At 42.7% G+C, this 62,027-nt stretch overlaps 2 protein-coding genes across 5 annotated transcripts; both read left to right on the top strand.

Annotated features, from left to right (window-relative positions):
* The first annotated feature begins 761 nt into the window (after positions 1–761).
* Positions 762–23,512, top strand: LOC110002833 (coiled-coil domain-containing protein 136). 3 transcript variants are annotated; one of them, XR_002278872.3, is made up of 10 exons: positions 762–919; positions 1,159–1,223; positions 9,123–9,443; positions 12,455–12,529; positions 13,550–13,852; positions 15,278–15,395; positions 17,022–17,298; positions 17,432–17,563; positions 19,474–19,537; positions 20,791–23,512. XR_002278872.3 is itself a non-coding variant. In XM_020658501.3 (10 exons), exons 1-10 carry the CDS (start codon positions 777–779, stop codon positions 20,801–20,803), a joined length of 1,560 nt encoding a protein of 519 aa, XP_020514157.1. In that variant the 5' UTR covers positions 762–776; the 3' UTR covers positions 20,804–23,512. The 3 variants fall into 3 exon arrangements, 2 of the variants coding, with proteins under 2 accessions (XP_020514157.1, XP_020514179.1); XM_020658501.3 differs by having other exon boundaries at positions 19,425–19,537; XM_020658523.3 differs by lacking the exons at positions 762–919; positions 1,159–1,223 and adding an exon at positions 1,426–1,590 and having other exon boundaries at positions 19,425–19,537.
* Positions 23,513–26,371: 2,859 nt separating this feature from the next.
* Positions 26,372–48,536, top strand: LOC110004212 (filamin-C-like). Of its 2 annotated transcripts, XM_020659764.3 has the most exons (47): positions 26,372–27,095; positions 29,384–29,632; positions 31,229–31,326; positions 32,397–32,547; positions 32,646–32,764; positions 32,881–32,958; positions 33,050–33,212; positions 33,305–33,505; positions 33,673–33,789; positions 34,412–34,549; positions 34,722–34,848; positions 34,938–35,074; positions 35,164–35,357; positions 35,464–35,577; positions 35,679–35,822; positions 35,975–36,098; positions 36,343–36,503; positions 36,603–36,693; positions 36,857–37,026; positions 37,138–37,255; positions 37,351–37,613; positions 37,748–38,345; positions 38,738–38,911; positions 39,694–39,856; positions 39,948–40,276; positions 40,372–40,495; positions 40,674–40,830; positions 40,916–41,105; positions 41,194–41,217; positions 41,324–41,565; positions 41,663–41,762; positions 41,859–41,999; positions 42,116–42,244; positions 42,378–42,551; positions 42,661–42,825; positions 42,964–43,167; positions 43,273–43,425; positions 43,541–43,663; positions 43,779–44,027; positions 44,151–44,420; positions 44,532–44,669; positions 44,808–44,923; positions 45,708–45,840; positions 45,950–46,126; positions 46,265–46,483; positions 46,967–47,188; positions 47,817–48,536. In XM_020659764.3, the coding sequence occupies exons 1-47, from the start codon at positions 26,720–26,722 to the stop codon at positions 48,002–48,004; spliced, it is 8,235 nt and encodes a 2,744-aa protein (XP_020515420.2). In that variant the 5' UTR covers positions 26,372–26,719; the 3' UTR covers positions 48,005–48,536. The 2 variants fall into 2 exon arrangements, with proteins under 2 accessions (XP_020515420.2, XP_065813131.1); XM_065957059.1 differs by lacking the exon at positions 33,673–33,789.
* The last annotated feature ends 13,491 nt before the right edge of the window (positions 48,537–62,027 follow it).

Below are 62,027 nucleotides of genomic sequence, written 5' to 3' on the forward strand. Positions count from 1 at the left end.
AAATTATCACATATCTGCAGAGGTAGCTGTCAGCATCCACTGCAATAGCCTGTCTGGATCTCATTATAGGTAGATCCGTTTTGCTTGGGGGCCCATGGCTGAACATATACGAGTGTTTAAGGAAGAATGTATGTGTGAGTGTATGCGTGTGTGTACAGGAAATTAAGGATTAAAAGTGAACGCTGTAAGGGGAAAAGATGGAGTTTTCCTACGTCCTGGAAATCTGTTTGTTGTCATATTTTCATCCGTTGCTTACATTCCTCATAACATATATTTTATTCATCAGCTTTGTTTATGAGTAAACTAGAGAGCCAGTTGGACAGAATAAGAAATAAATCACAAGATTCAGCATTTGGCCGCTAACTGCATCGATGTCCACTAGAGATGTAATATTTTTGCCAACAATTTCACACTTGTGGATTGAGCTTATGAAACTATTTATCGCGTAAAGAGGTCAAACACATCATGAAATAGAAACTATTTCTCCATTTTTGGTGTATGTGTGTTGCTCTTGTGTGTGCCCATTAATGAGTTGTTCCCTTGCTTAGACCATTAGTGCAATCTTGCTGCTTGTTTCTGAATCTGTGTTATTTCCAAACGAGGTGGGGAAAGAGGAAGAAGAGGCACTGACAAAAAGGGAAGAAGTTAAAAGAAGAGTGCAAAAAATAGTTATAAGAGAGTATACCAGGCAAGGAGAGAGAGTGTTTGTGTGTGTGTGTGTGTGTGAGAGAGGGAGAGAGAGAGAGAGAGAGAGAGAGAAAGAGAGAGAGAGGTCTATGTGTGCAGGGAGACGGATTTTCTTCGTCTGGAAAACAGCATCTTTCCCTCCACTCTGCTCCTCCCCTCTTCCCTCTCGGCATCTCTCCCACGCTCCGGAGCTCAGCCTTCAGCTCCCCGGATCCTCCCAAACTCTCCGGAGGTAGAGCTTGTTTGTGTGCCACTGTTAATGTGCATTTGAAGCCTCTGTGTGTGTGTGCGCGTGTGCGTGTGTGTGTGTGAGTGAGTGAGTACTTGACAGTGCGCTGAGCACTTTCGTGTGTTTCTCTCTCTCTCTCTCTCTCTCTCTCCCTCTCTCTCCCTGCAGCTGAGGTGGGCGTGTGGAGCCTCTGACCCTCTCTCGCCCACTCTCTTCCTCTTGTCTCTCCCTCTTTTCTGCAGTTACAGGGGGGCTATGGATGGACTGCGTTTACCTCCACTCATCGAGGAGGCTTTGGACTCTACAGGTCTGTGCTGCTGTGCTTTTGTCGCTGTGTGTTTATGTGCAGTCGGATGCAGTGAGGCTATTTTTAGCCCTGCACTACGGATCAGATGTGATCAGGCAAAAAAAAACAAAAAAACAAGGTAGAGGAGGGTTGATGGTTATCTCTGCTAAATAAGAGTGTTTACTCGCAGCGTGAGGGGTGGGATGGTGAACTGAAGAGGCGGAGGAGATAAAGAGAGAGTTGGTCAGGTGGTATGAAAGTGGTGAGACTATTGTGGAAGCCTGTCTTTATTAGGAGTTGTGGTCGAGCTGACAGACTGGCTGACTGAGTGGGTATCACTGTCAGCTATGGCATCTGTGGACGTTTGATGGAGGCTACGAGCTGCCAGGTAATGGATGTCTGGCAGCAAGAGGCAGGAAGTAATGCAGTCATTAGTGCGGGCTGTGTTAGATGTGTTGCATATGTTATTCACTTGATGCAATGTGGAGTCATGCAGTGTTGGATTTTTTATTGTAGCTTGGCCACTAAATCTTTAATGCTTAGATTGTTTTCAGCTCACAAATGAATTCTTGTGGAAAATCTGTTTCGCATACAGGCCAGTGGTTGTATGGAGCAGCTGCGGTCGGGCTTGACTCTAACTTCATTACACTTTATCATACTGAATTTGTGCTGTGTGACTGTGTGCAACAGTTGAGGGGAAGAATGTGTGGAATGTTTTTTTGCGTCTGTCACAGAAGAAGCGTGTGTTTTGAGCATGTTTTGAATGGGCGTGCAGACTGAGCAGCTCTGTGTAGAACTCGGCTTTGGAGGATGTTTATTGGTGCTCAGGGGCTCAGAGAGATACACAGGTCAGAGGCCCTTCTGACCGGCCGCCATGCTGCGAGAATCTGGCTTCCTTTTCCTGTGTAGCACTGTCCTAAAATTGAACTTTTGATAACATGTATTCAGAGGATTAATTCTTAATTCCTCCCTGATCTGCAGCCTTTTTAAACTACTTTGATCAGTGAGTGAGTTCCCTTTATTACACTTATTATGTTGGAGCCTGTGTATTGACCAACATGGATGCTGTCTCAGGAGAAATTCCTCTTCCATAACAAGCTTCTTCCTGTTGTTTTTACTCTGGGGACCTCTTCCTTTCATCACAGCCTGAGGCATGCTTTTAAAGCTGTAAATTCAGTGTCTAGTGATGGCTGGTTTAATGTAGTGTGAATCCTGACTGATTGACCATAATAAGGACTGACACAGAGCAAAAGAAAAGTGGATGGAGCAGTAGATGGTATTAACTTGTATCTTTTTGAATTACACAGACTCTGGGATCTAAATGGATTAAAGTGCATCTATTCTGTCCTGGCTGAGGTCAATTCGAGTCAGACACCAGTCTGGGTTCTTCAAACTAAGCTGCCTTTTGTTCCGCAGTACAAACAGTGGCTTTGTTCTGAACTGTAGTGTTTCAAGTCTTTTATTTACAATGCTCAATTTCACGCTTCACTGCAAGAGATGCTGCTGAAATCTCGTGCAAAAATCTACCACATGCAGATGCTTGAACACAAACACGTGATCAGAAAAACAGCATCAGAGGCTGATCTGACATTTTAAAGCCGTCTGTGTTTCTCACAGCCATCAGCGCAACCATATTGTTCCTCCCACTAGCACGCGTTGCAGGCCATATCTCTCTCTGTCCTTCTCTCTGCTTTCCCACTCAATATCTCTTCCCCCTCTCTGAATCCCAATCCTCTGCTCTCTTCAGCACCCACACACCCTCCAACGCACGCGCGTGCACATATGCATGCGCCTGTATAGACTCACAAACCTTTTGCACCTGCCAAAGCCTCAGCCCACACAGTGTTTCTCTCCCCTGTCCTTTCCTGCTTTCCCTCCCCTCCAGTGTTTTGCCCTCACATTGTGAAACTCACATCAGCAGTGATACGTCTACAGGGTGCACAAACAGGATTTCTCTCTGCTCTCTGAAACTGTAATAAACAGCGAAGTTGCTGCCTCAGACAAACTTTGTCGATGTTGGAGCTTTAGAGGTCTGTGAGAAAAACAAGAACGTGAGAATCTGACATCAGTGTTTAACATGGCCCGTCATGGGGCTGAGTGAAAACAAATTCGACATGCTTTTCCACACTCTGGCATTCCAGCTATTTCGCTCTCTGCTCAAAACCACTCAAATGTAACATGTATTCTTGCATCGCCCTTTTCCCATTTCCCACCATCAGCCTTATAGTGCTTCATTTTAAAAACAGGCTTTCAAGGCACTCAAAAAACTGAGTGTGTCACATCTTTTTTTATTCTCTTCTGGTTGCCTAATGGAAAAATCCTTCAAATTTTGTGTGTTATTGAAGTCATGGGGCTCCTTCTTGCAGCCTATTCTATGGATCTTTTTAAACTATTCTCCCCCCTCACAAAAATGCTTGGCATTGTCAACCTATCATTAGCTCTCTCTCTCTCCCTCTAGGTCTTTATCCTTTAAAAAAAAAAAAAAAATTGGCAGCAACATGCTGAGCAGTAGTATCCCATTTAAGTGATGTCCAATCTTCCACAGAGACTGCTTTCAGGTGGAAATCACTGATTTGTGATCAAATGGATTATTACTGCATCAGCTGTTTTCATGCCTTATGTGTCACTATCCCTTAATGTAATGGCACTCAAACTGCATCACAAGAGCACTTAAAAAGCATTTCCCCTGAATCAATCACCCACACTATGCACAAAATGACATCGTTTTAACGAAATGCTAATCTAATGAGGCCAAATTTTAGCGCATGATTTTACATTGCATCTGTATAGCGTTGACCCACTTTTCCTGCATTTCCCTGTGAAAGTGCAAACATGGAGCCTCCGTTTAAATAACAGAGCGCTAATTAAGTCAGTCCAACTCTTTGGTGCTTGTGGTTCCTGTTTCTTTTCTTGCTTCTCCGCTTCTCCTCCTGTTACTGTTTTTTTTTTCCATGGCTCTCCCTGGAGTTTTAAAGGCTCGAAGTACAAAGAAAGACAAGCAGAAAACTCGCTTTAACCTCACGAGACGTTCACGCCTGCAGTTCACCCCTCATCTGTAGCAGCAGTTTGAAGTCAGCAAATCTCATATGATGGTTACCTCACTATATAGAGATAAGATTGCTGGAGCTTTTCTATAGGGGGGGGGGGGGGGGCAAATGGTTTCCATGGTATGCTGTGGAGAACATACACAATTAATCACCACAGTGACATTCCATGTGGTGTGCAGGGGTCACCATGGAGATGAACCAGTGTATAGTTCCACCTGACTCCTGCTCAATTAACGAGGGGAGCAGCTTGAGTTGCCCCAGGCCATATCAGAACCCTCTCCATCCTTGCATCTCTTTCTGTGCTCTCGTACAGTCTCTCCGCTTTTTTCAAGTCCCCCCTCCCTCTCTGCTTGGTGTTATGTGATGCTGAGGAAGTGTGCCAGTGCAGGGGAAAAGCTACAACATCAGTGCTGGGCTGGCTTCAAAGCTGGGGTAGGAGGGGGTGGTGTGCATTATGCATGGCCTCCTACACAGCCGCAGAGATCCTCAAACATACCGATACCTAACACATTCAAAAGCTTAAACATGGCAGACTGCTGTAATCACATATGTGCACATAACTCAGCAGAAGTGGAGCTAAGTGGCCATATGACACAGTGATACTTCACTTTGCATGTCCACATGCTGCATGCATAAACAGGTAAACATCAAGAGCACACATAGCTGTTCATGCATTATGCATTCAAAACACATTAATGCTACACACACAAACCACTAACACTGCCAGCACCACCAGCATCCCCACCTGTCCTCTTAATCCAATTTTCAAGCTTGAATCAGCACATGCATCCGTCACACTACACCTGTAGACAGCCTCCAGCTCCTGCTTCAGTGAGCCGTCATGAGCTTATTCAACTCCAGATGTTGCCTTTCAATCTCGTAAGAGTGAAACTTCAACTAACAGGCAGAGTGACAGAATAGAGAAGAATCATTTCCAAAATGAGAAGTTTTCCTGAAAAAAGTGCTTTCTACATCAATATACTGTAAATTGTAGCACTTGCAAAAATAAAGATTACTATAAGGATTAATTTGATTTACTATTGTAAAATGTGCTGATGTCAAAAGTACTTCTTGCAAGCCATACCTTGGAGTTTTTGCTATCTACTCTATCACAGTGTAAGATCGAATTATAGTTTTAGCTGCATATTCGAGATATAGAACTGCAGAATCACAATGATGGTTTCACAGAGGAAGGCTTTCTTGTGTTGCGAGTTAAAGCGGTTCTACTGTATGTCCCACATCTCAGCATGCCTCTGTTTGCAAAAATCAGCACTCTGCTCCTCAGTTTTGCAAAGTGCAAATTTCTTTATACTCACCCCCCCCTCCATCACTGAGCACCAAAATCAAATCCAGGAGTGAAACAAAGAGCTATGTGTCGCCACATTAATGTTTAAATTTAATCTCAGACAGCCTTTCCTGAGAGACACTGAGAAAGAACCACTCAGCCTTCTTGTAGTCTTGTTTCTCAAGTGGCACAATGTTTGCAGTGACATACTCAATGTGTTTTGCTGCAATATGATTAGGAGGGAACGTGTTGGGCTAGATAAAGGCGTCCTTTCCCTGCAGCTGTAACAGCGGCTCCTGAGATGAGTCTCCTGCTCGTCCCTTCTCTTGTATGCACTGAGTGTCCATGTCTAATGCAATCCCCGCTTGACTAAAAAAAAAAACAGCACCGTGCCAAGTATGCAGAAGAGTGATCACAGGTGTCACTGCAGCTGATTCCGCTGCAGACGAGTTTGACATTCACTCACCAAGGTGAGGTGATAAAGCGTCTTTACCGAATGGAATGACTAACAAGCTGTTGGGAAATGCTAAGTAGGCAGACCTGTGGGCACAGAGCACATTTACGGATGCGAAGAAAAATATGTTAATATATTCAGGTAGGGGCTAACTCTAGTGCAGTGATGCTGTCAAAAGAATTTGCGGCAGTTTTTAAAGGGTTTCATTGCTCACCAGGTCTGTCAATAACTATTTCTATGCCCAGAAACTGTCCAGTAAGTGGAGAAACAGTACCATTAGCTGATACCAGTCTGATATAGACTCAAATAGTGTGATCTGATATTGGTGTCAATGGAGCCAATTCTGGGTGGATCTACTCTTTTCTCTATGCAATGTTTTGTGTTTTACAACTTGCATTCACAGAATAGCTGGTGGCCATTTTCTTTAAGCAGTCAATTGAACAACTGGATGAATCCCACTCGGAGCAATTTGTTTAGAGCAGCAGAAGAATACACACAACAAATGTATAATACATTAAAGCTAAATAATGGAATAAGACCCAATAAAACCCTGGTGGCGCAATGGTTAGGGCGTGCAGCCCATGTGTTGAAACTCTCGTCTCAAGCAGTAGGCCCGGTTTCGCTTCCACCCGTGGCCCCTTTCCACATGTCATTCCCCATTCTCTCTCCCAGGTTTCCAACTCTATCCACTGTCCTATCTCTGCATTAAAGGCACGAAAAAGCCCAAAAAATAAACCTTTAAAAAAAAAGAAAGACCCAAAATGAATAGGGTCTGTCTTGGCAAAAATTATAAGTGGATCAGTATTGATGAAAGGCAAAAAGTTTTCCAAGACATTTAAAACCTACGGAGAATAAAGATATTTGATTGCAGAGGGGATGGTCGACTCTAAACAGCTGAAGCTTCACAAGCAGGTAAAACACAACATCCTGATGTCAACATAGAAAATGACTGAGTAAATAAGGAGGGATCTTTTCTGTCTGTGCAGGAGAAACTCAGGTGGCAGGTGTTTTGAGGGTTTTCAGACCCTGATATGCAAACAAGTTCGACAACTACTTGCAGTACCTACACAGCCGTTACATTTAGTTTCACAAGGTGAGGTAAACAGTGTTAAAGTCAAGCCTCATGTTGCGTTTCATGTCAAAGAACTAACCTGTTTTTTACGCAGCTCATCATTTACCACTGGTGTCAGATCAGTTCTTTGTAATGGTCAATACCCAAAGCCAAGGTAAATGTAGCAGGACAGAATAGGTGAAATCTGTGGATGCCTTGTCAGAAGTGAGTTTTACACTACATTCTTTATTTGTTGCTGTATACTGAGTATCACATATCTATCTGAGGACAGGCTAGTGCTACATCTACAAAACAACAGAACTGAATTGCACGCATGCCACATGAGCCAAAGCTTTCTGATTTATCACTCTGAGCTAGACAGAACGAAGAATTTTGGATGTGAGTGATATTCAGTGGGAAGTCTTTTAGTCTCTAACTGGCCTTTAGCTGCCGCCGGCTATACAAGCAGCTCCTGCTCTCCCTGCCACGCAGTGCTATCTCTCTTCTTTATGACTTTCTCATTACAGCAGCATCAAAGTTTTATGACAAAATAGCCTGCATGAAACTTCTCACTCTCCTCTTGGGGGCTGCATTGTTCACATTTACATTACTGCGAGACGACAAGCGCTAAGGATGCTAATGTCACGCAGTTTCAATAAAAAATATGTTGCTGTGCTTGGCTGTGGTGGAAATAGTCGCTTGCAGTGATAGGAACAACAAGGCTGAGAAATAATTACCACAAGAAATGGAAGCCTCCCCTGAGCCAAGATTGCTCCGGTGAGCATCACTCTTAATTAGGTGGATCTTTAGTTAATGCTTGGCTCTGTCCCCTGCTGCACCTCGTTTCTCGTCACATCACTTGGGTTTTCTGTCTCTTTCTGGCAAACACTGTTTCCCCCCCTCTCTCTCATCTTCACACTGCTCTCTGAGTCCAAACAGCGATCTCCAGGCACTCAAGAGACCACTCCGACATGAATGTGTGATGCAATATATCAATTCTTTTTCTGAGATTGACTTGACCCTGGAGGGCATGACTTTTTTGAGAAAAAGGAGAGAAATGACGGCAGAGTGAGCAATGTCGGCAGAACGGGTAACATGCAGCAACTGGCTGCGTGAGGAATATTTTACCTGGAAACAAACTTATACTGTGATATAATCGTCGTGTCTTGACACAATCTTGCCAATTAACCTAACTTGTTTTGCTGTAAATAACACCCTCCCTTCTGTTTTTTGACTCACTCTGCATTTGTTTTTGCCACTCCGTCAAGCAGCTACTGTAACCATGTTAAATCAAGTGTGTATTAGTGTAGTTATTCATTGTATACAATGTCTGATTTGGCTTTACAAGCCCACATTAACAGCAGCTGTCTAGGAAAAGCAAAAACAAAACCATGTAGTGTGCAATGTCAGGGGCGTGTGTTTGTCACACTTGTCTTACTATGGAGTGGTAGCTTGTGTTTTTGTGATCCTTGCATTGCTGAGTGGTGAGTCATTGTGATGGCTTCAGCATAAAGGCCCAACTACTCCAATGAGTTTCCGCATTACGTCGGCTAACTGACTCCATCTACTGGTCAGAAATTTGAATTCACGTTGCAGATGGAGGAACATAAATATGTATCTTCTTCTATAGAAATCAAAATTAAGTAAAATCACAAGTGTCTTACTTCAGTTGTGTCTCACCTGTCAACTATCAAAACATTGACACAAAGACAGTTTGACATTTTAGGTAAATCATTCGGCTGTGTTCTACCCAAAGGGAAAATATTTCTAGGTCATTTTCTATCAAAATCTCCAATTACAATAAATGAAGAGGGTTGTGAGTGGATTTGTAGTTTGAAAATAAGTGTTGAATTGGAGTACATGAGTGTAATAAAAGTTCTTGTACAGAGGACTTAGTGCCACTTTAATCACAAGATGGTGCTGTTGATTCAAAAGAAAACTCCATCTGTGTCGTATTGAAAGCACGGCTGAGTTTGGGTGATGACAGAGAGGTGGTTTATTACCTGTAAAATCCTTCTTTCGCTCTCACTCACTTCTCCCACCAGGCCTTGCTTCACTAACATTGCCATCCTCTCTCCATCAGATGACCCGTGCGATCTGAAAGCAGAGTGCAGCCCCACCATGGACAACGAGATCACAGCAAAGGAGAGAGGCGTCCTGGAGGAGAACAACGAGAAAGAGGAGATGGACCAGGAGGGAGCTCAGGAGGAGGAGGAAGGGGAGGAGAGGAAGCTTAAGGAGGAGGAAGGCGAAGGGGAGGAGAAGAGGAGGAAGGAGCAGGAGCCGCTGACCGAGGAGCAGGAGCTGGAGGAGCTGAGGGCCCAGGTGCTGCAGCTGCTGCTGGAGCTGGACGACGCCAGAGACACCTCCAATAAACACCAGGAGGCGTTTCATGAGCTGCAAGGTGAAACCCCCAGCCCTGGATTATACTCTCACCACTGCACTATTATTCAGGATTTAATGTGTTGAATTATTAATCTTCCTCTATCACAATATTTTATTCATTATTTGGTCACAGCCGTCTGACCTGAAATTATAATCTGTGTAATTGAAGGCAAACATCTTCCAAACACCCTGGAACCTGCCATCCCGGGCCTATTCTTCCTGGCAATGTCAAAGAGTGATTTGTCAACCTGATTGTTTTCTTTCCTCACCGTCTAAATTCACACCAGTTTGGGCACGGAGCTGAACTAAATAATCCAAAACTTTTTTCAAAAACTCTCCACTGTATTTTTGAGTCTGATTATGATTAAACCTCTGGCAAATCCCTGAAGCTCTTTTTCGGAGAACTGGAAGCATCCGCATCAGCCATTACTCTAATCTTCTTTGATTGTACAGTGGCAGTCAGGGGAATTCATGACCATCTGCACAATGTGTAGATTGTATTTTTTTTGCTGTACTTTACAGCAAATAGCAAGTGTGCAGACATTATTCTTAGGCTTGCTGCCTTGAATAAAAATATAAGCAAAATAGAAAGCGAGCCATTCCATCACTCCAAATGTAAGAAAACTAGTTTGCAAACCAAAAAGTTGGGGTAGCCTGTTATGCACCAAGAAAGTTGAACGTTTGAAACACGAGATTCACTCATTTTCAATTTGTATATTTAACTAATATTTTTAAAACCCAGGAATGTGCATGGCAGAGCCTCACCCGTATATTTATCTGCAACGACCGCTCTCTCTGGGTAAATGTTTTCTAGACCAATATAGAAACCAAAACAAATATGAGAATTAGATCCAGACTGACAAATAAAAGTGAAAGTTACAGTATGATGAGAAAATCAAGTTTAAAATAGCCCCAAAGAAGACAATTGGATTATTGGCCTGGAGTCCACCCTCTATGTGTATTAACTGTATTTATATTGTAAGATGTCATGTTATGGATAACTAAGAAGATCTGAGCCCTAGCTTTAAAGTCCAAGGTAATAAAAATTGGAATGTAGGTTTATTTGAAACAAAACTACAGGAGAAAACGCCCTACAGCCTAACTCTCCACCTGAGGCGTCTCTGTTCATCACAATCTAGTCAAATTGTAGAAGTATAAATGTTTATGCGCAGTCACTGACACGGTCAGGTCCTCGTAGCCGCTAAATGGAGCATCACATCATACCTTAGAAATGATGAGCTTAACGTTCAGGGACGGTGGCAGTGAGTAAGGCCTTGAGTATGAAGCCTCAGTGAGCTCATTGTGTGTGTGTGTGCATGTGTGTGTGTGTATGACTGAGTGTCATACTTACAGACATGGCGGGGTGAGCTCAGTTGTTTGTCTGGCAGCAACAGGGGCATTCCTCAGACAACTGCGCACATGCTGAGGGAAGCTTCTAGACCGGGTGCCCTATAGAGCACAACTAGGAATCACTACTGGTAAAACTCCCACTGGGAAGAGTCAGCTGTTCAGGCTGCTTGCAGCTGTTGGGGGGGAGGGTGGGGGTCCTGAGTGTACATGCTCTGAGAATATCGTAAGATGAGTTGTAAGTAAAATTCTAGAAAAGCCGTGACCCCAGATAATAAGTTAACACAGGAAATGATGAGTGTGTGTGATTTACTGTTCTGTGATTTACTGTTCTGTGTGCAGTTGGGAAAGTTTGAAACATTTTGGGGACAGGAAGTTAAAAATATTCAGTAGGATCAGGATATTAACAGCTGAAGAAGATTCCGAACGAGGTTGCTGCTGATCAAAGGGTTGGGTGGGGGGCTGGAATCGATCCCAGCTGCCATTGGGAGAGAAACGGAGTAGACCCTCTAATGTTCACCAGTCATCACAGGGCTGACATATAGAGACAGACAACCAGCCACACTAATTTTTTACACCTACGGGCAATTTAGAGTCACTAATTAAACTAACGGCCGTGTCTTTGGAGTGCACAGGGAGATCATGCAAACTCCACCCTGGGAGGCCCTTTCTGATGGGGATTTAGCGCTAACCCCTAACATTGTGCAGGAATTCATTTGCAACTTGACTTCTATTTTCTGAATATATGGTTTTTGTAGGTTATTTATATAAACTATTTTTTTTATATTTTAACAAGTGACACAACTCTGCAGAGAACGTAAAAATCCTTTTGAAAGGTCTTCCTAATGTGTCATATATAGAGGATATTTAGCTGGGGAACATACACAGTGGCAATAATGACGGTCAGATAATAGGCAGGTAATCATTTGACCTTGTTCAATTTAGCGTGAACACGAAATACAGCTGAGGCTGATGTGAATGTTGGCAGTTTTTCAGGTGTCTGGTAATAAAGTATTGGACTACTTTCAGTTTTGACCTGATGGTGGCACTAGAAGAATTCATTTTTATACATGAGACTTAAATCCGGGGAAAGAATGATCAAACCAACATTACCAACACTAAAAATAAATTAGACTTTCATTTAAAAATCAAAACAACAACAACAACAACAGGGAAATTAAAAACAGAAAGTTAAACAAAATGCTTGAAATAGCAACAAGGGCCTCGGTAGCCTAGTGGTAAGTGCGCACGCCCCATGTGCAGAGGCCTGGTGGGCGGCCCTGATTCAAACGCCACCTGTGGCTCCTTTCCCGTATGCTGATCCCCACTCTCTCTCTCACACAGATATTTAACTCTATCCATTGTCCTATCTCCAAATAAAGGCATGAACCCCCCCCCCCAAAAAAAAAAAACAACCAACAACAAAAATGGTCCAATTTATTTTTGCTCCAGTGCAATTAAAAGTTCAGAGCACAAGGATGACGCAGACTAATGTCATTAACAAATCAACAGCTCATCCTGCTCACATATTAAACAAACTACTTCTATCTATTCTGTCATGTCTCAAGGTTGAACAGCTTATCAGGTTGTCATCTTTCTAACGGCCTGCTGAAGTGTCATTTTCTCCCTCTTATCTCTCTGCCCATTCCCCGCCCCTCACCTCTCCTCTCTCCTCTCGATCAGGACTGTTGGAGGACGAGCGTCTGGCCAGTGCACATCAGGCTGAAGCCTTCACTCGCCAGATTCAGAATCTACAAGGTATCAGCATAAATACAATAAAAACTTGGCAAGTAAAATTAAAAAAATCAAAAAAAAAATCAATTTAATTTGATCAATAAAACAGAATGTAAAAAACAATCAGTAAAAAAAAAAAAAAAAGATATTGCACATTACCTTTGGCATGTTTGTCCATGCAGGATTTTCTTGTATATGGCTTTAAGGATTTCTTTTGTTCCACTTGTTGTCTCCTGAGTAGTCACACACAGACAGCGCTACAGTAAAAGGAAGTGGTAGTATTTGACTGCAACATTTGAATGCATGTAATCATTTGCCGTATTGATTCAGAGGCATTATCTTTCTGGTGACTTTCGTTTTAATTTCTGTCAAAATAGAAACAGAAAGAGATACTATGCAACTACTGTTCAAATATGGACTCAGTCATAGGGGGAATAACACTCTTAAGAACAATGGCTTTAAGAACCGAGAGGAAAAATACATTCAAAAGAAAGAAGAAGAAAGTAGAAAAGGAAAGCTTTTCTCTCACTTGATGCATCATTGTTTGTGCTAGACTTAAGAATACATTTGCTGTTTATCTTTTCTTTTATAACTTTTATACTCACAATTTAAGTTTTTCTTTTTTTAAGAAGACTGAGAAGAATTCAGTTTCCTCGAGTCCTGTATATACACTTAACTCTTAATGAGATCTGCACCTAAATAAACAAACGGTTACATCAGCTCATCTTACAAACAGTTCCCACACATACAGCATGTACCACACACACACAAGAACACATCACCCACACACCTAAACAAATGTAGGCCCACTAGTGCTACACCTCAGGTATATCATTAACACACACACACACACACACACACGCACACACACACACACACACACACACACACACACACACACACACACACACACACACACACACACACACACACACACACACACACACACACACACACACGCACACAAAAGCACAGATGCTGCAGACCAACCCACACATACCCCGTAAAGAAAAATGTAACCTCCTCCTCTTCGTCTTCCTACAGCCCAGCTTCGCTCAGTGCAGGAGGAGATGGACAGCCTGGAAGAGGAGAAGGAGAGCGAGCTGGCCGAGGCCCAGGACGAGCTGCGTATAGCTCAGGAGGAGGTGCTTCTGCTGCAACAGGCGGCGGAGGAGGCAGCTGCAGAGAGGGAGAACGACATCGCCTCGCTGCAGGAGGAGCTCTGTCGCCGCCGTGCCGAGCTGCAGCGCCTCAGCGAGGAGACGCAGGAGTACGAGCTGGAGATCACCACGCTGAGGGCAGAGATCAGCATGAAGAGCCAGCGCAGGGAGGCTGAGAGGAGAGAGGGTGAGGGAAGAAGAGAAGGAGAGAGGAGAGTACATGAACATGTATGAGACAGGTATTGGTGTGTGCAAGATAAGAAGACAGGGTGGAGGTTGTTTGGTGTCTTGCACGCATATCTTCTGTCTCTTCTCTCTCAGTGCATCAAAGTTCAAATACAACAAGTGTCAGTTTCACACCTCATATTCACACACCTTTGTAAACAGCCCTTAGTGAGAAAGACAAAACAACAAACACCTATTGACTATGCTCGTACTATAAACACAAGGCCACGATCAATCTTTGTGGCTGATGTTATGAAAACACAGCAGGCTGTTATGGATGTCTTTTTCCATGCTCACATCATGTTAGCGTCTCGCAGTCAAGCACATAAATCATTTGTTTGGTTTAATAAATATTACAGATTACACATATGCTTGCAGAGGGGGAGTGGGTTGTGTGTGTGTGTGTATGTGGGAATTTAGGATACCCAGGAGATGAGGTCATGAAGAGGAGGGGGGATGTACACTTCCATCAGATGATGTCATCGCTGGGCTCTGCAGCTGAGCCTGGGCTGGGACTGAGGGAGGGGAGGCTGAATTATCTCATCTTTGTGCTCTTTCCTAAAAAAACATCACACAAAATTTAAATGAAATGGAAGTGCAACTTCTGCATTCATTTTGAGTGTTTACTGTAATTTGACAGTTTGGGAAAACTGCTAACCTGCTCTTTTGTCGACCAGTTAATTCCACTGGTTGCCTGGCAACCAGCCACAAAAGTAAAAATGCTAATCAGTCTTTCTTATCCTTTGTTTTTTGAACAATTGAAAAGTGATACGTTGTAGACTTTGTTATTCTTGGACGCAGCCGGATTAGCTCTTTTTTATGTTTAGGCTACAGTTGACCTTTAAGCTAATTAAAGCTAGAGTAACCCTACCAACCACAGATCGTATATTGAAGAGGAATTAGCCATCTTTAGGAGAGAAAAAAGAAACAGGAAAAAAATAGGAAGAGGAGTAAGCGTTAGTTGGAGGGCCCCTCAATTTATGTTTTCCTTGGGCCCCTACAGATGTTAGGATCACTACTGTGCATGTCTTGGCTCCAAATTATGTCACAAGTGTAATATGTCAGCACCCTTTGCTGATATTTTGGCTTCAATTCAGAACAACAGAAGGACACAGAGAGGTGCTTTCCATTTGAATATACAGTCAATGTTGTTGACTGCTGACTGTAACTTTCTTTCCAAAAGGCAGATACAACAGGATCAATTAACTCTGCAATTAACCAGCATAGTGTAGATACCTGTCAGACTTTTGCTTTAATAATTTACTATTATTACTGTCACAAAATGCTAAGCATGTTGAGATGATGCTGACTAAGTTAGCCATAAGACAAAAGGAGCTTACCTGAGCTACACCTTCATTGTGTTTTTTTCTTTTTTTTGTTCCACCAGGTGACGTGGACCTGCTGAAGGAGGAGTGCCGTATGCTAAAGGAGGAGTGTCAGACCCTGAAGGAGGACAACAGACGCATCTCTGAGAGGCTGCAGCTGCTGCAGAGACAGAGGACATGGTGAGAGGTCAATGACAGCTCACTCATCAGATGGGCTTACTGGATCAGCTGGAGGGGACACCCTTAGCGGTATCACACCTCGTCATAGCCATGAACATCATGTCTCGTTTACAACAGACTGGCCACCTGTTCACTCAACTGCAGCCAAAGTCTAATATCAGACTAAGGGATCACAAATAAGTGGTGATAATATAAGTTTCCTAATTCATGAGTAGATTGACAGAGTAATTAATCGACAACAATTTTAGGGTTGAAATTTCACCCTTCAATTTGAAAACAATCTTCCCACATGATCTGTTGAAGAGCTGATTTGAACACACCACACGCTCCTCCTCAGCAGATGGGGAGCTGGGCATACTCCATCTGTTGAGGAAGATCTTGTGATGCATCGGAAGCAAGACAAACTTTATTTATAGCACAGTTTTAAGAAGAAGTTACACAGTTCTTCATGGGAAGAAGAAAAGGACGACTAGAATTACCATCTCCTTGATTAGTCTAGTCACAGTTTACATTTCTCAAGTGTCTCCCACAGAGTGACTGAGTAACTGAAGCCAGGAAGCGGTACAGGGCGACCACAGGAGAGTAGCTACTGTTACAACAAAGTAGCTCATGGGGATTTAAATAAACAAATGACTAGGTGAAATGGAACTTTGATCTTTTGGGTAGAAAATCTCATCAGTCATTATTTCCCTAACATGACACATGTGTGAAGTATTGTCAAAATTAGCGTATACTGATCGGACATATTGCCAAAGGTTTTTTTATTGTGAGGTCAAAATGACCGAGAAAGTCAACCACCAAAATCTAATCCTTTCATTTTTTAGTCTAAGTGGGCCATGGGCACATTTGAATATGTTCCATCCTTTTCAAATACATTTTCTGACACAGAGGCGTACAAATGGAAATAGAAGAGACAGAGAATATAATAAATTCAGGAAATGAATCCACAAATTCAAAGCTGTAAAATCAAGAAAAGTCCAAAGAAAGTTTTAAGATGCTTTTAAGATGCTGCTCTTATTTTTCTTCTCTGAGACAGTTTCAGAGATCAGCTGCTACTAAAAGGATCTCTTCCAGGGATTTGACTGTCAAAATGAATCATTAGTCTAATGGAATCTAAAATTGGATTATTTGTCAGAAAAAAAAAACAAGCATTGGGTCGGGCATCATGTACGAAGGGGCCCAGGTTCAAGTCCAACTTATGGCACCTTTCCCTCGCGTCAATCCACACACTCTTTTCCCAGATTTCCTCCTTTATCCACCGTCCTATCTAAATAAAGGCTAAAAACCCCAAAATAAATCTTGAAAAAGAAAACTAGCAAAATAAATTGCGACAGGCTTTTCTAATTTTATGGACTACAATTGGTATAAAGAAAAGAAAAGAAATCATTCCACGAGTTGTCAGTTTTTGTGCTTGCATAATGAAATCTCTGCATACTGTATGAGACAAAAAGGAAAAATAAAACGCTACCAGTTTTCCTTTTATCACATGAAATAGCTGGAAACCATTTCTAGCTTTTGATCACAGGAATGACAATCCTATTCAGAACCAATCTTTTACCTTTCAGGGCTTATTTTAGCTGAAACTCAAAGTGTGTGATACTCATGCCTGTTACTCCTTTTGTCCAGCTCCAGTGTGTACCTGTCACTGAAGGAGGAAGATGCAGGGGATGGCACAGAGGGCAAGGAGACAGAGACCGGCTCCGACGAGGTCATGACAGAGAGCTACATGACCATGGCCCAGTCTGAGAACTGTCGCCTGGTGGACGCTTCCATCCAAAAGAATATTTCATTCGATGGGAAGCCTATGACACCGACCGGCTGGAACGGAGGCATTGGGGAGGTGTTCTCCTTAAGAGACCAGCTCAAGCAAGCTGAGGAGAAGGCCTCACAGGTTCAGAGAGAGGTATGATGCATTAATATGAATAAAAGATGGACAGATGTAGGTCAGGCATTCTTAATATGTGTTTTTTTGTTTCAGTCACTTTGGTTTTCAGATAAAACACTAAGACTGAAAAGGTGACCCGTTTTTCTTTTAGTGTGACGGTCTGAAGATGGAGCTGAAGGAGCTGCAGGTACTTTACGACAGCAGCCAGAGGGAGAGGGCCGAGCTGGAGGAGGAGCTGCAGCGCTGCAAGGCAGAGCTGGAGAAGCTGTCAGAGGGGGCTCAGGTAAGGGACAAACATAAATAGCATGGCCGTATTCATAAGTAGGGAAACAAATGTAATGCTGATGAATTATTTAAAAATACACAAAGATAATTAATTTAATTTACAAAGCTCTGCATTATAATTTCTTTCCTTTTTAATGATGAGTCTGTGCTTATTCTAGTATCCAGCGATGCTTTCTCATGATTGAAGACCTACAGTGTTTTATTCCTCCGCTAACACACTGTCGACTAACACATAAAACACCTCACATCACACCTACTGTATCCTGTGTCTGTGGAGCCCACTATTTATGTGTGTCATACTGTAGCTGTGTATGTTTGGATATGAACTGATATGGCCTGTCAGCACATATCAATATTGTGTACTTTAGGCTGGGGAACTTTTCTCCCTCCCCCCCTCCCCCCACCCTACTGTGTCTGTGTTTTAACGGCTCAGTGAGAGCAAAAGCTTTAATACTTTAAGTAGACTCAAAACTAAAAATTTGCAAAAGGCATGAAGCAAAAAAACAAACTACTCTGCCAGTGAATCCCATGCAGATTTCAGATGAAAGGTATCTCAAGGACCTTTCTTTTTTGTGTGCAATTTTTCCCACTTTAAGATTTTCTGTCCTTTGATTTTGTTCTGAATAAAAATAGAACGCATCATGACAACAGTTTAAATAATTGGGAAAGAAAAAATCCAGCAGTGTTTGAATTTGAAAGTTCACCTGCGATATTGAAACATTGTAAGCTACAGTAGCAAACTCATTTCACCCTTAATGATGACAATAATTGCTTATTGGATGTCCGTGGCACTTAAATGCACCAACAGTAGCCGAGGACAGATGTGGTTTCGAATAATGTTGTGCAGGGATGATGTGTTTTTGTAGACCATCCCAAAACTTAGACTCGTGCCGTTTCCCTCGATCAAAAGCCAGTCTGGCCCATAAAATTAGATTTTATGACACTTTCAGGTTTTGTTCAGCAAGATTATCTTCACTAATTAACATGAGTTCTATTTAAGGGCCATGTAAATGACCGAGGTGAAAAACTGAAGTAAGGTTATAAAACTACTACAACTGATATGTATGTATAAAAAAATAGTTTGACTTCAAGAGGATTCTAATTAAAAAGGAAAAAACAAGCTCACTCTTACCCTCTCAGTACTTTGCAGTGGCTTCCACTTGTCAATCTCAATGGCCTCCTGTAAGGAAAAGGAATATTCATTAAAAACCTTAAATGCAATACAATAAATTCAAACCTTTTGGAAACTGCTTGAAGTATCATTTAGTGCTTTATGTTTGATCCTTTGTTTTATGGAGTCAGAACTCTGTGTTTTGTCTACAACAGATGTAACGAGATGTCTCAGCATTGTGTCAAACTGTCTGCCCGTGCCTGTCTCTGATGCTGTCCTTGTTCTATGAATGTCCATGACCTGTCAGCCTGTAACACAACAAGCTTAGCCAAACATTAAAAGAAGTGAACTATAAAGTGAGGATAGAGAGACAAAAATACCACCCTATGCTCGTGCTTGTCACAGCACTCATGCTGTATGTCTTTTCTTGTCACCATAACATCACATGCAGGCAGTAAATGCCGCACAGCACTGCTCACACAAACTCACATTGAGTTAATGTGCATGTCACCATAAAGTTATGCATTGTTTGTTTAATGGGAAGTGTAAATCACTCCATCATGACCCCTCCCCCTTTATATCACAGCCATGTCACTTTCATTTAGTGATTTGTTGTGCTGGTTCATTCGTGCTGTTATAACGTCATTTTTTTTATCTACGGTTTTATTATTTGCAGACCTCAATCCATCCATTCACTCATTCCCTTCATTTCCATTGTCCTTGTCTTTGTTTTTTATTTCCTCCTCAGAGATTCATCCATTCGTCTGAGCACCCTGTTCTCTCCATCCCCTTCATAGGAATGATTGTAATAGTGGCTGTGGTCTGGTGCTGGTTGTCGGAGCTGGCGTCCCAGAGGGCAAGGTATGAGAGGAGCTTATCTCTATCTGATGTGTGATGTACGCTTCTTACACACAGATCAAAGAATCACTTCACCCAAATGACGTAAAAAACAAACAAACACTCTGCCATTTCTCCCATTCTTCTCCCACCCTGCAGATAGTTCACAATTGAATAAGTGTTTTTAGAACAATTATTTTCTGCGAATTCAACCTCAATTCAACTGTAGAATGAATGTATCTCATGTTTGCTCTGGATAATTCAGAGAGACTGTTAAAAAGCATTTATTTTTTATAAAATATTAATAAAATAATTATTATAATTAATAAAAAGATTTCATATGTAGTTCAATAAAAACTGTAGACACAGTATTCTGTGGATTATCAGGTTCAACTAGGACACTGTTTCTGCAAAGATGTTGCAGGGTTATTTTTTTTTATAGCTACAGTGTTTGGATTTAACCTGAAATATCTTAGCTTCCTGTGTATTGAACGGTACTGCAAGGGGCAAGTGGGAAAAATATGTTTTTTTATGTTATTTGGGTGAACTGACCCTTAAATGAAAGTCAATAGGCAGTATGTATTTAAAGTTCTAGGTATGATGGGAGGGTCTTAACTGAAGAACTGCAAAATTTTGCATGGAAAAATCTTTCGTAAAAGAAAGCAGAACACAAAATAAAGCATTTTTAAAAAGGTGGACATTGGGCGGGTGGGCAGTTTGGCAAATTATGACTAAAATGTCATTCAATGGCACAGAATAAGTAGCTAATTAATAGGAATAGTTTAACATTCTGGTCAATGCACTTTCAGCTTTCTTACAAATAGTTAAAAGAGAAGACTGATAGCAACCTTACATGTTTGCGTTAACTGTGAAGCTCGAGCCAGGACAAGGCTTACTTAGTGAAGTGTAGAATAAATAACACATGGGGGAATCAGCAAGCTTTGCTTTGTTCACAATGTAAAAATACTTAAACAAGAACATTTGAAGTTGAGAAATTAACACTATTATGTTTATATAATATATCTAAAAGGTAAAAGTGCAATTTGTAGTTTATGTGGGAATCTTTATGAGCATTTACAAGCTTGCTATTGGCTAAACGGATTGTGTAAAGACAAGAGGGAGTGAAACGATCTTCTCTTCTAGCTCTTTGTGAGAGGTTAAATAAACTATTTCCTAAAATGTCAAACTGTTCAATACAAAGCCCATTATTGTATATCTCTGGCTGATGCATGGCCTCTACATGCTCTTAACACCACTGTTTTCCTGTCTTCTCTCAGGGGAGTGAGGTAGGTTGGAACTCCATTTTGACTATCACTGCAGCCACAGCAGTGCTGCTAATGATGACTAGCTTGTTGAGAGCGTTCGTCCGATGTTGACTGGATGGGCAACAACTGCACAGGGACAGACGTCTGCTTCAGACCAGCCCTTATTGTCTCCGGCCACGTTTTAGACTGAAGTGGAATACTCTATATGTGACAGACTGACAACTGCATAGTAGAAAATGTATGGACAATTATTGTCTCCAACGAGAAGGTACTACAAGCACATGCAGACAGAGAATGATGCGGCCAGTTTGATTTGAGACTGAAGACGGCTGTGATGATGAGTCGACCTGCAGAGAGCCCACATGAGGACTAATCTCACTCCACTAAATGTATGCTAGCTGTGTCATTCCCTTCTGTATCTGTGAATAGGTTTCTTTCTTTCAGCTCTAAATGTGATAAAAGAAGGGTTTTATTTGTAATGTGCACCAAATGGTTTCCATGTTATTAAACCATTATATATTTATTTGTTTGTTGAAATATTGTTTTACAGTTTATGTTGATAGAAAAACAAGGAGTCTGGTCTTTATTGCACTGAAAACCCCGTGTTAGAAAAATGCTCCTAAATTATTAACATGAAGGGATGTTTTTTTTTTTTTTTCAGAATAAGGTTACTCAAAAAGAGTCTGTGTTTAAATACTTGCTCCTGCCCTCAAAATACTGTTTAATTTAACAACATTATGGTAACAATCCTGCCCTACATAAATCATTTATAACTATCTGGTTTACTTTTAACCACCAATGACTTACTTCACAGGGTGAACAGGAAAGGATAACTGATCTTCTGTCAGTCTAAGCTCGGTGTATTAAGCTGATGCTTAACCGGGCGTCACCCCTTAAGGCTCGAGCAGCTCTTCTTCAATGTATTTTTTTTTTTTTTTTTTTTTTGGGTTCTGTGCTTTGCTCCGAGCTCTGCCACTTCCACTCTTGTCTTGTCTCTGACTCTGAAATAAGACAACTCCCACCGTCCCGTTTAATTATTTCTTCAACTAAGATGCCAGAGAGGCATTTCAGTGTTTCTGGTTCATCTTTCGAGCTCACAGTCACTTTGAAAATCCCTAAAATGATTTTATTTTAATGGTTATAAATGGTTTGCTATAGTTTTTTAATGTGATAGTAAATAGACCTCAGCAACTTTGGGAGAACACTTGAGCATTGGGCTCTGCTAACATGTTTTATAAAAATCTAATCAATATTGATTTTATTTTTTTCTCTCCAGCAGGATTGAAGTGGCTTCTTCTTCCTTTAATGATTATTTTGTGTTCATTTGATTCATGGTGATAACAGGCTGGTTGATCTACTGACACACCGAGATAAACCACAGACTGATGTGACAAATGGAGCTTAGTTTTCTTGTGTGGGAACTTCACAAATGGATATGGTTCCAAACATACAGAATAAACACAAAAATGTTCAAAAAATGTAGTTTATTTAAGCATCAAATACACAAATGATATGTACTTGTACTAAATGACTGATTATTGTTTCAATTTGTGCAATGTTTTTTTTTTTTGTGTTCCGAGTACTTTAAAACTGCAAACAGCATGCTAAGAAACATATAGAAGCACAAAAGACAACTCATGTCGGTTCTGTTCCTTTGTATTTCATGTAAATAGGTGTGACATACAGTACTATGGTAGAGAGATTTCTTAAATCCATTTGTACTAGCTTTGTAGAAAGTTGATTCTATTTTGAAAGAGCATCGTATATTTGATAGCCAACTTCTAAGCTGTGTAAATGTTTATTAATGGTGACGTTCATTAGAGGAGCTGCTGCTCGCATTGTTGATCATTTTATGTACCTCTTTGTTCAAATGGTTGAGAAGTCATTGCATGCCACTTTGATTGCATTTGACCTTAGTTGCCTGACAGAGCAATACAACTCCTGTGTTTTTCAGTCTGTTTAATTCAGAAGTGTCTTGAAATCTTTTCTGAAACGTTTGTCATTAAACTAAATGTTGATAAGCAATGCCTGACTAATGTTATTTCTGCATATGAACATACACTAAGGAAGTTGGGTGCCACTTGACTGCAAATGTTGTCACTGTCTCTTTAAAGGTGCACTATGTAGATTTGGTAGTGAAATTTGAAAGTTGGAGAAGTGAAACAATTCTATGCTATATTTCTGATCTAAATGCACAAACTTAATCAAAGGAAAAAATGGGTCCCTGGAACACTTTTTATAGTTTAAAAGCTACCAGGAGAGTTACTGTTTCACTGTTGCAGGCTCCCCACCCCCCACCATAACTTCTCGTGAAGAATTTTATCTTCAAACAGTTTTCTAAGGACCAAATTTTCCTCTGAGGACAGTTTGTGTATAGAGTTATGGACATATACCACATAATCTGTACATTTCTCCAACTTTCAACTTGATCGACCAAAACTCCATAGTGCACCTTTAAAACATGATCAGTGTGATATGAAAATCAAACTCCCTTTGACTGCAATGGTACATATATGTTGTCTGAACAGAGCATTCTTTTCTATTATTTCTGAACTTATTTCATGAATATTAAATGTGTCATACCTTCACAAGCTTCTATACTGCAGTGTTCCTCTGCTTGTTGCTTTGCATATTGAGAGCATCGTTGTTTTCAATATAGTTGTGGCTATTTTGTTACCTGGAGGTCTATTTTGTACTGTAAATGACTCGAGAAAATAAATATACTCACACCACAGAGACGTCTAAGAGCCTTCTTTTCTTGGCAGGTGGCCTCACACGCAATCATAGTCTCCGGGTTTAGGGTATCGAGAAGTCCCATTCATGAAATCACCAGCAGTGGGTCCTGAGTGGCGTCACATTGGCGTCACATTACACGGGTTCCATGGGTATTAATAACCCTCACTCCAGAGACGTGACATAAGCTCACAGACATGTATTCTTTACAGGAACTGGTGTGTCAAAGTTCAAAAGGAAGGCCTCTAAACTACACTCATGCAGACAGACACTGGCACAACTCATGCTACTGAGTTTGAATGTGTGTAATTGTTTAAAAGGGGGGTCGAGCTGAGCAGACCTCATCATTAGGTACATTTAGTGAGCTTCTGTCACTTGAAAATTTCAGGCAAATTAGATTTCTCAGTCTGCAAATATTCCAGGCAGATTCTGAATCAACTCTCTGTCTCGTTTTATATCAAGAGTTATTACAGAAGAAATGAAAAGTGTCTTAACGATCAAGCTGTCACATTCCAGATCAGCCGTAACAGTTAATCAGCTGGGCCTTGGCCTCGGGCCCATCTGTCCACCAACTTCACCCCGAATCCCTTCTTAAATATTTAATCTATTCAACTGGCACACTAACAGGGGAAAGCTAATTAAATGAGGAGGAAATCTGACTGTTAGAGCAGGGCAAACCAGGGAATAGAAAGTCAGGTTAACAGTCCAGGTCTACATATGTAGCACTGGGATTTGGATATTTGTGTACGTATATTTAAACTTCCTAATAGGGCTGTGACATATTTCATTATCAAATGAAAAACTACATACCAATATCATCAAAATTACATCATAAAATGTTGTGTTTGTGCTACATGTCTTGTTTTTTTTTGTTTTAATATGAAACACTACTGGACGCCTCCCTTTAGAGGTTTTCTGGGCATGCCCAACTGGGAAGAGACCCCGGGGCAGAAAAAGGGATTTCAGTATATATCATGTCAGTAAGGCCTCGGAATCCCCCAGGAGCAGCTGGAAAACGTTGCTGGGGAGAGGGAAGTCTGGGGATGGATGGATGGACGAAATACTATTATCATCTAGACTTTTTTTCATGTAGTTCTCAAGTTCTCACAGATTTTGGTGCAATTGCACTTTTTTTAATCGCTAATTTATTTACACAGGTGTGTATTTATTTTTGAGATTATTCTAAAGCAGTAAACCTTTTCAGAAAGTTTGCCAAACTATATCGAAGTAATGCTGAACACACAGTGATTCATCATTATTTACAATCCAACTGACATCTTCACAATTATCAAAATAAAGAACTTGTTTTGTTATTTATTTCTGCATTTCTTTTTTTGATATGTTTGTCTATGTTAAGTCTGTTAATCAGGACTTGAGATATTTCTACTTTAAATTCAGGAATAAATGTGAATTAATGTTGCTATCTACATCATATATTAAAAGCATGACTGACAAATACCAGCATTGAGGCCCTGGTTTTATTATAGAGATACTTTACATGCTTGTGATTTAACTAGAAATAAAATGAATACAAAATGAAAGTATCTTAATTCTTCTGCTACAACTGCAAGGTATTTTTTCCACATTTGTACCAAAAGCATTAGCTAGATGAACAAAACCTCTCGAGGATCTCATTATATTGTGGCAGGTAAACATTGGGACCCCTGGCTGCAGACTGAGTATTTTAAGAATGCCTGCTGCGTGTGTCACAGTTATTCTTAACTCCCACTACTTCATCGACGACGGCGCTGGCATCTGGTGTCACTGCCATGTCACTGACTGCTGAGTCACAACACCACCTCCATCCCTGAACCTGCAGCAAACACATTGTTTCTGAGAAGTGACTCGTTTTGGATATAGTAAGATGATTGATTTCGCTATAAACACACTGACAACGGTCCCAGTGTATTTCTACACACAGCCTCATCTCCAATCAATGGGTGCTGTCATGCTGTCACTGAACAGAGTTAGAGGTGACACTAACTTGTTTCCAGTCATTTCAAGGTGTTGTTCTTTCGAGTTCTGTACTAAAGTTGTATTGGTATTAAAAAGAGCATTTTGAGTGTGTAATTTTGGCTTAATTACTGACATTTAGTTAGCTGACAGGCCCTCAGTTTCTTTTCTTAAAGTTCTTGTGAGACACTTTTGGTTTGAGTCCATTTTCACATCACTATAAATCTCCATCTATTTCATAACCAGCTCAAAACTCATGACATGAGCTTTAAAATATTTGAACAAATGTGATTAGATGGTTTTTTTTTTTCTCCAGAACTATGACATCATGTTGATCAAAAATTTAAATAAACAGATTTCAGCCAACTATCCTCGATAACCTCTCCGCAACTGGTTTTGACCTTTGCTGCACTGCATAGAATTGCATTTCACCCATGGGTGGCAGATATCTGTGAAACACACGTAATGCAGTTGCTTCATCTATCAGGGTGACCTCATCCTTAAAATGTCCCTCTCTAAGGCCCCTGATAGAACTTTATGTGCTAATAAACCTTGTACTTTATGACAATAATCCTTCATTAGAAAACATTATTGAGACAGAACGGCTCAGTCACTGGCCTTCTCATCTCACCTTCTTTTCTTAGCTCAATTGTTCAGCCACTTAGACCCTGAGCGTGACACACATTCTCAATAATCGTTCAGCCCCCAGACTCCCAAATAGGAGCGCCTAAAAATAAGGATACGTTGTCCGGGGTCCGTCCGATCCCTGCCCCCTCCTCCGCGTAAACCGACCCGACCCCCGTTGTCCTTATGGATGAGCAAATAGACTATGATCACAGAGGCTGCGTGACGCGGCCCTGGCTCCTTTATAAACCAAACTCTTTCCACTCTTCAACAGTCAAGTTACACACGCTAGAGTCTAACACTGCTGCTCCAGCTCAAAACTGAACTTCTTCAAGTATTATTCTTGAGGCCACAAAGAAAGGAACGACTTGCCAAGAGGGTGCCAATTAAAAAAAAAGCGGACGACCAGCAGCCCTGCTCATTGTAAAACCGGATAATTTAATCCATCATTGTCCTGTCACACGCGGTTTTTTCGCAAGTACATCCGAAAAATCTGCGGACTGCTTCTTCAACTCCTCCAAGTTTGAACTTTCCTCCGCGAGCGCGCGCTTGCCATCGACCTGCTAAAAGTTTTCTGCGCTTGCCGAGCGAGTGTCACCGAGGTATAAAAGTGGACGAGGAAAGAACCACCATGATGAGCAATAACTACAGCGAGGACCAGCTGCCTCCACAGTACTACCAGGGCACCGAGTTCGGGGAAGAGGAGGACGACGAAATGCCAGCCACGGAGAAGGACCTGGCCGAGGACGCGCCATGGAAGAAGATCCAGCAGAACACCTTCACCAGGTGGTGCAACGAGCACCTCAAGTGCGTCAACAAGACCATCAACGACCTGCAGAGGGAGTTCACTGATGGGCTGAAGCTAATTTCGCTCTTGGAAGTTTTGAGTCAGAAGAAAATGTACAGAAAGCACCACACCAGACCCAACTTTAGGCAGATGAAACTGGAAAATGTTTCTGTGGCGCTGGAGTTCCTGGAGAGAGAACACATCAAACTAGTCTCTATAGGTGAGTAACACTTGAGATCTAATAACTGGAATCAAAACAGCAATAAAGTACAGACAAACAAAGATATATTCTCATCATTAGATAGGAAGTAGTAATAAAATAATTGGCAGATTAATGAGAGGCGGAGCTGTTATACCTCCACAAACACATACAGCATTCTGTTGCTGCTCTGTTGGTATGTTATCAGCCAGCAGTGCCTGTCAGACAAGGCTTTCACAGGCCTCTGGAAAGCTGCATTGAGTCGAGGTCAACAGCTTATTGGAAAGTTACTGCAGAGGTGCCACTGATGTCATTAACTTGTGCTAGGGCCATGCCTGGTGGCTCCATAGTGTGCTTATGCTTCCCCTGCTGCAGCAACGTGGGCTGGAAATTCACAAGTTCTTTGCTAATGAGAATGAGGCAATAAATGAATGTAGACCATATTGCCACGCACACAAACACAAGCGGACAGGCACACATACACATTCTTCCCTCTAAAGTCAGAAGTCTGAACAACTCACATGGGGCTCTGTGTTGTCAGCCTATTGCTGTCCTCACAGAGCCAGCAGAAACTCCTGCGAGGTGCGGATTAACTCCGGTGGGGGGATTTTGGGGGATCAGACTGTGGAACAGAAAGCTGAAGTTACAATAAATTGTTGCGGATATCTATCACATCGACAAAGTCACCAGAGGCACACTTTACTCCACCAGAATGCCACCTCTTAGAAATACTCAAGGAGAAAGTAGAAACCTATTATGGAAAGCACACATATTGTAAGATGAGTTATGGCTTCATTATACACCTGTAGACAGCCCCACAACTCATACACGAGACACGTTATTAACATTTTGAAGTATTTTTCTGTTTTGGTGACTAATGATCCTGACACACACTTGAGTGAAATTCCCAGCGTGGCTGAGGCTTTGGCCGCTGGACTGTGAATAGCCAAAGTGTGTCTACCTTGATACAGAGTGTGTGTTTTAGTTTAAATCTGTGTTGATGTAGCCTCTCAATGGCAAGCTCAAATCTCAGGGGCGTTAAGGTCAAAACCACAGCTATCACCTCCAAGTGTTTGGCTGCGGGAGGGTGTTTAGGATTTAATGTTTGTGTGTGTCTAGATCTGTTGTCCCAGATGTACACACACACACACACACACACGCACACACACGCACACACACACACACACACACACACACACACACACACACACACACACACACACACACACACACACACACACACACACACACACACACACACTAGGTCAGACTGTTTTGACAGAAACAGGGCGTGATAACAGAAGTGCTGGTTTTACTTCCTAACACATTTTCCTCTATTCAGCACAAGTGGGTCAATGTAGCTCTCTTAACACAATTTCTCCTTACAGAGACACTAAAAAAAAACATCACCAAAGGCTTAGCTGTACATGTGCCACAGGATCAAAACCACACTGTGCCACATTGTCCCACCTGCTTGTGCCAGTCACACCGTGACACATCACACGTCACGCTCTTAAACGGAGCTTTGATCTATGAAAAGAGAAACAGGCCCAATAAAACTGTCCTGTGATAAACAACTTGCACCACAATCCCTTTGTTATTAAAGTCTTACTATATTTACCAGAGTGTATCACGGCAGATTAGTCGATGAAACATTAAAGTCTCCTCAGAGGTTCTTTGGCTTGAATGGCTAAAATGTCCAAATTAAAGTGGATTTGTAATGGATTATTTGACGACTTTTCCTCGGAGAAAGTCAGGAAAAGAGTCGCATGCGTGCTGTCAAAGGATCTAATCTGCTTCTATGTGATTTATCACACTCCAGTGCTACAAGTTTGGGAGGTAATTGAAATCCGAGTGGTATTTATGCAGAAAGGGATCCACTTCCACATATCCTCAGCTGTCACTGTCTGCAGAGTTGCATTGTGACTGGATGACAGATTGTCAGGGGTCCTCAGCCAGACAGCTGTCTGAGAGAAGGGGCTCTGGGGAAGCAGCGAGGAGCATTAGATTCTTGTCTCCTCAGCAGTCAATCATCATTGTTTATATTTCCACTCAGAATAGCCTGGTCATCTCTAAAGAACAGCAAGGAAAAAATAATTCATCATTTGTAACACACTTTTATTCTTAGGTTTTCAATTCTTATGGTTTATCTTAACCAGTGTACAGAATGGTTTTGCAGTGTACATGTAAACATAAACAACAATAAATGAAAGTACAGTTCAAGATACGATAGTTAACCAACATGTTATGTGAACTTTTGGAAGTTGTAAATCCTCATGTTTCCTATTCTTTCTACTGTCCAAATACAGATAGCAAAGCCATTGTGGATGGAAATCTAAAGCTGATTCTGGGTCTTATCTGGACCCTTATCCTCCACTACTCTATCTCCATGCCCATGTGGGACGACGAGGATGAAGAGGAGACTAAGAAGTTGACCCCCAAACAGCGCTTGTTGGGCTGGATACAGAACAAGGTGCCTCAGCTGCCCATCAACAACTTCAACCGTGACTGGCGGGATGGAAAAGCCCTGGGAGCTCTGGTAGACAACTGTGCCCCCGGTAAGAAGTTTGCACACAGTCTGGCTGAGTCCATGGGAGGGGGAGGTTCTGAGTGCTGAGTCAGAATGCACCCAGTGAAAAAGGCTTCTTGTGTGTAGCCGTTTTCCTTGGTTGCTATGGAGGCAGGGGTCAGGCATGTGCCAGTCAGTTAGTCAGAAACTCTATCACCTCCTCAGGAGAACCTGTCTCCTTTGGTCTTCATTTAGAAATGAGAGAGGTGTACTGTATGTCGCACACAGTTTTGATCACACACTAGTTCAAACACACACCCATATTCAGATTCATATGTCAGAGTAATCTGTCTCTGGAGACTAGGTAGTGTTGGTAGGTTGCAGAGGCGTTGCTGATGGCCATAGGACGTCCCTGCCAGCTGTCCCACAATGACTGAAGCTTTCAATCTCACTGTTTGGAGCCCTAAGGCCCAAGTCCGACTTTAGTGTTTATAGCCCTGCTGCTACACAACACCCCCAAATTTGGGCACCATTCCTCCTCTTCTGTCAAGGGGGATGCTTGGCCAAGCATCAATATGCAGAGTGATCTGTCACAGGGAGGTGCCTAAGCCACAGATCCGAGGACCACAAGGCCATAGTTTGAGTTACTGCCAGTTTTGGCTTCTGCTATCACAGTGAACATCAGTGTTTTTTTTCCCTAGCTGAGCTTGAAAGAGTAAAAGGTGTAGGAGAAGCAAGAGGAGGGAAGAGCAATGTGTTTAACTGTGTTTATGTGAGCCATCGATCTGAGCAGACGCGTCTTTCAAACACAATGCTGCAACACTGACCATACAAGGATCTGCTGTTTCATCAGCTTACACCAAACAGCAGGTCGACTGACGAAACTACTGAAACACAGAAACACAAGTGCTCCGTACAAAACAAGCTAAGTGGCTTCATATGGATTTGAATTACAATGTATTCAACAGGTAGATAGCCACAATGTTTTGCACAGGGACAGTGCATGTTAATAAAAATAAATATCATGTTGATACATCAGTTAGCAATAATTCTAGTTTAAACCTGTAACACCAAAATCTGCAGTGCATCCCTTCTGTTCCTAAAAAAAACTGCGTACATCTGCTACTGTCTTTGCAATGAAACAAATAGTCCCCCATAGTAACATGATGGCAGTCCCAACCTGGTGCCTCCAAATTGATAGTTTTCTGATTATTTTTTCCCTGTAATGTTGTTGCACACCGAGGTGCATGTAAACTCCACCCTGTTAATACTGTTGTCCTGTGTCTATAATAATCGGATAATAGTCTTCTATGGGGGTGCCTGTATGAGTCTTTTAAGTGAGTGGCCACTTTGTCGCCAACACTAATCCAATTTAGGTATTAACAGCCTGCAGGAGGTTAGCATTAGCTTCAGTGAAAGTGTAAGTGTAAGCGTGTTGGAGGTGGTTGATTTTAAACGGGCAAGAGACCTTCATTTTCTTCGATTCACGGGAGCAAAGCAGTGTGGGTAAGGTCAAGCAATGTTGTAGTTGGAGGTGTTAGACAGATAGTAGTGATAGCCCAAGTGGCCTTATTATAGAAACTTCAGCATAACACTGACTGCATTTATGTCTGCGGAATTATAACCCTGTTGCTTGTTCTGTTAGGTTTGTGTCCTGATTGGACAGACTGGGACCCAAACAAGCCTGTGCAGAATGCCAGAGAGGCCATGCAGCAGGCTGATGACTGGTTGGGCGTGCCTCAGGTAAGATGCACGAGAGAAATCAGTCACAAATTGTTAGACTGCTCAAGCTCAGCTAAAACCAAAAAAAAAACTGTTTGTTTTCTGATTGGCAAATGAGGTCATAAAACTCAGTTCCAAGCAGTTTAACCCAAGTACCAATATGCATTTGTGAATACAAACATGCCTCACCACATGTACATATGCCTTTGAGGCAACACAGAACAGAAAATAGCCAGCACTGTGCATGATATGTAGACCAGTGTTTTTCCACAAAAAAACATGCTGGAGGGGTGCTATGAAATATTAATTTTTCAGCTTAATTCTGATATTTCCATTTACTGTAGTGTAGCTTTCTAGTAAATGAGTTTGTAGAGCAGTATTTGGTAGACTTGGGAATTTGTGGATGTGAGAAATTTCTTAAGACCTTCGGAACCAGCCAACGAAACAGAGGTGTAAATGTGCACATGCTGCTCAGAATAACAATGTGAACAGAGCCAGAGCCAGAGTGTGATATTTCCAGTCCTGTTTGTGCGACTCTGAGTCTCCGTCATGTTATGTACTCTATGTCGCTTGTTTACTTGTTTGTCTAAGACACAGGGTTAGCTATTCTCCATGAGGCTTAGCATTGGTGAGATAGCCGTGGGGTTTATGTCATGGCTCTGCAGGGCTGGGAGGCTAGATTCTTGTGTGGTGGTGTTAAGGAGATGTGGGAGAGGTCTGGCTCAGGATAAATCCCCACCCCCCTGCCTGGCTTATTGAAGGCAACAATCCTTAACCCTGCCGTCCTGGGGTTAAATATAACCAGCGTGGAGCAATGCTTTGTGCCACTGTGTGATAGGCAGATGAAGTACTGAAAGGGAGAGAGGAGTCAGAGATTGGGGGAGTAATTTAAGTTAAATCCTTGTTTAATCCCATTGCACACTCCTTATTAAGGGAAATTAGTATTATGATTTATGAAACACTTCTTAGAAATGAAAATACCTACATTTAAGAAATTCATCGGGCTATCATGCTTGTGGTCATGGTTGTTGCAGGAAGTTGAAGTTTATGTTGATCATCCTTTTCCTTTTGGTTTTCTTTCTGTGCTGTAGGTGATCGCTCCTGAGGAGATTGTGGACCCAGATGTGGACGAGCACTCAGTGATGACTTACCTGTCCCAGTTTCCCAAGGCAAAGCTAAAGCCTGGAGCTACTCTCAAGCCCAAACAACTTTTCCCGGACAAGGCCAAAGCCTATGGACCTGGTGCGTAGCCAAACAGCAGCCTTGAATTCCCAGCAGCTCACAAAGCATCATAATCCCATGAATAATCTATGAATGTTTTTTTTGTATTTACATCACAGGCATCGAGCCTAATGGCAACAAGGTTCTGAAACCAGCTGTGTTCACTGTGGAAACTCAGGAGGCCGGCAGTGGTGAGGTCCTGGTCTATGTAGAGGATCCCGAGGGACACAAAGAGGAGGCATGTTTCTTTTGATAGACTGAGGGCTCATGGAGTGCTAACTCAGATAATCGTGCTCAACTTCAAAGTTTAACATATTAATTTCATCATCAACGCTGTATCTTCTCATTCTATAGGCTAAAGTTAAGCCCAGCAGAGACAAGAACGGAACCTACACGGTCACCTATGTTCCTAAAGTTGAAGGTGTCCACAAGGTACGCATCATTTTTTTCTAGATTCACATTTATTCTGTACATAGAACAAGAGTACAAGGTGCCCTTAACATTTTTTACATTTCCCTCTTAGGTGAAAGTGCTGTTTGCTGGTCAGGACATTGATAAAAGCCCCTACACAGTGAACGTAGCAAAGGATATGGGTGACCCCAGCAAAGTCCATGCCAGGGGACCAGGTTTGGATCCCACAGGCAATGTGGCTAACAAGCCCATCTACTTTGACATCTTTACAGCTGGTGTGTATGGAACATTCAGCCACTTCTGATGAACAAAGCCACAAAATCTACTTTCACCTGTGATAAATGACTAATATTCTCCTCACACTAAGGTGCGGGTAATGGTGATGTAAGTGTGGTCATCGTCGACCCTCAGGGCAAAAAGGACACAGTGGAGCTCATCCTGGAGAACAAGGGCGACAGCGTTTTTCGTTGTACTTATCGTCCAGTGCTGGAAGGTCCTCACCAGATCCATGTCCTGTTTGCAGGCCAGGAGATCCCCAAGAGCCCTTTTACTGTCAACATTGCAGAGGGTAAGCAATCTATCTGTGCTATAAATTACTGTCAGACAAATCTGATTTCTTAGCCTGCTGTTAGCGTCAGAGTGATCTATTCGTCACAATCGTTACAAGTCATCTTTATTTTCCCAGGGAATAGCCTCCAAGTTTAGACCATAACCCTTCCTATGTGTCATTTCTAGCTCCACAAATTGCTCCTCCTGTGGGAGCTCCACTGCAGATAGTCCCTCAGTCAGTGGTTGCCCCTCCTGGAGCGAAGGGGGGGAAGGGGGTACCCCCTACAAAACCTGGTCGCCCAAGTTAGTATGGCCTGCTGGGAGGAGCTTGTGCCCAATGCTCAGCCAGATCCCCCAAAACCTTTCCTTATGCTGCACCCTGCAGACGCAATCTCTCTGCTCTTTAAGATTAGGGTGCTGCGGTTGAGTGCCGTGCTTGGTCGCCTGCTCCATCTTTTTGCATCTTGCAGCTTGATGGTTTAGTTTTGTTCAGATATAGTTTATGTGTTGTTGTCAGTTATTTTGTGTATTGTCCCACCCTGCATTTCTGTATACTTTGTTCTGTTAAATATCTTGGCTTGTGCTGTTGACATGTTTGTTTTTATCGCTGTCTAAATTTGCATCAGCCAGAATTCAGTTTAAGCCTGCAGTCAACATTTTAGAGTGACTAAAATGTTGTCAGATGCTCCCTTGGTGCTTTCATATTTGTCAATATCCTTTTCAACATTCTGCACTTTGTGCTGTATGTGCTGCAAAAAAGCATCATTCTCATTTACAGGTTTTGCCAGTCAACCTTTAAGAAACCCACATGAATTGGATATTTTCTCGTCTTTTCTACTAACATTGCTGTCAACTGCTGGCTACACTCAGTTGCCTTCTGCTTTGCTAAATATTTCTCTTTCACACTTGTTGTCATTCGTTTCAGCTATAAACCCAAACGCCTGCAGAGCTACAGGCAGAGGCCTTCAGCCCAAAGGCGTGAGAGTAAAGGAGGTTGCAGACTTCAAAGTCTTCACCAAGGGAGCTGGCAGCGGAACGCTGAATGTCTCAGTCAAAGGACCAAGTGAGTCAGACAGCCCTCTCTTCTCTGCACCACTTGTCCTCCTACATTTTTTGAACTATTTCCTCTTTGGGGTTTATTCTTACGGAAGCTTTAAAATATGATAAAAAAATAACATAAAAATGTTTTCTCTTGCCTAAAAATAATACATATTGTCTGTGTTTTTCATCTTCAGCTGGAGCAGAGGAGAAGGTGAAAGTGCAAGATGCAGGAAATGGTGTGTATGAGTGTGAATATTTGCCCCTTAAGCCTGGTAAATACACAGTCAGCATCACCTGGGGAGGCCAGCCTATCCCACGCAGGTACACTCCTATTGCTGCCCTAAGATAATCACAAACAAAGTACATTCACTCTCACACTGGGTAATATTGTGTTTTCTTCTATGCTACAGTCCATTCGAGGTGGAGGTTGGAGCAGAGGCAGGTTTTCAGAAGGTGAGGGCCTGGGGTCCTGGTCTTATAACGGGCATGGTGGGAAAATCGGCTGACTTTGTAGTAGAGGCCATCGGAACCGAAGTTGGAACATTGGGTGAGCCATGTGCAAGTGATACAAGACGGGTGAATTCTCAATGTATTCTAAATGTGATACCTGAGTATTACAATTCTTGTGCTGTTCAGGCTTCTCCATCGAAGGCCCATCACAGGCTAAAATTGAGTGTGATGATAAGGGCGATGGCTCCTGTGATGTGCGCTATTGGCCCACTGAAGCTGGTGACTATGCCGTCCACGTCATCTGTGACGACGAGGATATCAAGGACAGTCCCTTCATGGCCCACATCCTCCCTGCAGAAAATGATATCTTTCCTGAGAAGGTATTTTCCTTTCACTCAATTGTATACCATTCTTATAAGCATACATTCAATTATCGTGGTAAAATATTTTTGTAAAGAAAAACTAATAAAAAGGAATACGCTGCAGGTGAAAGCCTTTGGTCCAGGACTGAAGCCGACTGGCGTCGTTGTGAACAAACCAACTGAATTCACCATTGATGTCCGCATGGCAGGGAAGGGTAAACTCAAGATCTACGCACAGGTATGGAGACCTTTTATGTGAATTTATAGGATCACATCATTTATATTGAATGTGGCATGTGGCCTACAGATGGGATCTGACATGCTTTTGTATCCACTCAGGACGCCGAAGGCTGCGCCATCAACATCAAGATCACTGACAAGGGAGATGGCACCTTTCTGTGCGTGTACACTCCTGTCAAGCCCATCAAACACACCATCATCATCACCTGGGGGGAGGTCAACGTGCCCAACAGTCCCTTCAGAGTAAGACCCAGTGTGATGTACACTCACACATTACTGCGCTGCACATACAATTAAGCCAACTTAATATAATGATACTCCAGAAAAGTAATAGGGTTGCAGTAGTTCTACTTCAACCAATTGCTTCTTGCTCAAGTTGCCTGTGAATTCATTAGGTGCTGGTTGGAGAGGGTTCTCATCCTGACAAAGTCAAAGTCTACGGGCCTGGAGTGGAGAAGACTGGGCTTAAGGCTAATGAGCCGACATACTTCACTGTGGACTGCAGTGAGGCCGGTCAAGGTGAACATTTGGGGACTTAGTTGACTTTTAAAGAAATAATTGCTGTATCATTCGAGTGCTGAAGAATATAAAGCTGGGGACGAAGAGAAAAGTTAATATGTACAGTTCAGCTACCAAAGTAGAGGAAAGTTTTTTAGACGTACTTGGAATAAAGCTTTAGGCATTGGAGTGACAGCTTCTATTTATTCAGATCATCTGCTTTTACTGACCTCTGTGAACTGTGCTCATTTCTATGCGCCATTAGGGGACATCAGCATTGGAATCAAGTGTGCCCCAGGGGTGGTTGGCCCTGCTGAGGCAGACATTGACTTTGACATCATCAAGAATGACAATGACACCTTCACTGTCAAGTACACTCCCCCGGCTGCGGGAAAATATACCATCATGGTGCTCTTTGCTGAGCAGGTAGGAAAACAACTAACAGAGTTTTATATGATATGTTTTTTAACGTTTTATTACTTTTGAGTTTATTTCATGACTGTCTTTTATTATTGACTTTATCAGGAGATTTCCGTCAGTCCTTTCAAAGTCAAAGTGGATCCTTCCCATGATGCAGGCAAGGTGAGAGCAGAGGGCCCTGGAATCAACAAAACAGGTGAGATCCACTGACTCAGGAACCAGAGGTAGTATAATCACTACACACACTGAAGTTTTAGGCATTTGCATTTGAAACAAACACCCACAACAGTACATTGGTGTCATACAAATGCTTTGAACTGACTAGAATTGATAGCACTAACAAAACACATGTGTTTCAGGTGTGGAGGTGGGCACTCCAACCCACTTCACTATCTACACAAAGGGAGCTGGCAAGGCCAAGCCTGAGGTGCATTTCGCAGCATCAGGCTCAGGAGAGGCGGTTCGTGACTTTGAGATCATCGATAACCATGATTACTCCTACACTGTCAAGTACACCGCTCTTCAACAGGTACAGCACGCCTCTGTTTGAAGCCCATTAACATCACAACATGATACAGAGATTTTTCATGAAACACCTCCAACTGAATCCATATTCATTCTTCCTTTCGTGCTTCTTTAGGGCAACATGGCAATTTCCGTCACTCATGGAGGGGATCCCATTCCCAAGAGCCCTTTCAACATCACGGTGGCCCCGCCTCTCGATATCGGACAGGTGAAAGTTGAGGGACTAGAAAACAGTAAGTTTCACACCCCTAATGCTTTTTTTTTTTTTTACATTCACTTTGTCAAATTGCAAACACTTTTAATTGTTTGATGTTGATCTTTCCTGCAGAAGTGGAGGTTGGAAAGGATCAGGAGTTCACCGTTAACACAAAGGGTGCCGGTGGGCAGGGAAATGTAGGTGTGAAGATGACCTCACCCTCTGGCCGACCAATCCCTTGCAAGCTGGAATCAGACAAAGCCAAAGGCACTCACAGTGTCAAGTATATTCCCCCAGAGGAAGGGCAGTACAAGGTTGATGTCAGCTATGATGGCAACCCAGTGATGGGCAGTCCCTTTGAGGTTGAAGCAGTCATGCCTGCAGATCCCTCAAAGGTATAAGTTCATTCAAGCTAAATGTAGTTCTACTCTTTGAAGCCCATATCACATTACATGCAAATGTTTAAGGTTTCTGAACACAAGTTGGTTGTTGTCACTAATAAAGATCTCGCTTGGGTTTTGCATCACAGGTGCGAGCTTATGGCCCAGGCCTGAAAGGAGGCATTGTGGGTAAACCAGCTCCGTTCACTATTGACACAAAGGGAGCTGGTGCAGGCGGACTGGGCCTGACTGTGGAGGGTCCCTGCGAGGCAAAGATTGAGTGCCAGGACAATGGTGACGGAACATGTTCAGTGAACTACCTGCCCACGGAGGCCGGGGAGTACGCCATCAACATCTTGTTTGCCGAGAAGCACATTCCCGGCTCGCCGTTCAAAGCCCCAGTGCGCTCAGCTCTCGACCCGAGCAAGGTAACGGCAAGTGGGCCAGGTCTGGAGAGGGCCAAGGCAGGAGAACCAGCAACCTTCACTGTGGACTGCACCAGGGCAGGAGACGCAGAGCTCACCATCGAGATTGTGTCAGAGACCGGGGTTAAGGCTGAAGTGCACATCCAGAAAACTGCAGAGGGGACCTTCTCTGTCACATACATCCCCTCCTTCCATGGCACACACACCATCACCATCAAGTATGGTGGTCATATGATTCCCCAATTTCCCAAAGTCCTGCATGTGGAGCCCTCTGTTGACACCAGCGGGGTGCACGTTTATGGACCGGGAGTGGAGCCTAGAGGTAACTAGACCAAGAAGCCAAGTTTGAATAAAAATGTACAAGTGTTAGCATTTTCAAATTGCTTCTCTTACAAGTAACTAATCTATCAATTGAGCTGTTTTTTTTGCAGATTGCAGCTTCTCAGAGGTGTAAACTTTGTCTTGTTTGAATTAATATTTTTCAGTATTTTTGTAGGTATAATGGGCTAAAAAATTCATTGTTTACACAAAAATAAATAATGAATCGATGAACTGATATTGGAAATATTGAATTGCCGGTCAATAGTTATATTTTTACAGGTTTCATAGCAGCTGCTTTAAAAATGTAAATGTCAGGTTATATTATGAAGGAGCCTTCTCGGTCTTGTTTACCTTAGTAAACAAATAACCAGAAGGGGCTTTTTTTGTTTGTAGGGGTCCTCAGAGAAGTCACCACCCACTTCATCGTTGATGCCCGCGCCCTCAACAAGGTTGGAGGAAATCATGTGAAGGTTCATGTTATCAACCCCTCCGGCTCCAACACAGACACCTACATCACCGACAAGGGAGACGGCAACTACAGAGTGGAATATACAGCGTTTGAGGACGGTAGGAAAGAAGTACTTTTTAATACTTTCATTTAACTGAGAATAAGAATTCATACTTTTAAAAAGTCAATCAGTGAAGAGGCATTAGATGACAGTGATACATGTAAGATCTACTGTGCAACAAAAATGTAACATTAACAATCTTCAAATAGAAAGAGGAATTTTACAAAGGCAGGCTTTCTTAACAAGACTGAAGGAGAGCTCACTAACAGGTGATGGAGTTGGGGGTTATTTGGAAAAAAGTAGGATAGATAGAAAAGAAAGAATGAGAGAGGGGTATAAATACAGAATGATGCATTGGAGCAATGATGTGGAGGGCAGAGAGCAGGGAGGCAGACTGGTTCTGTTTTATAAATAGGGTGCTCTGGAACAGAAGCTCTTAGCCAGGCAGGTATGTGTGCTCAAGGCTGCCTGCACACAGCTATACAGCAGGGGAGTGACAGGGGATATTAATAGAGACCTATAACACAAAGCAAAGAGATCACAGAGCACTTCTCCACCACCAGACATGCTCCAATATCACAGCAGTGCGACTGGGAATCTGGCATATAGGCCTACTGAGAGGGCTCTGTCAGAAAAATGTTGTTACAGAATAATGAATAGGGAACAGATGTAACAGCTTGTAAGTTCACCAGAGTTCTGCGCTTCTTTTATAAATAAACACATGTTTATCTTCCTAAAAGGGAATTTGTCTAGTCCATGATAAAAATGAATTTGAATTTACTGGCTTGCTTTGAAAGGTTTGGCGTCATATATTAAACTGACGCATCTCTATGTGTGCAGGAATGCATCTTATTGAAGTGCTGTATGACGATGCTCCTGCCCCAAAGAGTCCCTTTAGAGTGAATGTGGTGGAGGGATGTGATCCAACCAGGGTCCGTGCCTATGGACCAGGTCTGGAGGGAGGAATTACCAACAAGCCCAACTGCTTTACAGTTGAGACCAGGTACTGGTTTTTTTCCACATTTGGAGAAGAAACTTGGGGGGACTGAACTTAAACACTTGCAGTTGAATAAAGGTGTTGGCTTCTATCTCAGGGGTGCTGGTACAGGAGGCCTGGGCCTGACCATCGAGGGGGCCTCAGAGTCAAAAATATCCTGCAAGGACAACAAAGATGGCAGCTGCAGTGTGGAGTACATCCCCTACACTCCTGGCGAGTATGATGTCAACATTAATTATGGAGGTCAGGCGATCCCAGGCAGTCCATTCCGTGTACTTGTCAGGGACCCTGTGGATCCCACTAAGGTGAAGTGCTCAGGTCCAGGTCTGGGTGCTGGAGTGAGAGCCCATGTTCCTCAGACTTTCAAAGTGGACTGTACCCAGGCTGGACAGGCTCCACTGGAAGTCAAACTCTATGGCCCATCAGGTAGACCATGCTGACACAACTTACAAACAAACTTAAACAGCTGTCCTACTTTTACCAAACCAAAAAATATCATATCCATGTTGTTTAATCTTCAGGTACTGTGGAGCCTGTTGGTGTGAAGAATAACGGTGATGGCACACACACAGTTCACTACACCCCAGCCCAGGATGGCCCCTACACTGTTGCTGTCAAATATGCAGATCAGGAGGTCCCACACAGGTACAGTGTGAATTCAAACCAGGCAGTGGGCGCAGACATGTCTTAATTAAAGTTCTGCTCCTTCTGACTTCATTTATAAAGAAATACACACTGAAGCCAATTTACTGTTCCCACTTCTCTCTTCTGTAGGACTGGATTTAGTAATTATACTTCTTATAATTCTCTCCTTCTTCAACAGTCCTTTCAAGGTAATGTCTCAGCCCGGGCATGACGCCAGTAAAGTACGCGCAAGTGGCCCTGGTCTAGACAAAAAAGGTGTGCCTGCAAGCCTGCCAGTCGAGTTCACCATCGATGCTCGCGATGCTGGAGAGGGACTGCTCACTGTGCAGATTCTGGTGGGTTCAGCTTTCAATCATTTCTGACACTTACACTACCATCGAGAAATAACTAATTGTAAAATAACAAGTTGTTTGTTGACAGGACCCTGAGGGGAAGCCAAAGAATGCAACAATCCAAGACAACAGGGATGGGACCTACACCGTCTCCTATGTGCCTGACTCTACTGGCCCCTATACCATCACCATTAAATATGGGGGCGATGAGATCCCTTACTCTCCATACCGCATCCAGTCCCTTCCCACAGGAGACGCCAGCAAATGTCGTGTCACAGGTAAGAAAACCAGTACGGATACATAAATGATAGGACGAATAGAATAGTTTATCATAGTTATATAAAAATTCTAATTTTTCTTTTCCAGTGTCTATCGGAGGACATGGCGTGTGTAAGTAATCAAGGCTTTGTTTGACGTGTTATACATTTCTAAAAACAAATCTTAAATCCATGCATTTATGCAGTACTTATCATACCTTATTCTCATTTCTTGACAGCGAGTCTTCAGAAGCTGCAGACCTCAGAGGACACAGTCATCACTGTGGATGCAAAGGCTGCTGGGAAAGGCAAGGTGACCTGTAAGGTGCTCACCCCTCAGGGGATGGAGGTAGACATGGATGTGGTGGAGAATCATGATGGGACCTTTGACATTTACTACACCGCCCCTGAACCTGGGAAATATGTCATCACCATCCGCTTTGGGGGACAGAACATCCCTAAAAGCCCCTTCCATGTGGTGGTGAGTAAAGGAGGAAGAGTTCTGCAGTCAGTGTTAGGTGCACTCTAGTTCTGACATTTAGTCACATGAAACCAACAATTTCTCTCTGTATTGACAGGCCACAAATGAGCCGGTTGTACCCAGCGATACTGTGGATCCTCTCTTCCGTCCTGTTAACTTCCTTGTCCCCTTCACGCCACAGCAAGGGGAAATCACAGGTGTTACAAACACTGCTCAAACAGAAAAAAAACACTCAAACCCACAAATATCTTCTTCATGTCACTTACGTTTAACCAAACCCCTGTCATTTCCAGGTGAGGTGAGGATGCCTTCAGGCAAGACAGCTCGTCCACATATCACAGACAATAAGGATGGCACCATCACAATCAAGTACCAGCCCACAGAGAAAGGCCTGCATGAGATGGACATCAAATATGACAGCAACCACATTCCAGGTCAGAAACAGTGTAGAAGGATGGGATTATTTTCTCTAAGTATATCACAGGAGTTGTTTTCTATATTATTTATCTAAGTTCTGAGTCCTTACACTTTTTTTTCCTTGTCCCCATAGGAAGCCCTCTTCAGTTCTTTGTGGATGCTGTAAACACAGGAGTGGTGACTGCTTTTGGTCCAGGTCTGAGTTATGGAATGGTCAACCGAGCTGCCATTTTCACTGTGGTCACCAAGAATGCAGGGGAAGGTAGCAAGCCTGACTTTTATAGCAACATTTTCCGTCACATCGTGGATATGTGATAATACAGTTATTCGATGCAAAACTGCTGTTTACACAAAACTACAGAAAACTGATATTCTGTGCCACCCCCACCCCCCAGGTGGTCTGTCCCTGGCAGTTGAAGGTCCCTCTAAGGCTGAGATTACCTGTAAGGACAACAAAGATGGTACCTGCACTGTGTCCTACCTGCCCAGGGCTCCTGGAGACTACAACATCATTGTCAAGTTTGACAACAAGCACATTTCTGGCAGTCCCTTTACTGCTAAGATCACAGGTTGGGAAAAAAATAAATTCTGCCTTTGTTGGTATTTATAGGGGGTATCTATATTAAACCAATTTTTAGGGGTTGACAAATATCTGAATTGCATTTTTTATTTGTATAGGGGACGACGCCATAACGAGAACATCCCAGCTGAATGTTGGCACAGCGGCTGACGTATCCCTAAAGATCACAGAGACTGATCTGAGCTCCCTCTCTGCCAGTATCAGAGCTCCATCAGGCAATGAGGAGCCCTGCCTGCTCAAGAGACTGCCCAACAGACACCTCGGTGAGATATTTACTTCCCAGACACACAAAAAAACAGGAAGAGCAAAACAGATAAGATGCTGTCGGATGCAATATATATTACATTTCAATTTTCAGTTTTATACCTTATTTTTTCTTCTTGTCTTTCTTAAATTCCTAGGTATCTCTTTCACCCCTAAAGAGGTCGGTGAGCATGAAGTAAGCGTAAGGAAGAATGGGATGCACGTGGCCAACAGCCCTTTTAAAATCATGGTCGGTCAGTCAGAGATCGGGGAGGCCAGCAGAGTAAAGGCTTTCGGCAAAGGCCTGGTGGAGGCACACACCTTTGAGATGGCTGAGTTCTTTGTGGATACAAGGAATGCTGGTAAGTCTTCGATACACACTTCTCATTTGTTAGGGCAAGCACAGTCAGAAAACATAAAAAGGCAGCAGTTGTTTCATTCCTCTTTTTTTTTACCTGATTCTTTAGGTTATGGAGGTCTAGCATTGTCAGTTGAGGGTCCAAGCAAAGTGGATATCAACTGTGAAGACATGGAGGACGGGACATGCAGAGTGACCTACTGTCCAACAGAACCTGGGAGTTACACTGTCAACATCAAGTTTGCTGAAAAGCACATCCCAGGTTAAAATCTTCTACATACTTAAATATATAAATAAGTAACTGTTAAAAAACAAAATATATATATATATATATATATATGCGTATTTTGTCAACTGTATGTGTTGCTGCCCTCCAGGAAGTCCTTTCACAGTGAAGGTGAGTGGAGAAGGAAGAATGAAGGAGAGTATTACCAGAAAGAGACAAGCCTCTTCTATTGCCTCAGTGGGCAGCACATGTGGCCTTAACCTCAAGATCCCCGGTAAGTCCGTAAGCCAGAGACAGAAGTACTTAAAGGGCAGTGTTCAACCATCCTCAAATAAATGAACCTGCTGAACACCCACATTTATGATGTCACTTGTTTCTCCACACTGTAGGAAATTGGTTCCAGATGGTTTCAGCTCAGGAGAGGCTGACGAGGACGTTCACCCGCAGCAGCCACACCTACACCCGCACTGAGCGCACGGAGATCAGCAAAGTACGTGGTGGGGAGACCAAGAGGGAGGTACGAATGGAGGAGAGCACCCAGGTGGGCGGAGGAGGAAGCCCCTTCAGAGATGTGTTTGGAGATTTTCTGGGCAGAGAGAGCCTCAGCAGCTTTGCGGGCATCACCGCCAGACCTGAGGGTAAGAGTCCGTTATACAATCCAATTTTCACAATATGACAAAAAAAAAAAAGAAAGATGACAAATCATTTCGCCAAGCCTGGATTGTATCTAAATAAAAGTTGTGCTGCTCTGTACTATCCAGTTGATAGGGGCTCTCAGGCTATGACAGCTCAAGTGACTAGCCCCAGTGGGAAAACAGCGGACGCTGACATTGTGGACGGAGGGAGCAGCACCTACAGCGTGCGCTTTATCCCCCAGGAAACTGGACCCCACACTGTCAACGTCAAGTATGGAGGCCAACACGTCCCAGGGAGCCCCTTCCAGTTTACTGTGGGACCTATGGGGGAGGGAGGATCACACAAGGTCCGCGCAGGAGGACCTGGACTAGAGAGAGGCGTGGCCGGAGCACCCTGTGAGTTTGCTGTGTTGTGAAATCCTATTCAATACATGGTTTTAAATGTTTCATGTTATTTTGATACTTAAGATACATTCATCTTAATAAGCTTTGTTTCATCCTCTCCAGCTGAGTTTAGTATCTGGACCAGAGAAGCAGGTGCTGGTGGTTTGTCTATTGCTGTAGAGGGCCCCAGCAAGGCTGAAATCTCCTTTGAAGACAGGAAAGATGGTTCCTGTGGAGTCTCCTACATAGTCAAAGAACCAGGTAGAATATTTCCCAAGTGTAGAATATTCTTTTTTTAATGATGTACGATTATTTTTGTCACTTAACTGCTGAACTTTCAAGTAGTTTTCCATCACATCCACCAGTTCAATTAAAGAGAATAACCTGTCTGCTCCCCAGGTGACTACGAAGTGTCAATCAAGTTCAACAATGAGCAAATCCCTGACAGCCCCTTCATTGTTCCGATTGCGACACTGTCAGACGAGGCCCGCAGGCTCACGGTCACAAGCCTTCAGGTAAGATCACACATACAGAGTAGGAAACAAATCCACACTCATTTGTTGCTGAAAAGAATCAAAGACACAACCCATGCACAGAATATAGCAGAGATGAATAACAGATTGCATGCAACATAATGTATGAATGATGGTAGATATTTCTGTCTCAAAGCACTTTGCCCTTGACGTGTAATTGAATGCCAGTGTTGGAGCAGTATCCCCAACTATAATACTGTGATACTGGCCAGTGATGAAGGGCTGGATTAACTGTCCCTCGCGTATGTGGGGCAACACAAGCTGTGCTATGTGTGAGCAGTCAGATTGTGTTTCTGTCTGAGAGGAAAGAAAAGAAGAACGGAGTGAGCTGGAGTTGAAAACTCCTTTAAAGAAACCTGTGACAGCTCACAATATTGGTCTCCTCACTTCATGGACGCTTGTTTTATTGGCCTTCACAGTTTCCATTACAGCTGTCAACAATGCTAAAAACGTTTATTTTTAGCCAACTTAAATGCCACTTCAGAGTGCTTTCCCACTGTGAAAAGCCAGCTCAAGTGCCAATATCAGACAAACGTTCAAAATGTCACGCTAGCTCTTATGTCTGGTAGGGCCGCTTGTCCACCTGTAGGGCAAAAACACTAAACGCCTCGTTGTAACCTCTGACCTCTCTGCCTCTCACACTAGAGTGCTCAATCTATTTCTGTTCAGACGTGAGTCACACACTTGTCAGACACACTCTGTCCCTCGGGTACACACACACTGAACAAATATATATTCTAAACATATTCTGCCCTGTATTTTATAGGAAAAGGACTTGAAGGTAAACCAAGAGGCATCCTTCATGGTCCAGCGCAACGGGGCTCGAGGTGTGGTGGACGCCAAAGTCCACACGCCATCTGGCTCTTCTGAGGAATGCTATGTCACTGATCTTGACAGTGGTAAACATAAACCTTTCTATGTGGGACAAAGTTGCCTTTAGAGGAAAGATCATACAAACATCATATATGAGGACCACATCATTAACACCCCTGCTTGTGTTGTGTTCAGACAAGAATGCCATCCGCTTCATTCCACGGGAGAACGGCGTTCACTCCATAGACGTCAAGTTCAATGGATGCCACATTCCTGGAAGTCCCTTTAATGTGCGAGTGGGAGACCCAGGTCTGATTGCAGACCCAGGCATGGTGACAGCACATGGCCCTGGACTGCAGGGAGGAACCACAGGTAGAAATAGCCGCCACTGCTGTAAACATGTACCGCATTATCATTTTGCATGGTTTCCTTGAGTATCATGTTCAGCTAATTCATTAAACAAGTAGTTAATAAGCTGTCCTTTCATTTACCCCCTCTTTTTCCCCACAGGTGTATCCTTAGAGTTTGTGGTCAACACCTGTAATGCAGGCTCTGGCACCCTGTCTGTAAACATAGACGGGCCATCTAAAGTCAAGATGGACTGCCGCGAGTGTCCCGAAGGTTACAAGATCACCTACACACCGATGGCACCTGGCAACTATCTCATCACGATTAAATATGGAGGGCCACAGCACATCGTGGGCAGCCCTTTCAAAGCTAAAATCACAGGTCTGCTTAACAGTCATTCTCCCATCTGATCTGTCGTTCGCAGACGACAAGTGCCTTGATTATGAAACAAGTGTTCCTCTGAAAACAGGGTGAAGTCAGGGAAACGTTATGTCATCATTCTTCCTTCTACTTAGAGCACATCTTACATAAAAGCTGTGTTTCTTTGGCACTACACAGATATTGTCTTTCACTACTCGGTGCATACAAATGTAGCTTTTTTAAATAAATGTGACATGAAATTACTTTGAAGAAAAAGGTAATCTTGGAAGTTCACTTCATCTATAACTGGTGTGAACTGTTTCTCAGGCACTAGTTTGCTTCTTTGAAATGTTCTGCAATGCAAAATCCTCCCAAAGGCAGCGGCATGATTGCTTCCCTCTTATCCTTGTCGATTCTAAGTGTGTTATATAAAGTCTGGACTGAGCAATGATGACATTAGATAACCTCTGGCTCTCTCCCTCTCTCTTTCTCTGTCACGGACAGGTGCCCGCCTATCAGGGGGACACAGCCTCCACGAGACGTCCTCTGTTCTGGTTGAAACCGTTACCAAGACCTCCAAAGTGGGCGGAGCCTACAGCTCCTCATCTTCAACCACCTCATCAATACTGGCATCTGATGCCAGCAAAGTGGTTTGTCGTGGAGCAGCACTTTCTAAGGCTTTGGTCGGACAAAAAAACAACTTTACAGTTGACTGCAGCAAAGCAGGTGAGATTATTACCATACCAGGCAGACACCAATAGAAATGAGATCTACATAGCGAAACAAAATACAGCCACAACAGATTAAAGTAATATGGATTTCTGGACTCTTGCCTGCAGCTTAACACGCTCTAAACAGAAGAACATTAAAGCCTAGTAGAGCTGAAATGGTGAACATTTTAAAAAGCATTCTAGTCATTTGAAGACCCGCATTCACTTTTATATTAGTTATTGTTTGTCTCCACCGAACTCTGAGAGAAATAACTGGCTTTTGAGGTGGTGGCTAACTTTGTTTGGCTAACTTTTTGTGCTTGGCAGGTTGAATATATTTTATCAAACTGGTTTTACTGAAAAGAGCTGCCTACTGATGCTGAAAACAGAGTAAACAAGCAGGAGTAAATGAAAGATAAAAATACACCAAAACAAAGAGTTAGAGCTGAGTGCACTGTGGAATTGGGAGATAATGCTCTGCGGGTTTTTAACTTTGACTGATATTTATTTTATTATCAGTACTCCTTCAATCTGTTGGCTGGATAAAACTTTTAGATAAGTGCAGCTTTAAGCCAACATAAACACATCTATAAAACTTTTGTACACTTCCATCATTAAATCCCCTCTGTTACTGCTCTGTCCAGGTACCAACATGCTGATGGTTGGGGTGCATGGACCCCATGTTCCCTGTGAGGATGTGCATGTCAAGCACATGGGCAACAAGCTCTACAACGTCACCTACACCATCAAGGACAAGGGCAGCTACACTGTCATCGTCAAATGGGGTGACGACAACATCCCCGGGAGCCCGTACAAAGTGGTTGCTCCTTAAAATAAACTCGACCAATGTGCCAGCCCTTCTCCAACACTGACCCGTCACCCTTGTCTCATCATGTCAATCAAACTGCCCACTAGTTCTCTTCAGGCGCTGCTCTTCAGCGAATCATAGTATACTCAACACGCACTAAAACCTGCAAGGACATCTGCTTACAGTTTTCTAGATGACAGAATACCTGATGTGCCAAAGTTTTGTATTAACTCCAGAAATTACATTTTGCAAGATTGCATCCACATTCAGATTGTTGTTAAGGCAAAAGTGTGGTCTACACGCCTTAATAATGTAATGTTGATCTAATGCTTTGCCCGGTCCATAAAACTTCCTATATCTGTTCTGGTTTTGTAAAGGAATGGCATAATATATGAATGTTGAAAGTTTCTGGAGACATCAGCAGTGTTAAAGTGTGATGCAATGTGGTTTTTGTATGGTTTAAGGATGATTTTTGATTTTTTTGTTATATTAACCTATTTTTGGTAAGTCTTTGCAGCCCTAATAAAGATTTAATTGCTAAATTTTCAGACAAAAATGATTGAATTTATTTGACTTCTCACAGTGTTTGTAGACTCATCAGCAGTTCAACAGAACATTTCCTGTTCTTCAGATTATCATAGATATTTTCAGATCACCGCTGGTTTCTTTACTGAGCTGTGGTCAGGATATTTTCTTCCAGGCTCTCAGTTGGGTATCTGACCGGTACTTGATAGATCAAATGGCTTTTATTTTGCATAAAGGATACTTATGATTGGTCCAATGATGAATCCCCTATAGTCCTTTATTTAAGGGTAACAATTATCCAACATTACTGTTGAGTATTGTACAGACAAAGCAGCAGCCCTGGTTGTTCCTTTAGTACTCCCATTTACATCCTGTACTTGTCCAGATGCAATCACAAGATGGCAGCAAAGTCAAGCTCCGCTGTATCTACAACTTAACCAAACACACCAGAACCAAATCTCCATTGTTCCCAGTGAAGATTAACTACACATCCTTTACACAAGGGAAACACAAAGAAACCAAAGGCATCAGCTTCCATTGTGCGTGTAATTAATCCTGTTGGATCAGCAATGGAACACAAGTGGTTTCTGTTGTGGCATCCTCACAGGCGGGGGAGGGGTCAGACCCAACTGAGGCGCAAATCATCCAGAAAGAAGGGAGCCTTAGCCTTTCACTGTTGTGTGCTCCTCTGCATATGTGTGTGTAACCACTTGTGTCACCTCCATGGCCTGCGTGTGTGTTCGGTTTGTCCTCTGCGTGGTCTGTAGGCCTGGGTCCCCACAGTGAGTCAACCACCCAGCCTCCGCAAGCTGACACACTGCACCAGCACCATCCTTCACAGAGAGGGGCCTATAATTAGGTGCTAATTTTCTCTGGTTCCACGGTGACATGATGCTGGGGGCCATGGTGAGGCAAGACAGAGCGAGCGGGTGTATTTGATGAACAGTGGCAAGAGCTCAACTACAGGACCATCTGGCCAAGTGGCTGGCGCTGCCCACTGCTGCCCGTGATGACGCTGGGACCAGGGCTGGGGCCCACCCACGTCAGTCTGTCCTCCCCCGTCCTGGTCCTCTGGACCGGGACCCAGTCGTCTGTCCACCACAACATGTTTATCTGGAGCGACTGCCAAGTGAATCACAGCCGTGTGAAAGATGCAGTTCCTTGCTTTGCAGACACCAGCGATGAAGCAAGAAACACACAGAGAGAGGGGAACATAGGAAAAAGAGGGAGGAGGATAGGGTAGAGTGGGTAAGAGATTGTGGGAGGAAGAGAGGGAGAAAGATGGATTAGAGGAAGAGAATGGGATTAAAAGAATACAGAAGGAAGAATGGGAGGCAGACGAACACACAAACACTCACAAAGAAGGCAAACAAGCAAAAGTGCATTTAAAACAATAAAAAAAAAACACATTGCACAACAGTCAATCAGTGCTCCAGATTCACACAGCTTAACCCCCAAAGCCATCAGACATGTTGGACTTAGGGAAATGGGTGATGGCTTATTAATATCCTTCTCAGGGGGGATCAATGGGGAGAGGGTGTGACAGGGTGATCTTCTGTCTCTCTTACATCTTCCTCATCCCCATCCTCCCTCTTACTTGCACACTCTCTCTCTCTCAGAAATCTGGATTATGTTAAGAGTAAAATTGTGTAAAGGCTTGCCCCCAAAAGCTTTTGAAGTTGGTGCTCTCAGGGCAAAAATCTAATTCTCTGCCTGGCCCCTGTCATGCTGACTTCTGCTCTCTCTTTTTTCTCTCTCTCTCTCTCTCTCTCCCTCCCTCCCAATCTACTCTCATCCAGCCTCCCCCTCCCTTCCTTTCCCCCACATTTAATTTTTCCTCCCTCTTTCTAAATTCCAATCAATCTAAGCCTCTGCAGATCCACTGCTTTATTTCTCGTTTCACTTCTTATATCGCCACAAGCTTTGTCCCCGGGCCTACTTTTTCTATCTTTGACCTTTTCTTTATCAATGCAGCCTATCTCCTCAGCTCTGATGGAAATCCCAATAGATTGGGTCACGAGACACTGGCGTTTCTTGAAGTAGATAAAAAAAAACCTTCTATGGCTGAGCAGAGAGGCAAACCCACAGCTAAACAAATGTTTGACAAATGACAGCCAGGTTGGATTAATGAATGGACATGTAGAAAAGAGAGGAGGGAGGGATCGTTGTAGGAATTCATCCATTTGGTTTCCATCCGAGCCCCAAGGCCCTGCTATGTAATTGCTTCATGCATAGTTGATACACTGCATAATCAAGCAAATATACTAGATTTTTCTTTGTTTATGGGGAAGGCTGCAATTGTGTTTGCAGGCTATTGGTGAATTTTAGGTTCAATGGGAGGCATCTTATAATAGGAAAGCTAATTCATATCTGAGTGCTCATCTCTCTCCTTTTGAATGGACAGAAACACACGGGAGCAGTGAAAGGTATGCTGTCCTATGGTTCAATCAGGACCATGTTGTGTTTTATTCATATAGAACAAAGATGAAATATTCATAACAGAGTTGTTGCTATGCTTGCTCCTGTGTTCCCTACCTCTCATGTACACAAATCCTGATTAAAAATCGAATGGACTATGGTCGCAGATTGGTTCCCTTCCCATAGCGGGATAAAAAACAATGCAAATGGATGGAAGAAGTTCCCACTGGGCATCAGCAGATTGTGTTCACACAGCATGCAAATGCATAGAGCAGGAAGCTGCTCCAACCTATGTAACCAAGTAGAGGAAAGCTGAACATGCTGCACTATAAAGTGGGATGGATTTGTGTTGATGCAGGCCTTGAACGAGAGACGCATGCTAAAGACTGCCCCAAGCACACATACACAAGATCACACACATTTCCTTCTTTGGTACATGTACATGCTCAGAAGCTTGACCAACCATTTGTACTACACACAAGGCAGTACCACACTCAGAAAAGAAACAGCATGAAGCAAACAGGTTTGACTCCGGGAGAAGATTGAACAGCGACTACCTCAGGCAGGAGAAATGACAGGAAGAAAAGCCTTATTGCTGTATGAGAAAGGTGTGCTCACGCTTCTTTTGTGGAGCAGCAGGGACATGTCAGGGGCAAAGTCCCCATGTCTCCATCTCTAATTGGAGCATATCCCTCTGCCCTGTCTCTCTCACACTACGGTGGAAGCAGGATGCTGTGCTAATGGATAGCCCCCCCTGCAGAGTGCTTGTCCTTGATGTGCTGGGAGTACGGTAGCCATACGCTGAAGGGTAGACTGCAGATTAGAGGCAAATCACAAGATTTGTTTGTCCTCTTTGAGCAGGGTGGGACATCCAAGGAGAGAGAGGGGCCACGGCAGTGATGGAGTGGGTTAGACCGGTGCGACAGATGTGTGTTAGTGTGACTGATGTGTTCTGGGTGAGCGGGCTGCACTGGGTCAACAACACCTGGAGAACCAACATAAGCCTGTCCAAGAAATGCTTGGGCAAACTGACGCTGTGTTTGTTTCGATCAATGTCCAAAAGGCAAGCGACTGAGTCAGAGGTAGCTTTTGGTGATAACACCTTTGGTGAAGATTTAGGAGAAGATAACGATGTTGTAATTACCGGGCTAAATTGGAACTGCGGATGCTCAATGAGCTATAAACAAGGTTACTCTGGTCCCCTTGGGGTAATTGTTTCAAAAGCCTGCAACAGTCTGGTCCAGTGATGGTGAAATTGGAAGGGGTGGTATCCTGTAATTTCTCAGATCAATGAAGCATGTCCTGTGTGGGCTGAAACTCAGGCTGATTTGAAATGGAGGCATAACTTTTTGTTCCCTCTTACTGTAAGAGTCAAAGTCATTGGTCTCTATCAGCTTTTAACCCAGAGATGATGGGGGCCTGTGGGTCATTGGGCACCACCTGCACTGCTTTTCACATTTCAGTGAGTATGCCAATTCCTGTTACAGAATATTTCCTCAGTCATGGCCACGGTGCTTCTAGGAAAATCATCTTGTATTAGAATATGCACAGGTGGTTAAATTTATGTTCCACTGGGTAGAAAAAGCTTGGTTGAACAGAAATACATCCTATTTGATGCTCCTTTGCAGATGGGCCGTCTGTTATTATTAGCATAATGGAATTCAGAGCACACACACAGAATTCACTAATTCATCACAGCATCAGGCCAGGCTAAATAATACTGTGGCCCTTTGAGCTTTCAAAGAGGGACGTGTTTCCAAATATTAGAGCAGACTGACTGTTTACAGCCTAAACAAGTGCTGGACTTAATTGTTGAATCTTAATACAAGCAGACAGCCCTGCATGCTGGGATGACATGTCTGTTATGCAGTTTGACCATGGGAAAGCTGCAGACAGATGGGTGATCTCTCTGATCTTGCTAGTTTTCTTCTCAGCCCACAGCGCACCACGTTCTAGTGAAATTCACAGCCACAGCCTTGTTGCTGTGATCTCCCTCTTTTTCTCAATCCTTCTCTGCATTTTTTTCTCCTTTGTGTCCGACTGACTAGCAGTGCTCCATTTAATGCATGCATCCCTGAGAGAGCCGCAGCTAGTTTTATCAAAGTTTGATTATTTTTCAGTCAGTCCTTTCTGAATGTAGCAACTGAATACCTTTCTGTCTGTAGCATTGAAAAATGAGACGAATCACAATAAATGTGCCGCAGCAAATTGATGCTGTCATTTTTGACGAGTGTATGAGAAAGTGTAATGTAATGCATCATCACCATGTCGCAAGGTGTACATATATTAAAACGCCCACACAAATGGACAAACCCACACACACACACACACATCATCAGGGTTGCTCCAGAGTGCATGTGTTGCAGGCACTCTGTCCTCCAGACGTGCTCAAAGTCATGATTAATAATGTGTTGCTTACATTATTAAGAATCTTTAAACTTGATGCTTCTTCATTAACATGCATATTACATTATCATGTAGGCTCAGGCCACATTAGTGTCATGTAGGCCCATCTTGGCCCCCATGAATTTAATCAAACATGTTATCTTTAGTGTGTGTGGGGGTTGTTGCAGGCTCATGAGGACATGATGTCCTGGAATGTCATTAACATTTAATGGACATCATACATCCCAGATCACCATTAGATACATACGAGAAGCATGCCATTACTCAAGATTTGAAAGATAAAATTGGAAGGATGGAAAGTTTGACTTACTGTGAAGGCTGAATGACAAAATGGTGATATAAAAGGATGGTGACATCATCACAGGAAATCAATCTTTTGGTCATTCAACAAATGCAATCTCCCTCTCTTATACAGTGGGCTAAAGGATTCCCGAAGCAGATTCATTCACTGGAAAATTAGCTAAATAGTCTAACAAGTCAAACTAACAAGCTAGTAAGATTTGGACAAAAACAGATAGGCCTAACTTCAAATTACTGCGATTATAGAGTTTACATCTAAAAATAGTAGAATTGAACTCACCCCAGCAACACGAGCACAAACTTCTTGGATAGTTTGTTAGCACACTGAACTGCACGAAAGCCATGCAATTTCTCCAACTCAAACACTGAATAGGCCTTCTGCACGCCAATAATTAGTGTTTTGTGACCTAAATAGGCGAAGCTAAGGTGTGGTATGAGATGGTGCCTTAAGAGGTGACATGGGCCACCTGTAGGCCTATGTATTTCTAGTGTTAATTGTCTTAGCAAGGCTTTCTATATTGCATCCATGAGCAGGCCTCAAGTAGCCTTGGGAGAATCTTCTGTTTTAAAAAAAAAATATATATATATTTAGTCATTTCCGGGTTTGTTTCGGCCTACAGGTGCGCAGGTCAGGCCGCCCATTCACCTGATTGTTGGCTACTTCTAGGCCACTCCCTGTTGCCACTTGTTACCTCATCTAACTACGATTGAACGATTAACAATCTTTATAAACACACATCTGAAAAGTGGAGCTAGCGGTCATCATAGACGTCAATTCTCAACTTATGTTCGCTTCTCGCTTCTCATGTTGCGGACTGTAAACAATGGCCTGGTGGACTTTTGCCTTCTGGTGAAATAAACACAAATCTTCCAAGGTATGGTAATTTATAAAAATATTGTGATTGTGTTTGATTACACCTTGTTCCGCTACTTGTATGAAAAAACCATATATTTATATATTTTTTAAAATCCTTTTTAGTCACTAAGATGTGTTGTTATATTTTGTCTTCCCAGCTACTTCTATTCATCCTGCAACATTACACGGCTTTATAAGACTTTTAATATCATGCATCAAATAGTTTAAGATGTGGATCATCCTTAAATTTCAGTACATCAGAAGCCTCATTATCTTTTGCATATTTTTGACCCTCTACTTGTAAATAATACTCAAAAGAGGAGGGGCAGGGAGAGCTTACAATTATGCTTTTATTGCCAGTGTGTCCCACTGGACTAAATACTTAAAATCCTGCCGAAAAGACATGAATTAATCAGGTTTACTTGAATGGGAAAATAAACCTTGTGTAATAACCATTACATAGTAGTGAGTGGCAGCTTGTCTCTTGGCCCAGGTGTGTGTTAGAGAGAAAAAGAAAGAGAGATGGAGAGGGGGAACATGTGTGCTTGTGTGCTGATGTGTATGCCCATGTGTGCGTGTGTTGTCTGTTTATGTGTTTATGGATTTGTTGCTTGAATGAGGCGAGGGGGGGAATACAATTTTGCCTGTTGTGATCCAGTCCCAGCTGTGTCTCATTAACTGCTGTCATTTTAATCCTCTTAGTCAAATCCCATAATTTTGTCCATCAACAAAAACATAAGCAACAGGGCAACGATTAAGCTACCCAGTTTCAGCCGTGGAGGAAGTGTAGACAGAGTCAGCACTAGTTTAACATCAACCCTGGTGTTATGTAAAACAATCGGGAGGCCTTTCCTTTAAATTTTAATCGACTTCTTGGTGCAAAGCTAAGTTAATCTGGTTTGGACTCTGCAGAATTCTGGGAGCTGAAAGGATTTGTTGTTTGTAGCTTTACTCTGTTCATCTGAGGATTTCTCTGGGGAGGATGAGCAGTTCGGTTACATTACGCACCACTCTGGATTCCTGCAGTCAAATTCTAGTTTACCCATGTGAATTTATTTGAAAATGTATGACTGATTCAGTCTCCGGCTCCCTGTGGCCGACAGTCCTCTCCCCTCAGTGATGAAAGCTATTTTCTTCTCTCTCCCCACACTGACAGCTGGTGTGTGCTCTCCACCAGCAACACTTCAGCTTAGACCAGCTCTATGTATAGATCACCATCATTGAAAGGTCTATTCCAGTGCCTCTTGCTGCTATGAATATATGTGCAACATTCTGCTGTGCTTTATTTCCAGTGCAATTACCTCTTTTCTCTCTAAATGAGTCCAATAATGCTGCAATGCGCAAGCTCTTCAGGGTACATAAAATCCAACTTCTTTCGTGATGAGAAACTCAACATGATTGTCCAAATGTCAAGCTGTCCCCCAAGAGGCATTGTAATGTTCACAGAGCTTGTGGTTGGTTTTAATTGTGACATTTATGAGATGTGGGAGAGCAACATTTGTGCTCCCTTTCTCCTGTGCCAAAACTACCCCGAGGATTCTTTTTTTCCATGAAAGTGAATCGTCCATTAATTGTGGGTACAACTGGTGAATCGATCTGTCAGGTAGTATTTTCCCAAGCTGCAAATTAGTTTCCCTGGAAGCTGTTAGACTTAGCTACAAGAGGGTTGCAGTATGTCTCTGCCTGGTGTATTTTAATACCACATTGTGTTACCTTAGCTTCCCATGATGCCTATAAAGTTCAAATCAACACATTGCAATTACCATCTATTCCTTAGTGTACAGCTGCCCATGGTGGCTGCCTCCACCAGGAGAGTTAGGACAAGCTTCACTGCTTTATTCTTCCGTATGTCATCCTGGGCTGCAAAACAAGATTAAATTGGTTCTGCTCAACTATTTGCTGTCAGCTAAAAGTAGATGGTTCAGCCTCAGAGAAAAAGGTATCCTGTGAATCTGCGACCAAACACTCACTCACACAGACAATAGAGGAGCGTGTGCACGAGCATGCAAATGCACATGCACAATCTCGCGCTCATGAACAGAAATTCAAAGGCAGGTTCAGAAATACACAGAAAGCACTCACTGTGCGATGCTTGCACACACTCGTACGCCAAAAACACACACACGCACGCACGGCAAAACACACACAGTCAAACATTAGTGGCGTGTCAGAAGTCTGTCATCTCTTGTTTGGAAGATGTGAAGGCGTGGGCCGTATTTGTGACCTTTGTTGTGACTGTGAGGCGTGTTTCTCCCTGTTTGGAGAAGATGATTAATTTCTGTTATTTACATTACTGCCCTGAAGGCTCCTCAATGGGCCACACACATTTGTCATTTCCACTGCACTGTTTTTCAAATGGAAATGAAATAGAATCTACAGCCTCCTGGGCCCGCCTTGCTGAGCCTCTTTTAAGCAGAGAAGGCGCAGGAAAAAACTGTATTTGCTCATAATAAAACAGCCGTGTCAACATGGCGCCGCTGCAGTCACACAGTGCAGAAGCTTTTGGCTTCAGTAAACAACAAAATAATCTCTGCAGGGCTGTGAGGTGCGATGCTCTTACATTCCCACACTGCTCTTGTTAATTGGAGCTCTGATTGGATGGGCACAGTCCATAAAGCAGCCATAACACTGGTTCAACCCAGCTGCGGATCTGCACTGCTTTTTTTTTCTTTCTTTTTTTTTACCATTGCTTTATAGCCTGCAGGAACCATGACATCCCCAGATGTCTGTCTGTGTATTCCCAAACTGATGCAGCAAGCACACACACATCGTAGCAAAACACCTAGTGAATTAATGTTCACCCTGTTCACACTTCCTCTTCCTTCTCTCTTTTTCCAACAGTTCTGGGCGTATTTCTCTCACCTTCTGGGAGTGCGCAGGGCGATGAAGTAAAACAAAAGTAAGAGGAAGAAACGGGGAGTTAAAGGGAAAGTGAGAAAGACTTGAAGGTGTCCTGAGAGCGCTTTCGCTTTATGGAAAACGCTGCGGCTAATCCTCTGAGTGTCACTTCACTCTCTGCATCCTAAGTAAGAACCTGTTTTTTTGCGGTAAGTACAGACTCTTCCAAAGATGTGACTGCCTCTCCCTGTCCCTCACCATCCCCCTCTTCTGTTGCTCATGGAACCTTGAAAAAAGAAACAATAAAAAAACATTAACAGTCAACTGCATTGAGCTTTCGTTCATCAAGACCATCATTAGCTTTCACCATCACTATTAGGCTTTTTATGTTGTTTGTAGAAAAACATAAGTCACTGCTTTCATCATTAGGTCCTGCAGAATCTCACTGAAATGGTCTCATTGGGAAACAACAGCCACTGATGAGCCTTAAATGAGTTATGGTCATTTATGCTAATTGAAGCTACACTCTCCACATACCTCGTTCTATGTTAAACAAACACTTTATTTTCCCAATGAGAAGGGCTGCCGTTTGTTCCCTGGGGTTGTATTACTACAGCTGGTCTACAGCTGTGATCATAACTTAACATCCCTGTAATGGGCTTGGCCCTCTAAGCTAGCTGACCTGTTAGGCCTGGGACTGCTTGGCGGCAGTAATTACACATGTGAGCCATTTAAATGAGCATGATTAGCCGGTAACAAGCTGAAAGAGTGAAAGGAGGTGATTAGACAACTGCGTGCTGATTCATTCGCCAGTGGGGGGAAAAAAAAAAAAATCCACTGCAGGTGAATGTATGTGTTGCTTTATGCAGTAATATTTGCTTTAATGATGTTTAAACTCGTTGTGGTAAGCTCAACCATAATGAGAACCTTACATTGTAATAAAATGTGGTTTTACTACTCTCATTTAGACAGAAGGCACACCAAGGCAAAGGGAAATGGAAGTGCTGCAGTGCCTGCTGTGGCAGCTCAGAGAAGTCGAAATCTATTGAATATCAGCAGTTCAGTCTGGGTCATTCACCTTGTGTTTATTTCAGTCTCTTGTTTAATTTAACCACAGGCTTGTGTTGTCAGTGTGGGCCCTGAACTATGCTCAAAGCCCCAGTATTGCCCTCTGGTGTTTTTTTTCCTCCGAGATAAAGAAACCCCTGGCTTAGCATATCAAAATATTGTACTTTAATATGGCAGGTTTATTTATAGAAAGTAGCATTAACAATTATTTATAGCATCAAAAGACAAGCTGGATTGTGTCATTTTACAGCTTGTATATTCCACTCACCATCATAAAATCTGACAAGCAGCTCCAGGCGCTTCTCTGTGAGTGTAGAGTGCGAGTCCAATTCTGTCAGTGTTTTCGTGGGATTTCAATTATAATCCCTGTCCAAACTTTTTTTTTCCCTCCCCCCCCATTTAGATATTCATGAGTTTAAACACTATACCTTTGCAATCACTTTTACAGCTACTGCAGCGGCTCCTGTGGGTGCACAAATCTTTAATTAGCCATCAAACATACATTAAAACTTTGATGGATTAACTTTTAACAGCACTCCTCTGATCATTTTAAAAGGGAGTTGAGTTCATTACTGCAGCAGAACCAAAGAGAAAAGAGGACGAGAAAATCGGCTACATGACATCTTGAATGCCTCGGGTGACTGATCTGAACTCAACAAGGAGGGAACCACTGGATTGTTTTGTCGGGTTGCAGGCATCCGAATATGATCAAACGGTGCATTAAGTGGAAAAGAGATTAGACTCTGTGATGAGTAGCTTTAGTATAGGTCAGTAATAAAGCAGAAAACATCTTCAGTAAATGCTCACAAAAGCACATATCAATGCCCAAACACACTCGATAATGATCCTTCACTCAAAGTGAAAAAGTTATACACCAGCAGGCCAGCTCCAGCAGCCTTTGCCATTAATAACATATTAACGATGTATGTCTGCTTTAGAATTACAATATTTTGCAGAGGCTCAATCTGAAATCCATCATGGGTGTGGGGGTCTCATTACGAGTATGTAGCTGAGGAATTATCTGAACAAGGCCACTTCGCTGTCTGTCTGTCATTACAATGTTGTCTGTCAGATGTGCTTTGGCTTTAGGGCTGTTAAAGGGAGCACGGGGACTTATCCGCTCAGCTGTAAAATGATTTTCTGTCTCCTTAAGAGATACCGGGAGAGCGCGCGTGTGTGCGGGGGGTATCAGTGATCTGAGAGTAATTAAGATATGGGCTCACATCACACAAGGGCCTTGCACGTGGGAGACCAGCGGATACAATTGAACGTGGAATAGTTGAGTTTAAAATGAGGGACTTTGATTAATTACAAAACCCTCAAAGGACGGTCCTCCCACGCTTAAATTGAAGGGCCGTCCAATAGCAGCTGCTCTGGAGCCGATGACCTCAACACCTCCCCTTTATCTTTAATAGGCAGGTTATCTCTTTCTTTATTGCAGCTCAACCATACATTTGCTTTATTGCTCTCTCTGCAACACTGAAATACATCATTATCTTTGTATCAAGCTGTTCCATGTAAAGATTTTCTTTAAAGGGTTACGCAGTCGTGTGCTCAATGGAATTTCTATTGAGTTTTTGACACAAATCCTATCTATACTGGTTTTTTCATATTCACTGCTCAACACCATCAATGCTGATTATACCAGTTCTATATTAATATAGGACTTTGAAAATAGTGGCAGATTTTTCTCATCTAAACCTTATAGGAATCCTTTGACATCCTTTGAAATCGCTGAGAGTCTTAAATCAAGATTAAAACCATATTAATAGCTTTTCTTTAAACGTGAAGCTACGGCCAGCAGCCTGCTAGCTTAGCTTAGCTTAGCACAAAGACTAAAAACAGAGGACAACGATAATATGGCTTTTTAAAATGGTAACGAAATCAGCCTGCAAGCAGATTTTTTGTGAATTCTTGGCAACCAGGAGACTACGGGAAGTTTTTAATCTGAGCCAGGAACTAATCTTCCTTTGTAGATTACAGAACTACTATAAAAACTTCACTCTGTTTCACTCTTCAGCTGCTTAGCCCTTCTAACGGTTTACTTCCCTTTGCAATCTTTATCTAAGCTAAGCTAGTCAGATATTAATTTCTCAATAATTGAATGAATCCAGAGGTTAGCGTAGCATGACTTCCAGGCAAGACTTCCTTTTCTGTAATGCAATGCAAACGCTGTCGCCATAGCATCACAGAGTAGTGCCCGTTTATCTGTGGAGTCTCAGTTCAACGGTAGAATGTAAGCTATGCTGGGGCTTCACTCCGGCTCACTTAAGCTGTCGGAGCCTGAAAAAGAAACCCATTTCAATGTGATTTACTAACCATTCAGGGGGGAAAGGTTTGCCGAAATAACAACATCATGATGCGGATCTGTAAAAAGGAAAAAGTCCAGCTACCTCAAGTTGGTCCTGGAGAGGAAGGAGAAGAAAACAACTTTTAAAATGTTTGCTTGTTGAATGGTCGTCGGTTTAACCATTTCTAATCAACGTTTCAGGTACTCTGGGAATTTAAACATTGACTACATTTCCGCAGCTCAAATTTAAATGCTTGATCTTTAATGTTTGCCTAAATTGTATGCAGGTATTCGGTTTACAGAGAGAGATAAAGCATTACAAGAAAACTGCCATGGGCTCTGGTATGTCATTAGTGCAAACAGAAACAGAACAGTTTACTTTCTGAAAATCATGACCCCCTGTGTACAGATTCTACATTTCTATGTAGAATCTGTACATAGAGATGAATATTCTCATAAAATGCACTTTTTAAGAGGCAAACACATTCCCACACAATACACCTCTTCCCTTTAACTGTTGTTAAAGACAAGCCCCATATGTGATGCAGTGTGCATGCATTTGGTCAAATTTGGAATTGCTTGGGCACAATTCCCCACAGAAAATAATTGTTCATTTATAGTCTGGTGAGTTACACAACAAAATCAGTGGGAAGCGAATGTGGAAATAATGAAATATGCTCAGAGAAGCAGCTTGCACTGGGCTCTCTAATGGATTGATCGCCATGTGCATTCCCTGTCATCGTGGCTCTCTCTGTCCATATAATAATATCCTGTGTCTCTGTGGTCTGTGTGCCTCTTAGAACAGCAGAGATGATTTTACAACGGCGGCAGATAGAAGCTTTAGATTAAAGTGTGGATGCTTATCAGAGTTTACCAATATGATGTATTTAGAGAAAGCCCTCCCTCATTTACTCTTCCTTCAAGCGGCGATGCTTATGATTGATAAAAGCTTCAAAGGGAGGAAATTGATTTGCCTCCTCCCAGCAGGGTTAATAGTTCACACTTACATTTACCCCACAAAGAGTTTTTTTTTGCTGCTTGTCAACCCTTTTCTCCCCTGGCCAGTGGACAACATCACAAGATATCTGGCCCAATGACAAATCTAAGCTCACTTGTTTTCCCACTACTTTTCATTGATGACTGACGACTCCTTCTTATGGGTCTCGGGCATGGATACAAGCAGAAAACAAAAAGGAGGGGACATGAGACAAAGAGCAGAAGAAAAACAAATTTTGCAGTCAGGATAAAAAGGAGGTGGAGGAGCTTTGTGCTGTGCCTTCATGATGATATTTCACCCTGAACAAACAAGCTGAGCCTCACAGAGAGAGGAGAGCATCGATCTCCCA

This window comes from Labrus bergylta, chromosome 7 (genome assembly GCF_963930695.1).
Source record: "Labrus bergylta chromosome 7, fLabBer1.1, whole genome shotgun sequence".
Classification (NCBI taxonomy): domain Eukaryota; kingdom Metazoa; phylum Chordata; class Actinopteri; order Labriformes; family Labridae; genus Labrus; species Labrus bergylta.

Coding starts and splice junctions, on each gene's coding strand:
- LOC110002833 (XM_020658501.3), top strand. CDS start 777: ATGTGTGCAGGGAGACGGATTTTCTTCGTCTGGAAAACAGCATCTTTC. Junction 12,530..13,549: donor CCAGATTCAGAATCTACAAG/GTATCAGCATAA, acceptor GTCTTCCTACAG/CCCAGCTTCGCTCAGTGCAG. Junction 17,299..17,431: donor CCTCACAGGTTCAGAGAGAG/GTATGATGCATT, acceptor TTTTTCTTTTAG/TGTGACGGTCTGAAGATGGA.
- LOC110004212 (XM_020659764.3), top strand. CDS start 26,720: ATGATGAGCAATAACTACAGCGAGGACCAGCTGCCTCCACAGTACTAC. Junction 40,277..40,371: donor CAAACTCTATGGCCCATCAG/GTAGACCATGCT, acceptor TTTAATCTTCAG/GTACTGTGGAGCCTGTTGGT. Junction 46,484..46,966: donor TTTCAAAGCTAAAATCACAG/GTCTGCTTAACA, acceptor TGTCACGGACAG/GTGCCCGCCTATCAGGGGGA.